Source organism: Polypterus senegalus, chromosome 8, assembly GCF_016835505.1.
Source record: "Polypterus senegalus isolate Bchr_013 chromosome 8, ASM1683550v1, whole genome shotgun sequence".
Classification (NCBI taxonomy): Eukaryota; Metazoa; Chordata; class Cladistia; order Polypteriformes; family Polypteridae; genus Polypterus; species Polypterus senegalus.
The window spans coordinates 162515862-162576809 of NC_053161.1; the positions used below are offsets into that span (position 1 = coordinate 162515862).

Here is a 60948-nt window from a genome sequence, read left to right on the forward strand (position 1 = left end):
CGCCGTTTAGCAAAAGCCATGGCACATTACCTCACAATTTCGCTGCTTTTCTCTCTCTCGTATTCTCATTTTTTAATATTTTTCTCTCTGCATCACTGCCACAAGAGTGCCAGCTGTTTTCACGCAGAATGCAGGTTTTCCGCGTCTCTACACAGTGAAGGCCCGCCCTACTCTGCCTGTGATTGGCTTACATTCTTGCCTTCACCTTGACCAATCACAGTCTTCATGCTTAAACCCAACCAACTGGAACCCACGAAAACAACTAGTACTGGCCAATCAGAGATATGTAGGTGGCCCCTTTCACTGAGTAGCGATGTAGAAACACTGTCAGAGAAGAGTTGCGAGTAAAAATGTAATCTCAATAAAACTCAGTGATATGTCTGTTCCGGGTCCGCACGGCGCGCACACACACGGGACAATTTAGAATCACCAATGCGCCTAACCTACATGTCTTTGGGAGGAAACTGGAGTACCCGGAGGGCACCCACGTATACACGGGGAGAACATGCAAACTCCACGCAGGGAGGATCTGGGAAGCGAACCCAGGTCTGCTAACTGCGAGGCAACAGCCCTACCCACTGCGCCACCGTGCCACCCTAATAGCTTATCGGTAGTGTAAAATTCAAATCGATAAAGTTTATTTAAAAAATAAACAGTATCAACAAACGTATAGTAAAGTACATTAATGTAACAACATAACCTATTATTGAAAGAATATTGCTGCATTTAAATAACACTAAGGCACATTCACAACATATAAAGGTTAAACAGTGCACGTTAAACAACTTTGCGTCTTAACGTATAGCAAACATGCAATACCAGTCAAACGTAAATGGAGCCACCTCTGGCCATCAACGCAAACTTCTTATTAATTCAGGATACGATACTGACTCTTAGTTATTACAAACATATAGTTCTCTATGCGGACATGACTAGTACACGTGCATCTCCTTCTCTTTGTAAACATCCCATAATATGTGTTTTCCTGCATGCTGGGAGGCACATCCTCTCAATTATTGCTGTCACTTTGACCATAGAGCTATATAGATAGATTAATTATTATAATTATTAAATAATTCCTCTCATATAAGTAACATTTCTCGGACTGCTTTCTTCCATCTCCGAAACATTTCTAGACTTTGTCCTGTTCTTACGCAACACAGTACTGAAGTATTGGTTAATGCCCGAGTCACCTCACGTATAGATTACTGTAATGCTATTCTATCTGGCATCCCACAAAAACGTATCCATCGCATACAACTTCTTCAAAATTCTGCTGCCAGGATAATAACCTACTTTTCTAAATCCACTGAACATATTACACCGATTCTCCCTGAACTTCACTGACTCCCTGTTCACTACAGAATACAATACTAAATACCGCTCTTAACATTTAAAGCTCTCCATAACCTCACTCATCTCCTACAGACTGACACTCCTCTCGCTCACTCAGATCCTCATCTGCAGCTCGACTTTCTGTACCACACGTCAGACTCAGTGCTATGGGAGCTCGAGCGTCTCTCATTGTGCTCCTCAACTCAGGAATTCTCTTCCCTCTCATATGCGTCAGTTCGATTTAATAACACATTTTAAAACTGCCCTCAAAACTTATGTTTTCAAACTGGCATACCAATTGTAAAATTTGCACTGTTACTGCCAGTTATCTTTGTTTGTTTGCTAATTATTGCTCTTTGATTTATCATTCTCTTGTTTTAATTTTACTAATGTTGTTTAATTTTATTGTAAGGTGACCTTGAGTGCTAAGAAAGGTGCCTATTAAATAAAATGTATTATTATTATTATTATTATTATTATTATTATTATTATTATTATTATTATTATTATTATTATTATTATTATTATTGAGATGAAAACTTAACCAATGTCTGAAAGTAAAAATAGTAAGACTGCAATTGGCAGTCTGGTCTTTCTTTTAACAGTGAAATGATACACTCAATGGCAAAAATAAACAATTGTATTGTATACAAATTGGCTTAATAATTTCTGAAAACATTTCACTCATTCCAATCTCAATCTCTCTCTCTGTCACACACACATACACACACACAATGTGGTTACTTAAATATATACAGGATAGGATCTAAAATCCTTGAAACAGAACTGTCTTACATTTCTTTTTCCATGTATTGCCACTCTGTAATTTGAGAGTATTCAGTCTGGCAATATGGTGCAGTCTTAGTTTGTGGAAGACAGACACAACTAAAGACATGAGCATAAAATGATGGTTTTCAATTTCAAACTGTGGTTCCTCAATGTGCTCCTTCATCTGAACCAATCTCAGCCCAAACAAACTGATTGATCAAAGATACACTGACAGCTTGCCCTAATGTCGACTGTTGGATAACACGCTCAGCTACTTTGACCAACTTGACTGTACCCTCAGAAAGAATAATCAAACATCCTTTGTTTTTTAATGTGAGCAAGTGGTAGCTTTGATCATATGATGCCGGTATAGTATCTGTTACCAAACTAGCATGGCACACATCACAGGACAGCTTTCTCAAAATGAGCATACCATCTAAGGGCTACCTCCCACTGCTTCCTGATGTGGATGTCTTTGGGAAAACTTCAAAGATTGTGAAATGTTAACAGCTAACAACAATCTACACTCACCTAAAGGATTATTAGGAACACCTGTTCAATTTCTCATTAATGCAATTATCTAATCAACCAATCACATGGCAGTTGCTTCAATGCATTTAGCGGTGTGGTCCTGGTCAAGACAATCTCCTGAACTCCAAACTGAATGTCAGAATGGGAAAGAAAGGTGATTTAAGCAATTTTGAGCGTGGCATGGTTGTTGGTGCCAGACGGGCCGGTCTGAGTATTTCACAATCTGCTCAGTTACTGGGATTTTCACGCACAACCATTTCTACGGTTTACAAAGAATGGTGTGAAAGGGGAAAAACATTCAGTATGCGGCAGTCCTGTGGGCGAAAAATGCCCATGACAATGAGTTCACTGTACTAAAATGGCCCCCACAGTCACCAGATCTCAACCCAATAGAGCATCTTTGGGATGTGGTGGAACGGGAGCTTCGTGCCCTGGATGTGCATCCCACAAATCTCCATCAACTGCAAGATGCTATCCTATTAATATGGGCCAACATTTCTAAAGAATGCTTTCAGCACCTTGTTGAATCAATGCCACGTAGAATTAAGGCAGTTCTGAAGGCGAAAGGGGGTCAAACACCGTATTAGTATGGTGTTCCTAATAATCCTTTAGGTGAGTTTATTTTTTCTCCAGCCGTCTGGAGTTTTTTTGTTTTTTCTGTCCCCCTTGTCCAAAGAACCTTACTCTTATTCGATGTTAATTAATGTTGATTTATTTTGTTTTCTTATTGTGTCTTTTATTTTTCTATTCTTTATTATGTAAAGCACTTTGAGCTACTGTTTGTATGAAAATGTGCTATATAAATAAATGTTGTTGTTGTTGAGTGTATATATATATATATATATATATATATATATATATATATATATATATATATATATATATATATATATATACATACAGTGCATCCGGAAAATATTCACAGCTCATCACTTTTTCCACATTTTGTTATGTTACAGCCTTATTCCAAAATGGATTAAATTCATTTTTCCTCAGAATTCTAAACACAACACCCCATAATGACAACGTGAAAAAAGTTTACTTGAGGTTTTTGCAAATTTATCAATAATAAAAAAAACTGAGAAATCACATGTACATAAGTATTCACTGCCTTTGCTCAATACTTTGTCGATGCACCTTTGGCAGCAATTACAGCCTCAAGTCTTTTTGAATATGATGCCACAAGCTTGGCACACCTATCCTTGGCTACTTTCGCTCATTCCTCTTTGCAGCACCTCTAAAGCTCCATCAGGTTGGATGGGAAGCGTCGGTGCACAGCCATTTTAAGATCTCTCCAGAGATGTTCAATCGGATTCAAGTCTGGGCTCTGGCTGGGCCACTCAAGGACATTCACAGAGTTGTCCTGAAGCCACTCCTTTGATATCTTGGCTGTGTGCTTAGGGTTGTTGTCCTGCTGAAAGATGAACCGTCGCCCCAGTCTGAGGTCAAGAGCGCTCTGGAGCAGGTCTTCATCCAGGATGTCTCTGCACATTGCTGCAGTCATCTTTCCCTTTATCCTGACTAGTCTCCCAGTTCCTGCTGCTGAAAACATCCCCACAGCATGATGCTGCCACCATCATGCTTCATTGTAGGGATGGTATTGGCCTGGTGATGAGCAGTGCCTGGTTTCCTTCAAACGTGATGCCTGGCATTCACACCAAAGAGTTCAATTTCCAGGCGGGCTGCCATGTGCCTTTTACCAAGGAATTGGCTTCTATCTGGCCACTCTACCATACAGGCCTGATTGGTGGATTGCTGCAGAGGTGGTTGTCCTTCTGGAAGGTTCTTCTCTCTCCACAGAGGACCACTGGAGCTCTGACAGAGTGACCATCGGGCTCTTGGTCACCTCCCTGACTAAGGCCCTTCTCCCCCGATCGCTCAGTTTAGATGGCCGGCCAGCTCTAGGAAGAGTCCTGGTGGTTTCGATCCACTTACGGATGATGGAGGCCACTGTGCTCATTGGGACCTTCAAAGCAGCAGAATGTTTTCTGTAACCTTCCCCAGATTTGTGCCTTGAGACAATCCTGTCTCGGAGGTCTACAGACAATTCCTTTGACTTCATGCTTGGTTTGTGCTCTGACATGAACTGTCAACTGTGGGACCTTCTATAGACAGGTGTGTGCCTTTCCAAATCATGTCCAATCAACTGAATTTACCACAGGTGGACTCTAATTAAGCTGCAGAAACATCTCAAGGATGATCAGGGGAAACAGGATGCACCTGAGCTCAATTTGGAGCTTCATGGCAAAGGCTGTGAATACTTATGTACATGTGCTTTCTCAGTTTTTTTATTTTTAATAAATTTGCAAAACCTCAAGTAAACTTTTTTCATGTTGTCATTATGGGGCGTTGTGTGTAGAATTCTGAGGAAAAAAATGAATTTAATCCATTTTGGAATAAGACTGTATTATAACAAAATGTGTAAAAAAGGGATGCGCTGTGAATATTTTCCGGATGCACTGTATATATATATATATATATATATATATATATATATATATATATATATATATCTTATATACTCGTGGGTCTTGAAACCCGAAAAATTGATCATAAAATCAGACCCCGACTTTTGCACCCATTCAAAAATACAACACTTAATTATTTTTTTTCATCTTCTTGCCTCCTCCTATCTCGCATCAGTTTCTCAGACACATCAAATTTTGCTGCAGCAGCGCAGTTACTAATTTCTTTCACTACTTCAACGACTTTTATTTTAAAACAACCTTTATATTTTTCTCTGATCAAACACTTCATCATAGATAAGGGATGCTCTTACGATAAAGATGTATGAGGGTGTGGAATACATAAAACACAAATCAGTGCAAACGTCGCTTCGGAATAGTTTGGGTAAAAAAAATAGGCTGTGTGCTCAATGGTTACTCTCTCAGGTGGGCGTTAGCATATCATAATCTCTTTGACCAATAGTGTGAGTTTTCCGCATTCGACTTATACGAACGACATTATAAAATACTGGAAATTATACAGTAAAATCAAGGACCAACTTATCCGCGGGAGAACTTAAATGTGAGTATATACGGTATACAGTATATATTTTGACCATTCTGCTGCTGATGGGTTTCCATCTCTTATCATACTTTTGTCTTTTTGGGGTGTAATAATAGACAAATGTCTCTCCTTGACTTTGTTCACTCTCACCACCAGATGACAGAAACAGATGGACACACCAAGGTACACACAACAAAATCATTATTTACTACAATAAACAGATAAAGCTTATGCTACACAAACATGGAGTCACCTATGGATCTGCTCAAAGGACAGATTGTTACACTGGAATTCTTTAAAACCCAAAATCCTGCATAGAGCGGCTCATTAAAGGAGAAGTCGAACCTGTGCAGGAGGATCATTGGATGGGAGACACTGTAAAAGGACAGAGATCCAGTTAAGCGGTCCAGGTACACACCTATTCTAGGACTGTTGGGGACAGTGACAACAGTAGTATTGTTACTGTGACGCACAGAATAACGGGAATCAGAGCAGAATAGACTCCAGGACTTGTCGTTGCTTCCAAGACGACACTCGTCGCTCTTTCCTTTCCTTTCTATTCCTTTATGCGCCACTCCAATCGCCACCTTGAACCCACTCCACTCAACCTCCCAGTAACAGCGAGGTCCACTCAGAGCCTCTCTGCACAGAACTTGTGACAGGCAGTCGAATCGATCAGGATGATCGGGATATTTGTTCTCAGCATCATCGCTCGTCATCTTCTTGTTCCTTTCCGAGAGGCTGAGCCGTTTGTGTGCCGTGTTGGGGTCCAATGTGAGTGGGCAGGAGTCTGAATGGAGAGAAAAGAAAAGAAGTGAAGACATCTGCTCTTCCTAACTCTTAAGTCAAACAATTTTGTTTTTACCTTTGTGAAACGCAGCATTTATTTAATTGTTTACTCATATATCTATAATTATTAACTCATTCATTATTGTTTCACCTTGTAACTGTGGTTGGTGAAGATTTCGAGAAAAACAAAAAATTCAGAATAGTTCAAAATCCAACTGGCAGGAAGGCATTCCAACAGTTAGTATGACAAGTCGTGCAAAAAAGAAAAACAAAACAAAAAAAGCTCCCCAGTCCAAGTGTCATCATTTTAAAAATTTACTGAAATTCAAAGCAAAGAATTCACACAAAAATAAAGAGACAAATTGATATTACAAAGAAAAGGAAGATTCTTGTTTAAGTGTGATGAGAGAAGTGGCACTGTGCATTTTATATAGGAGGTCCCTGAGCGTGCAGCCTCCGTGGGGGTGCAGATGCACATAGGAATGTGCAGGCACTGCTCCAAGGATGATGGGGTACTTGGCTGATAGCGCTTGCACTTGCAAATGTGCCTGGATTGGCCAAATGCTTCATTCACACTGGAGCAGCTGATTGCAGCCTTTGCATGCGATTGGTGTATAAAAGGGAACCAAGGCAAGAAACAGGACAAAACAAAAGAAAATCTAGGTAGGCATTCGGGAAAGGGAGTCCCAGAAGAGGAGCGTGTGGCAGACACTCAAGGTGGGACAGAGGCTCTTCCGCCGAGCACTCCAAGGTTCAGGCGTGAACAAGCGCTCCAAGCGGGCTCCTGCCAAAGGCCAGTTGGACTAAGGAACTGATAGGCAGGGACCCAAGCAGGATCTGAGGGTTGACTGTGCCAGTTGGAAGGACATCTCTCGTCCTTAGGCTGAAAGACCCTTTCAGGGTAAACATAAGCAAAGGAGATGTTGATTTTGAGTAAAGCTTTGACGTTAATTTGAATTTAAAGGACAGAGTCTGCCTTGGTTTTGAACCTCCGCACAACCACTTTGATTTTGTAGATTATTTATTGTATGAGGAGCTCTGTACTATTTGTCACTATTTTGGGTTTGAAATAATCACACTTGAGCAGTCTGAAATAAAAACACTTGAGCAGTTTGAAATAAAAACACTTGAGCACTTAAACCTCATTCTTGCTGGCATGGTTCATCGTGGGTTTTGTTATCGAATGTTTAGAGTCCAAGCTGCCAGGGACCATGGAGACAACCTAGACCATCACAATAAGATGTTCCATTTAAGGCTTAAACATCTAGGTTGCATTTATTAAAGTTTCTGTATATTATCTTGTATACACTTGGACCATACTCGCATAGTTCAATGCTAACATCATGGTAGCAGTAACATGACAGTCAGAACTATATGCCCTTAATGTCTCTCTGTCTATCAGTTCATGTTTCTTTTTGACTGTCTAACTATAATCTATAAGCATTCTGTTGTCACACAATAATAAAAGAACATTCCATTAACATTATGGAGTAAAACAGAATCTTCCACTACCTACTGTACACAAAATTTACATTTCATTTAAATTAAGCAAAAATGTAAGAGGTTTGGCACTTTCTTAGTGTATAACATAAAAATAAGCAAAATCATAGCCCATACTTTTTTTGTCGCACTGAAGTGATCCTGTGTGCTTAGATTAAGGATTGTGGACAATCCACTAGAGCCCAGCTGCTACAGTATGGAGGGGTATTTCAGACAAAGTTAAAATAATACACAAGTACTGTATATAGTAAAATGTTACAAATAATTATAAACAAAATAATATTGGAACCTAAATAAATAGATGCTTAATGAAATATGCTTGTATTTCCTTATTTTATTTCTTCATAAATGTATTTCAGTGATACTGTATTGCAACATGAAACACTCCTTGAAATGAAATGTTATTTTCACTTGTCAAGTTTGAGAATACAGCTGGAACGAGTAATGTGTTTCTAATTGGTGAATTGTTGGTAGCGTGGACATGCACAGTCACAACTCTGCACATGTGTATGAGTCACAGGATTCCTAAGTCAAGCAATGCCAACAGAATCAAAATGCATTTCAGCAAAGCCCATGCTCAAAGTTGTGACTGTGCACAGTGGATTTACCATAACTGCAGGAAAAAGATGGCTGGCATTTTTGTATCAAGTGGCTAATTTAAGTCAAGAAGCTGAATTTCTCCTCTTCTCAGGAGTCTACAACTGAAGTGTCTGCCTTTAAATGTACCACTTGATCGCTGAAGATTCACGCCAGCTCTATGGGCAATTCACCACTCAAAACATAACACTCGCTTGAGCCCACCCTCTCCACTTTGATGGGCGAAAACAGCAGTTCTAATTTAAATGTGTACTTCATGTATCTTGCAGTATTATTGAAATAATTTTATCTTTTCGTGTTAGTTTATGCCAACGGCTACTGTCCTATGATCATGTTTCTTTACTTAACGTCTTTTCTTGTATGGGTCTCTTCTTCTGATGGGACTTTATTTGAACCTCCACCCTTGTATTTTTTATCTTCTTTATTTGAAATAAATACTAAATACCATCACGCATACAATATGTGGTACCACTGCAGTATTAAGGGGATCCCTGTTGCTAACAGTCTTGCCTATTTTTTTTTCTCCCAACAGCACCAAGACACCTGATGGCTCCAGCTGCAGACTTCTGCAGCTCCACAGTTCAGTAGCTCCACTGGATAGCCAATTGGATTGCAGGTTTTTGTCACCTGGCTTACTCGACTTGAGTCAGATAGTCCTCCCCCATATCTAATCATAATCATTGTGTAACCAGGCATTATCACTGACATCTATATACGAGGTGAGACACAAAAATAACCGGACTGGGTTTGAGGCTTTCTTGAAGAACTGTCTGAAGGTACGACGTAAGTGAATCATAGAACTATATCGCCTCCTACACTCTCTCTTAAGCCGCCGACTGGCTAGGTATATCTTGTGAACAGCCCAATCAGTATTTGCACAACAATCACTACACGAGTTGCCGCTATAATGTTGGGTGAAAAAAATCGAACAGCGAATCAACATCAAAGTTCTTGCGAGTTTTCTTTTTCTGTAAAGAAGTTTTTGACTGACAAAAACATTCCTGTCCTCGATCATCCTACCTATTTGCCCGATTTAGCGCCCTGTGAATTTTACTTGTTCCCGAAAACCAAAAGTGACCTGAAGGGAACACATTTTTCTTCAATGGATGAAGTGAAGACAGAAATGGCAAGCCTGTTGAAGAGCCTCATATAAGAGGACTTCCAGCACTGTTTCAATCAATGGAAGATACGTATGGAACAGAGTAGAGATTGGGAGGAGGAGTATATAGAAGGTGACAATGTTTAGAATGCTGCAATTCATCAATAAATATTTTTTTTTACCAATCCGGTTATTTTTGTGTTTCACCTCGTATACATCCAACATCTGTCTGTATGTCTGTCCGCCTTTCATGAGAGAACTACGTAACAGACTTTGATTGTTTTTTCTTTTCAGTAATTTGCTTGCACATTCCAGTTGATTTTGTGACCTCTCTCATCATATTAAGAATTATAGTTCGCTTGCAGGTGCGATTTATTCATGCTAATCTGAGACGGGGTTGCAGGCTGAGAGGAGGGGGAAGCGTGACATCAGGATTAAGGACTTGGACAGGGCCCTCCTCACTGTCCTGTTTCACTACTACGCGGGTGAAGCCACGGGAGATGGCTAGTATATGAATAAAATCCAATGTCTCTATCTCTGTCCACTTTTCACGAGAGAACTACTTAATGGATTTAGATCGAGTGATTTCCTATAATCTGCTTGAACATGCTGATTGATTTTGCGAGAGAGAGGCTGCGGGCCGAGGGGATTGGGCGGGTCCCTTCTCACTGACGTGCCTGCCTCTGATCGAGTCGCTCTACCTCTTGCCACAGGTTGGAGTGTATTTTGCCTCTGCTTAGCTAGCGATACTGGTTTGTTCAACAGACATTATCATCTACAGATTGTTAAGGTGTAAGGTTTGACATTTTTGAGAGAGAAGTCAGAGCTAAGTGTGTTTTAGAGTGCAGCTGCTGATTTGCAGAGATATCACGGTCACATGCTTTTCTCTACACATGGGGGACGCTCTCCTGTCAGACCTGAACATGATCAGATGCAGTGCCAGCGTCTATTGATTTTTAAAGTTTGTCCTGTTTCACTACTGTGTGGGCGCAGCCATGTGGGACAGCTAGTATAACATAAAGCGACAACCTTGTCAATGAAGTCGAGCTCCTGAGGTCTTCAGCTAGAGTCTTCTGAAAGAAACTGCCCCTTGAAGGCAACAGAACCAGAGAAGCCAGTCCCTTATGACCTGGATGATATACCCCTGGAATGTGGTGTCTCATTTAGACCTGAGCAACCAATGCTCAGGTGCGAGTCCATATCCCGAAACACCTCTAGAGGGTGATAAGAGGTTATTCTTTCATTTTGTCAGAGATATTCCTCCATAGGCTGCAGAGCTCAGTCCATGGAGATGCATGGTGCTTGTGCATTCCAGGGATTGCTTTTAATTGGAACTCCTGTCTTCATTAAACATACTCTTAGCTGCTATATTAGACCTTTACTTTGTTGCAAGAATATTTTCCTTTTAAAAACATGAATAAATGTTCTAAATTTTGAGATGTGTCATTTATTTTGACATGCCACTCTTTTTTTTTTTAACATTTACATGCAAAAGACTTTACAAATGTCATTGAAACAGCAGCTTCTCTTTTATGGCAAGCCAAGTTCCGTGTCGTCTGTTTGTCAATTGTCATTGTTTAGTTGCAATGTGGAGTTCAAGTTCCACCAAATGTAAAGGAGAACATAAAAGAAAGATTCATGTTTATTGACAACTATGAAAAGAAATAGAAATTTCACCTTAAATTGTCATTCTGACTGCAAAAGGAGAGGAGGGGAGGACCATTTAACTGCTGGAGGATTTGAATAAGGAACAAGATTTATAGTATAATGCTCAAATAGTGGTACTTAACAAAAACGATGGGAGCAGATACCTTATTGACGTCTCTGCTTCTGTGATTATTAGCAGGAAACTTTTTAAAAGAAATAAAGCAGCAAAATCTTGAAATGGGAGTTAATTATAGCTTAACCCTTAAACTGCCAGAACTGGCTATAGTTGGTTCCCAAAGCAATTTGCCAGCACGCTGAAGCCAAATATATTTGGCAATGTACATTCTTTGAATGTAGCAACCAGCTATAGTTGGTTCCCAGTGCAATTTGCCAGCACAATGGAGCTGATCAGTCCGTGCCGTACATTCGTTGAGCAGCCAGCTCATGACCACTGCCACCCTCCTAGTGAATCAGCATCACTGTCCTTGGGATTCAGCCGCTGCACTAGACTAGCCTGCGAGCATCAGTGTTGGCCTCTGTGTGCTTGCATGCAGCCAGTTCAAGTGCAGTTGGCTCGGTGATTTACTGAATTTCGTCAATGGTGTCAGTTGCACCTTGTACATATAATAGTAGATTGTTCCAGTAGTTTATTTTGTAGTCTTAACAGTTCATTGGCGTGTGTAAAATGATCAGTGTTGCAGTAATTGTGATGCTCTTTGTATGAAAAAAATATATGTTCTATTAAAATTTCACTTTTTCTTGGTGAATTGTGATATTTACTTAAAAAGTGCAGCAAAAAAGTATTTGGCGTCCAGAGATGCATCAACCCCTGAGTATGTGGCAGTTTAAGGGTTAATCCAACTTGTTAGATTTCTCTAAAAAGTGCATCAGCTAAGTTGGGTATTTTTGGATTGACACAGTAAAGGTGGAAACTGGAAAATAAATTAAGACAGAAGTCCTTATAACATCAAGAACTGGATGGAACAAAAGCCCGAATCCACTGCAGCCCTCCATGGGCTGAGCTAAGAATGCACTAATGGGCTTAGACATAGTCTCTATAGTCAGGGTGGCCATCATCTACTGACCTGATTTACGTTTTCTTCAGCATGACAGGGGCAAAAACATAGAGTCCAATCATTCACAACAGCACTAAAAGTATGGACTCCCTACAAAGAAACTTTCTACTGTTTCTTTACATTTTCAAAAGCTGGCCCATATTAGCAAACAATAGAGCAAGAGTTAAAGATAGAAGGGATCAAGCTTGACCTCCTGGGCCAATCTGAGTTTATGTGCAAGAAATGAGCATTGACTGCATTCAGAGGACACCACTTTACCATTGATGTGACTCTCAGTTACTTTCAGAGGTGAAGCCAAAAATTAATTTCAGGACAATTTTGAGAAAGTACATAAATTATCAGACAAAGATTGGTGTGGACAAACCTGGCAGCACTGTGAGGATTATGTTTTTCCATTTCTACAGCTCCTTCAATACCATCTGATCACCCCTGTTAATGGGTAAACTCCGAGATAGCCAGGTGGATGAGCCTATGGTGTCCTGATCATGGACTATCTGACAGGTAGATAGCAGTTTGTGGGACTCAATGACTGTGTGAGCAACACTGGAGCACCACAAGGAACAGGTCTGTCTCCTTTCATCTTCACTCTGTACATCTCAGACTATGAATATAACACCAAGACATGTCACTTATAGAAATTCTCAGATGATTCTGCACTTATGGGGTGTATTGATAAGGGAATGAGACAGACAAGAGGAGTCAAGTAGAGAAGTTTGTATCTTAGTACAAAGAGAATTCTCTGCATCTTAACATCAGCAAAACCTGGAACTGCTTATTGACTTTTGCCACACCAAAGACCCTTTATGTTTGGTCATTGCTCAAGGAATGGAAGTAGAGGTGGTGTACCCCTATGAGTACTTGGGGGTCCACACCAATAGCAGCTTGGACTGGTCTCATAACAAAGAGGAACTAAATAAGAAAGAGCAGGGCAGGCTCTTTTTTCCTTAGGAGACTGTGTATATTTAATCTTCAAAGTGAAATCCTTCACATCTTCTACACCTCTGTGACGGCCAGTGTGGTGTGCTGTTCCAGTAACATCACTTCAGGAGAGACCCACCGAATAAACAGGCTAAATAAAAGGGCAGGCTCAGTTATAGGATGCATTCTCCATCGTTTACATTCAGAGAAAGGTGATGACCATTAAAGCATTTCAATATACAATCCCCCTCCCACCTCAAAAACGTTCTATAATCATACTGTAATTAGTGTTGGTGCAACTCAGACTATGTATCCAGAGCATACATATCAAAGCAGACATTAAACAGCTAAGAGGAGCTGTTGTATCTCAGGCATGTCTCATCTAATTCAGTGACACATGGCCTGCACTGACCACAAGACATGAAACCACCCTTGTTGGAGTGCCACTCCATTGCAAAGCCCACTTACTCATACAGGGGTCAATTTGGAGTCTCCAGTTGACCTAACATGCACACTTTCATCACACAAAGCCAATGAAAATGTACAATTTGTAATTTAATATGTGAATTGACATTCCAAATATGTCAATTATCAATCAATATGTCTGTATGAATAGTATTAAAAACATTAAAAATTCTGAACTCACATTGAGACATACTGTAACTACTAGGCTCATCAAGTAGTAGCGGATGCCCTGGAAGATAAGCAGTTGGATGTCTTCTACATTGTTACTTGCACAGTTAACGGACCCTCTAATTTTTGATAATTAGAAAATGAGTAGAACAGTCAATCAGCAGGCAAGAGTTGAAATACATAAACAAGGAAACTGTCAAAGCCAACACCAAAAACCACACTCAACGCCATTATGCTAAAACCCCTTTTCTTAAACTTTGTTTGTTTTTTAGAAATTCTTTAATCTGAAACTAGCCCTTAGACTTTTCATTGTCTTAAATCTAAACTTTAATCTTAGTAGCACTGAGCACAAGGTAGGAAACAGCCATAGACCAGGTGACAGTGCATCACAAGAACCACTCAAGCAAAAATCCAGAGATCGACTTGGGATTAGTAGCACACCTATTGTGCAGGTGATGTGGAAGGAAATCCCACAAAGACACAGGAAGAACATGCAAGACCAACAAAGACAACTGGTGCAGAACTTGAATTCAGGATGATGGATTCCATGAGGCAGCAGCAATGCTAACCACAAACAAGGCGTCCATATAGTGCCTTTCACAATAAGGACTGTCCATGATGGTATACTAATGAATTTCTGACCAGTGAAGTGACATGCTTAAGGTCATAAAGTTTCGATTGAAACAGTAACCTTATACTTGTATGTTGGGACCTTCAAAGGGAACACCTAGCATAGCTTCCAAGTAGATTCACTAGGATTAATATATATATAGTACATACAGTATATTAGTACATCTCTATATACTGTATATAAAATCCAATGTCTGTCTGTATGTCTGTCCGCTTTTCACAAAATAACTACTTAATGATTTAGATCAGATTTTTTTCTATAATTTGCTTGCACAAATGTGGTTGATTTTGCGACTTCTCTCATAGTGCTGTGTATCATAGTTCGCCTGCGGTACAGATTTATTTGTGCGAATCTGAGAGAGACACAGTGTGTCGAGGAGAGGGGGACAGGGCCCTCCTCACTCACTCGCCAGCCTCGGGGCATAAACTTAACTCCGCTTAGTTACCGAATGAGAGAACTACTTAACGGATTTAGATTGGATTTTTTGTCCTAGAATTTCCTTGAACATTCTGGTTGATTTTGCGACTTCTCTCATCACGCTAAGAATCATAGTTCACTTGCAGGAGCGATTGATTCGTGCTAATCCGAGAGAGAGGCTGCAGGCCGAGGGGAAGGGGAAGTATGACATCAGGAGTAGGGAGCCAGGCAGGACCCTCCTTGCTGTCTTTCGCTTCTATGGGGGGCGGCTATTATATATATAAAATGTGATCGTGTTCAGGTGAAGTGACTCAATCAGAGGCACAGAGGGAGTCAGGGATGAGGATAGAGCAAAGTCATTTATAGTTCAAAGACATGAGAAACTCTCTACACCATGTTAACTCTCTTCTACCATACTGCCTTCATTCTGATTCATTGTTCTCAGCTCCTCCTTTGGCTGACTCTGGGTGTGTGGTTTAAACTAAACTTTGCACCCGATGTTTGATGGGTTAGGTTCAGCTAGCTTAGAAAATAGTATGGTTATAATAGTGTGGGCACCTTACAAAGCTGAAGCAAAAGTTTTAAAAGAGTCACCAGGGTGGTTTCTTATAAGTACAACAAGCATTGTTACACTGGTCAGATATGGGCCACTAAAATACAGAGATGATAAATCGAGAATGCATTCCTTTTAAAATACTTTAAAACCATAAACAGTGAAACAACTTACACTTCAAGAAGTAATTTCTGCTTTTCAGATTCTGAAGAACGAAACCTGATGTGCTAAACCCTGAGAAGACAAAGAGAAAGGAACAATTTAAGCCTTAAGTACAGAAGCGTGGCAGCTTACAAACCCATTTTGTGAACTGAATTCACATGAGGACGCACAACACACCAATCTCACTGGTCTTAACAAACTCCCAACCACTGATCTCCTGAAGACACTTTTTCAGAGCTGAAAGGTCTTTAATCAGAGTTTCAGGAAGCAAATCTCTGTCGATAGTGAAGTTGGGTATGTTTTTATCTTCAGGAGGGACACAGAGAGATGGCAACTTCTACAAGAAAACAATTGAAAGACAATCAACATGAGAGACAAAGAGTTATATGTGTGTGTGTGTGAGTGTGACAGAGAACTGCTGGTGTCCTTCAGATTGGCCTGCTCACCTTCAAGAAGTGGATATGGTCACTTGTCTGTGACAGCATGGCCAGCTCAGCATCTCTCCTCTTCAGGTCCTTGAGCTGCTTCTCCAGTTGCTCCATGATCTCTTCTGCCTTCCTCACTTCCCTCCTCTCATGATTCTTAATGACCTCAATGACCTCTGACCTCAGCCTCTCAATGGACTGAAGGAGAGAACTGAAGGTCTCCACGTGTTTATGAACTTCTCTGTCTGCACAGCTCTGAAAAAAAGAAAGCTGAAATTTAGTTCATTCTCAATATTGGAAGAGCTATAAAAACACTACCAAATGGTGACAGCATGCTCCTGGTTTCCTAATCCTTAAAAATTATTGTATTAATTCAAAGCGGATAATAATTAGTTGTGTGAGGTGGCAATCAATCCCTATGTAAAGAAACAAAAAACAGAAATTGTGCCCTGGCCAGGGAGCTGGTGTACTCCATCATGAGATTCTAATTTACACTCTGTGGCAGACAGCTGGGGACCTTACCTGGTCGGGATACCCTTCTGAGGGAAGGACCGGAGGAGAGGATACGTCCACAGCAATACCTCCTCTGGAATGCGAGAGGGCAATCCCCCCATATTGCATCAGGGCCACCAGCTTGAAGCTTGAAAGCTCAACCTTGCTGGGGCCTGTGGCAACCACCAGGGAGTGCCTGGACAGTCCTAGAGCCCTGGACTGCAGCACTTCTGCCACACCCGGAAGTGCTGCCAAAAGAGGACCAGAGTGCAGCTGGAGCACTTCCAGGTGCACTATAAAAGAGGCAGTGTCATTCTGTTCGAGAAGAGTCAGGAGGTGAAGGACAAGGCTTGTGTGGAGAGGAGTGGAGGTGACAGAGAAGAGAAGAGAAGAGAAGAGAAGAGAAGAGAAGAGAAGAGAAAAGGGACTGAGCATTACTTGTTGGGGATTTATGCTTCTGTGTACTGAAAGGAAAGAAAAGGCAAATAAAAGAGTGTGCTTGGACTTGTGTCTCTGTGCCTGTTTGTGTCCGGGTTTGGGGAGCTGCACTGCCCTGATTCACCACAACTTGCACATACAAGTGTCTCTTGGGGGTGTTAAGAGATATCAATGGGAAACCTCGAGAACATTTGGCCTCCACAAAGAACATGGAACCATGCTCTGTAATATTAGAAAAATACGGACATGTCAGTGCTGCAATTCATGTCTAAGATGGGACTTACAACTCACAACTCACCTGAATACTCGCCACCGTCTCCTTCATCTCGTCCATTTTTTTCTCTTTCTCTTGAATTCTTTTTTTAATTTTTGCCTTTCTGTTCTCCAAAAGACTCTGTGAAAAGATTCATGGATGACAGATATCTGATGAGCTGATTGAAATGGAAAACTGAGGCCAGGGGCTTCAAACAGTGTGACATTCATGGGTCTTCTTCTTTACGTGGCTCCTATCCAAGCCCTATTTCCACCGCCACCCAATGCTCAGACACTTTTAATCTTTCTTCTGCTTGCTTATCATTTCCAATATTCACATTTTCTTGTCCACTCTTTTTTTTGAGATGTCTTACTCTCGATGAGAAACTGAATTGCTCTGCTCCTCTTCTCCCTTACCCATTAAACTTTTACATCTCGATGTCACTCCTCTGTGTTTCTGTGATTTAGACACAGTACAACTTAACCAATTTCTCTGGAATTAAATCATAAAAAGCACTCTAAGCACTTGATAAGTCCAAGCCAGGGAAATATGTGGGAGAAAATATGAGAACGAAGTCTGAAAGGGGACAAGAGCTGTGCATTGAGGGACATTTCTATTAGCACCTTAATAGCAGTGTTTCTCAACCTTTAAGTATTTGCTACAAGAATTTTCATAACAGTTTTAATCGCACCCCCCTAATGTTTTTTTAAAAGGAGCCCACTAATACCAATTTGTTCTTTTTTATTTAATGATATATCATAGATCCATATTTTATTATACCTACTTAACTTTTATCGACATTTATCTAACTCTATATTTAGTTTTCTAGTATCAGAATGTAGTTTAAGTTAATTTGTTTTGGTTTCAATAGATGTATTTTTCATATTTTCGATTCTTGTTTTCTTTTTTTCACATCTACACGCCCCCCTTTTTGTTACTTCGCACCCTCCTAGGGGGGCCCACCCCACAGATTGAGAACCACTGCTTTATAGGAACATACAAGTAGAGCAGCTGTGCTTTTATTTAATAGAACCTCCCTAAAAGTTCTACAGCTCAGATACATAAAGTCTAAGATGGCCGAAACAGAACTCATACCCTAACACATCTGGAAGTGCATAGCAATGGTTTACTGTCCTTGACTCTGTCTCCTGTACTCAGTTAACCCTCCCTTTTGCTAATCATCTCCTCACCTGTCTCCCAGCTCTCTCTTCATCTGGTGACACCGTATCATGATTCTTATGGTCAGTTGCCACACACAGTAAACAGATGCAGGTTTTATCGGTCCTACAGAACATTTCCAGAACCTTATTATGCTTCGTGCAGAGCTTCTCTTCGAGTTTTCCAATCGGCTCCTCCAGGTTGTGTCTTTTCAGAGCTTCAAACTCCTGGTGAGGCTGTATGTGTGTCTGGCAGTAAGAGGCCATACAGGTCAGACAAGTCTTCACCGCTTTCCTTTGTCTCCCTGGACACACATCACAGAGAAGATCATCAGGTCCGGCAGAATTCTGACATTGTGTGACATCAGTTTGCACTTCTTTTAGGTTCTCTATAACTTCAGCCATCAAGACATTTTTGTTAAGCTCTGGCCTTATGTTAAATTGTCGCCTGCATTGAGGACACCTATAGATATGAAGTGTGTCCAACTGATCCCAGTAGTCATTGATACAGTCCATACAGTAGCTGTGTCCACATGGGATAGTGACCGGCTTCGTCAGGACATCCAGACACACCGAGCAAGTGTACTCATCAGCGGATAGAGAAGAAGTAGCAGCTGCCATTGTGAACAGAAATCCAGTCTAACTGACTTTCTGGAAAAATGAAAGTGAAAGTAAGTGCATCAGCTGGAATGCAGGCACACTGGTTTAACTCTTGTTTACCAGGATCTGTGACCAGAACACTGCCTGCCTTTAGCTTAATTGTGGTTTATATAGCTCTCGCTGGTTAGCACATGTTAATGCTATTTAAAAAGTAACATTTCACAGATAAATTTGATACAGTATCAAAAGTAAATGTAAAGTTGTTATGTACAGTATCAGGCAAAATGAGTGTTAACACATTGACATACAGTGTGTGTTTTTCATTTATTTAGTTCCTGCAGATGTCAGGGAGATGTGTAAGAGCCAGTTACTCAGTGTCAGATTGATGGTGTAAGATTATCGGCCAATTATTTATAAATTCATAATAGCAAATACTGGGTATGTCCTTGCATGCAAGGTTACTGAACAACTAGTCATAATTAAAAATATTGTATGTATTTTAATATATCTTCTTATATAATACGCTACCATGTCTGTCTGTTTGTCTGTCCAGGGTTTTAAATCACCTGTAGCTTGCAAACCGTTTGACCTATTGACCTGAAATTTGGTACACATACAGCACATCCGGAAAGTATTGTGGAAATGTAGAAATGTGGAAATTTTTCCATATTTTGTTATGTTACAGCCTTATTCCAAAATGGATTAAATTCATTTTTTTCCTCAGAATTCTACACACAACACCCCATAATGACAACATGAAAAAAGTTTACTTGAGATTTTTGCAAATGTATTAAAAATAAAAAAACTGAGAAATCCCATGTACATAAGTATTCGGTGCACCTTTGGCAGCAATTCCAGCCTCAAGTCTTTTTGAATATGATACCACAAGCTTGGCACACCTATCCTTGGCCAGTTTCGCCCATTCCTCTTTGCAGCACCTCTCAAGCTCCATCAGGTTGGATGGGAAGCGTCGGTGCACAGCTATTTTAAGATCTCTCCAGAGATGTTCAATCAGGTTCAAGTCTGGGCTCTGGCTGGGCCACTCAAGGATATTCACAGAGTTGTCCTGAAGCCACTCCTTTGATATCTTGGCTGTGTGCTTAGGGTCGTTGTCCTGCTGAAAGATGAACCGTCGCCCCAGTCTGAGGTCAAGAGCGCTCTGGATCAGGTTTTCATCCAGGATGTCTCTGTACATTGCTGCAGTCATCTTTCCCTTTATCCTGACTAGTCTCCCAGTTCCTGCCGCTGAAAAACATCCGCACAGCATGATGCTGCCACCACCATGCTTCACTGTAGGGATGGTATTGGCCTGGTGATGAGCGGTGCCTGGTTTCCTCCAAATGTGATGCCTGGCATTCACACCAAAGAGTTCAATCTTTGTCTCATCAGACCAGAGAATTTTGTTTCTCATGGTCTGAGAGTCCTTCAGGTGCCTTTTGGCAAACTCCAGGCGGGCTGCCTTGTGCCTTTTACTAAGGAGTGGCTTCCATCTGGCCACTCTACCATACAGGCCTGATTGGTGGATTGCTGCAGAGATGGTTGTCCTTCTGGAAGGTTCTCCTTTCTTCACAGAGGACCTCTGGAGCTCTGACAGAGTGACCATCGGGTTCTTGGTCACCTCCCTGACTAAGGCCCTTCTCCACCGATCGCTCAGTTTAGATGGCCGGCCAGCTCTAGGAAGATTCCTGGTGGTTTTGAACTCCTTCCACTTACGGATGATGGAGGCCACTGTGCTCATTGGGATCTTCAAAGCAGCAGAAATTTTTCTGTAACCTTCCCCAGATTTGTGCCTCGAGACAATCCTGTCTCGAAGGTCTACAGACAATTCCTTTGAATTCATGCTTGGTTTGTGCTCTGACATGAACTGTCAACTGTGGGACCTTATAAACACAGGTGTGTGCCTTTCCAAATTGTGTCCAATCAACAGAATTTACCACAGGTGGACTCCAATGAAGCTGCAGAAACATCTCAAGGATGATCAGGGGAAACAGGATGCACCTGAGCTCAATTTGGAGCTTCATGGCAAAGGCTGTGAATACTTATGTACATGTGCTTCTCAATTTTTTTATTTTTAATAAATTTGCAAAAATCTCAAGTTTTCACGTTGTCATTATGGGGTGTTGTGTGTAGAATTCTGAGGAAAAAAATGAATTTAATTCATTTTGGAATAAGGCTATAACATAACAAAATGTGGAAAAAGTGATGCGCTGTGAATACTTTCCGGATGCACTGTATACTACATCACCTCTACTGTCCACTTTTGGCGTGATGATTTTTATTACTCTTTTTATTTTTATTTTATGTTATTGTAGAATCAACTCTCGGAAGCACGCAGCAGGGCGGCCATGCGGCGCTTGCATAAGGGCGCCGTTCTGATCCCTACCATCTTCGCAGTTATTTCCTCTACCTCTTCATATCTTAAATCATTCTTGAGGCAGATTGAAGACTTAAGTGCCAGCTTGGATGAAAAATTTAAGAAAAATGTACTAAGTAATTGCAACACAAAAACTGACTAATCAGTTTTAACACAAAAGATGCTAATGGAAGAAGAGAAGCAGCAGGCCGCTAGGGTGGAAAAAGAAGAGCTGCTCAGGAGCAGCAAATGCATCAACCTCTGAATGCTAAACATACAGTGAAAGAGGATGAAAACTATAAGTCAATTGTATTAACTGCACATTATTGTGCCGTGTTCGCCATTACAGGTACTATATATTCATTGTGCTATGTACATATGACAATAAAAAAAACTTCAAGGCATGTCAACCTGTAATACCACTCTATGCTAAAGGTTGACGCTGTCACTTATTATTTCTGCTCTTATTCTTTCTGCTGATCAGGCTGAAGATTGACATCACTGCTAGTCCCTGCACACTTCATAACTGGGACTGCCGCCATCATAGTTAGTCAAGCTGTAGACTTACATCTGGAAAAATGTTTCTTCAATGATTTTTTTAATCAAGTTTATTATTTTTCCTATATTTATATGGGATTCATCTTTAGCCCTACCAAATCTTTATACCTTGTTGTGCTTTTCATTTACAGTGCCGTAGTTGGCAGGATTTGCACCGAAGATAGACATGCAGGTGGACCTTTTGCCTGTGGTAGCGGTGCAGACTGTGGAGGTGTGGGTATTGCAGGTGCAGGTGATGAATTATCAAGCCTGGCCTCCTGAATCAGGGACTCATTTGGTGGCCCAGGTGGCTTTTCATTAGAAATGAGTACTTGGGCCATTACAAGTGCTTATACCATTCCAACCCAAAAGATTATATGGCGTCTTACCTTCTCATCTTTGAGTGTACAGCATTCCATCATCATTAGGAATGTACAAAGGGGGCACACATACTGACCCCATTCTTGAAAGATAAATATATAGTGTGAATGTAGGCAAGATAAATGAATAAAAAATTGGGGCCCCAATGGATAACCCTATTAAATATCTAATATGACATTAAATGACAGAAGCATGCATCAATGCTGATGTTAAGGTTTAGAACTCAGGAGACTTCCATTATCCTTGATGGATTGGTCCAAAATGACAAGGTCTTCCAGGGTCAAGTGGCTTAAGTAGGGAGACAGGAGCAGAAGGACAGAGTCACTGTTATCCTGGGTGGAAGTGATATTGTTCATCTTCTGGATAGTCCTCCTCCATTCAAAAGCAAATGAAAACTGGGATAATGACAGTGTCATATCCAAATCATTCCCTGTAACATTAGTTGACCCTGTATCTATGAGAAATATTCTAAATTTGTGTGACTGGCATATATATTGTAAAAGATAAGGCATAAAACAAATAAAGAATTGGGACACCAGCCGGTGATCCCTGTATATTTTGGAACAATAGTACAAAAGAAAAAAAGCAAGATAGAGTATTCTTTCCAGATGTGAGTTCGTGTATGTTTTAAAAGGGGAGGGGTTTGGTACTAACGTAGATGTGTCTTCAGGTGTCCTCAACTTTCGAATCCTCTTGGGTGCAGATGACAGAGGAAAATATGTTAATGACAACACCTCTCACATTACAAATTTTCACTCACTATGGAATCACGCTGAACACACACACACACACACACACACAAACACACAAAAGGAAATGCCAGGAGTTGAAACTCAACTAATCCCAATAGCGAGAATGTAGATCTTCCATCTGTGGGATCAGATGTTTAAATGGGTGAAGCCAATGAAAAATTCCAATGACTGAATATTGCAGCTGATTACAGCTTATCGTGTCATTAACACATTTCAGATTCCTTTAGCATGCTGTTGGAAGATCTAAAAGAGGTTTTAAAGGGTCATCGAATAAACCTCAATTTCAAAGGCCTGAATGCCAAGCAAAGAGGACCTTGCTTTTCCAGAGAGATTGGATAAGATCAAGATCCAAAAAAACAAGATCATCAACTTTACTCCAACAAGGGTGTAGAATGTAGACGCATAGTTTTAAATGGTTCTGGATGAGCCAGAGGAAAAGAATATTTTTACAATACTGTGTCCATATCTTACCTGCTGTCTCTTTCTGTCAGTCTGACAATATGGATAAACACACTTTCGGTGATAGTTTTAGTGGATTCTGGGAGCAACATACAGTAATCAACATTGCTACATAATTTGTGTTTTCACAACTTTATATTAAACTAACAGACCTAATTCAACTGCTTTCATATGGAGAACTACTACTCTCTGGTGGCCATTGACATATTTTTATTTCAGGACATCACTCTCAATGTGTCTATGGTGGTAGTAACTAGTAGAACTACACTGATGCTATAGACTGGACTGAAATTAACTGTGAAAAAATTATGGGAAGAGTAATAAATCAATTAGAAGACAGACGTAAAGCACTCCTGCATAATGTAGTGTGCTCAGTTATTAAGTGTACTATATGTTCTGCCAAAGGCCTGAGCATCAAGTGTGAGCCCAGGCAGCATGCTAGCAACTGTAGGTGGAGCCGAATATTCAGCCAAGCAGATTCAGGAAACAACAGCTGAGGAAAATTCCCAATGGGATTTAATGTCTCAAAAACAAAAAACTAGTTTGTTTTAAAGAGAACAGTGCAGAAATAGTTGTATGATGCATCCAATCATGCATTGTTATTAAGAAAAGTACCAGCCTTTTACTTATCCTGGGACCAAACTGTCATGCAATATAAAGATTGGTTCATGCCCATATATCAAGGGGCCTCCTGGGGCTGATAAAATGTTACAATGGACCAATTTCAGACTGTTTTGAACCATCATGAATGAAGATGACTGTTGTAGCCAAATCCTTTATTGACCACAAAACAACCATTGGTGCTTCTCCCAGGGGTGGCTATTCCATTTGAATGGATTGGAATAGATATTTTTGGGCATAAATACAATTTTAGCCTCTGTTGATTTTGCTGCAGGATATCCTGAATTGCTTCCACTTTATGTAGTTACTTCTATTTTACTGCCTCAGAGGCTTTTGCATCAGTGAGCATCTTTAGAGAAATCCCCAAAGACTGCCATTTACATTGACTGCTGTGAAATAAACTCAAAAAATTGCAACTCATTAATTACTTAAAAATATTTTAAATATACAGTATGTTATTTAAGAAACATAATCTTGACCCCCTCGGCTCTTGAAAATTTTAGACCCATCTCTAACCTGCCTTTCTTAAGTAAAGTTCTGGAGAAGGCAGTCATTATGCAGTTAAATGACCACCTAAATAAACATGCTATTCTTGATAAATTTCAGTCAGGTTTTAGAACAAATCACAGCACAGAAACTGCACTCGTTAAAGTAGTAAATGATTTGCGGGTAAATGCAGACAGAGGCCATTTATCTGTTCTCATCCTCTTAGATCTGAGTGCCGCATTTGACACCATTGATCACAACATTCTTAGAAATCGCCTTAGTCAATGGGTGGGCCTCTCTGGCAGTGTCTTAAATTTGTTTGAATCCTACCTGGCAGGGAAAAAATTTTTTGTTAGTTGTGGGAATTACAACTCGAAGACACATGATATCCGATATGGTGTTCCACAAGGCTCTATCTTGGGTCCGCTGCTCTTCTCAATCTACATGCTTCCGTTAGGTCAGATTATCTCAGGGCACAACGTGAGCTACCACAGCTATGCTGATGACACACAGCTGTACTTATCAATAGCACCTGATGACCCCGATTCTCTTGATTCACTAACACAATGTCTGACTAGTATTTCAGAATGGATGAATAGTAACTTTCTCAAGTTAAATAAAGAGAAAACTGAAATCTTAGTGATTGGCAATAATGGATACAATGAAGCTATTAGAAATAAACTGGATACATTAGGATTAAAAGTCAAGGCGGAGGTAAAAAGCTTAGAGGTAATTGTTGACTGTAATCTGAATTTAAAATCACATATTAATCAGATCACTAGGACAGCATTTTTTCACTTAAGAAACATAAGTAAAAGACCTCTTATATCATTGAAAGATGCTGAGAAATTAGTTCACGCGTTTGTTTTCAGTTGACTAGATTACTGTAACGCACTCCTCTCAGGACTACCCAAAAAGGACATAAATCGATTATAACGAGTCCTAGAATGCTAGAATCCTAACTAGAAAAAGAAAATCCAAGCACATTTCTCCAGTTTTGATGTCACTACACTGGTTACCTGTGTCATTCAGAATTGACTTTAATTATTATCCTAGCATTTCCACCCATCTGTTATCTTGGGCGTGGCCGGTCGGGTCGGTGCCGACCCGTGTCCTAAATCAGCCTCCCTCAACCCTCAAACATTTTTTTATTTTTTTCCTTACCTCTTGGTTACCTTGTTAGGCTTCCTTATCCATGAAAAGATTTTAAAATTTGGTTTTAAAATTTTTGGTGTGGCCCTCTGAAGATGAGACGTATGATGTCAATAAAACGGCCCAGTCCAAAAAAATTGGTAAAATAAACCTCAGGAGAATTATACAAATAAATCAAAGGTTTATATGTTACCTGACTATTACTGAGGGGTATTAGAACACAACTGTAAAAAAAAAATTACAATTTTTTATTTTAATAATATTACTATCAATATCAATATTATTAATATTAGTAACATCTGTGGTGTTAGGGTCGGTTTTGACCCATATATATTTACTTCAAGAAGAAGGCAAAAAAAGTATTTTTTTTCCAAAAGTTTAACTTTAATTCAATCACAAAGACAAAGCCAAACAAGTAAGAAAAAATAAAATACAAAATAAATTACAAAATGTAGATCAAACAAACAATCAAACCAATAGAATTAGTAGTACGGTGGTAGCTCTCCAGGAGCAGGATTGCTACTGTATGTTTACAACATTGTGCAAGTAAGACAGTAAGTGACATTTTAAGTGTGCTCTTTGCAAATATATTTCTTGCATTTGCACCACAGCTGGAGCGGCTGGGTCTCGGGGGACCCGTTCCCTTTTTTCAATGTGTCCCTTTATAAGAGAATCCCCTAGTTCTTGGAGAAACATTCTTCACCTTTGATTCTTCCCTGCATTCCACCCTTGGTGGATTTGGGTCCACAACACAAATCCGTTGTAGGCTGACACATCCAGCATATTGTAAAACAATACCACTGGCCATCTCCTGGTCATGCGCTGGCATGTATAGGTGGCAGTCAGCTTGTCCAGGTTGTCCACCCCTCCTTTGTTTTTATTGTAATCCAAAATAATGATGGGCTTTTTCTCTTTTGCTGATGACACAGCAGTGTCCTTGTGGAGTGTGGACATGAGTATCACTCCGGTTTTTTTTTGGACAATATGACACAATAGTGGTTGTGTCTGTAAAGGCAAATTTTGAAGACAGTGGTGCCCTGTTCTTCAAATTCACAATTTCAGCGGGCAGCTCAGGTTTATTTTTTTTGATAGTGCCCACCATGGTGAGCTTTCGCCTCAGAAGTTCCTGTCCAAGATCAAAACTTGTAAAAAAATTGTCACATGTAATATTGTGTCCGCGCAGTTCAGTTGTCAAGTCGAGGACTACACGTCTTCCCTGGTTCCTCTCAGGGATGCCACTTCAGGTTTTCCTGTGTAAATTTGCATGTTCCAAGCATAGCTTGTTCTTGCATCACAGGCTGCCCAGATTTTTATCCTGTAGTTGGCTGGCTTATTGGGCATGTATTGCCGGAAAGGGCATCTTCCCCGGGAAGGCACAAGACGCTCGTCTACGGTAACCTCTGGCCCTGGATTGAACATCAAAGGCAGGCGCTGCACCCATCTCTCCCAGACATCCCTTATGGGAGCAAGCTTGTCACGTCTTGCTCTCATGTCTCGGTTGTCAAACCTGAGGACTCTCGAGATCATATGGAAGCCCTTCAGTGACATCGTGGCCCGAAAAATATTTCTGCCTGTTGCTGTGTCCCAGAGACTGGCTGTGGCCTCATTGCTGGATCGGTATACTCCAGCAAGAAGAAGAATTCCAATATAAGCATCCAGGAATTCTTCATCAAAGTCAATCCATGTGTCTCCGTAGACTTTTTATCCTTCTAGGTTTGTCATGTCAAGTATTATTTTTTTCAGCGATGATGGCATGAACTGTTCAAAACTTGTTTTGATGTCACTTATCCTTGTTATGGCAAACCTTGTGACCCCAGGAGTCATTCTGATGATATTTTCAGCAGCTGCCCTGCCAGTTGTCCTGAGTCTCGTCAGGTGGTACTAACCTCCAGGAGATGCTGCCATTCTTGGACTGTAGTACTTCAGCTGGTGGGGAAACTGCTTCAGAGGTGATCTCCTCCTCAGACTCTGTGTCTGTGTCTTCTGACTGACACTCCACAATGTCTTCCTCCTCTGAGTCCACCTCATCAGTGTCGCTCTGCCACTCTGTAACTTGTCCTTCAGCTAGGATATGATCCAGAGCTTGGAGTGCTGTGAATCTGGCCATTTTTACCTCTGCAAATTAGATGCTTTCTCTCCAGTCATAATCACCAAATTGAACTGGTCTGGGTCTGTTTTGTCTGGGCTGTCTCTGTTTTTTTACTCGGGGGAGGTGTGAAGAGATAAGCCCCTGACTACAGCTCGGGGGATGGGAGAGGCCTGCTACCTGACAGAGTTGTGTGGGGGTGTGGGGGGGGCCAGAGTGAGCTGAGAGTGTGTTTATACTGTAACTTAAGTTTGGCCAGTATTTATTGTTTTATGATCTCTTATTGTACCCTGGGTCGTGGCCGACCCGGTAAGACCACAGGCAGTGAATTTCTGATTAGAGAAATAATTTACCTTTTTTTTTTTTTTTGTTTTTTTTGTTTAAATGGAAGTTTCAGAAAAATGGAAAAAGCCTTGATGCAGTAAACAAAATGTATGTGGTACTTTTATGCATTTAAAACTTGAAAACGGGTCAGTACCGACCCTAGGGTAATAGTAGGGTTAAAATTCTGATTATGGTTTATAAAGCCTTAAATAATCTCGCCTCATCTTATATATCGGAATGTCTGACACCTTGTACTCCAAATCGTAACCTCAGATCTTCAAATGAGTGTCTCCTTATAATTCCAAAAGCTAAACTTAAAAGAAGTGGTGAGGCGGCCTTCTGCTGTTATGCAACTAAAATCTGGAATAGCCTGCCAATAGGAATTCGCCAGGCTGATATGGTAGAGCAGTTTAAAACACTGCTGAAAACACATTACTTTACCATGGCCTTCTCATAACTTCACTTTAATTTAATACTGATACTCTGTATGTTCAATTCATCATGATAACTATTCATGGTGGCTCTAAAATCCATACTGACCCCTACTCTCTCTTCTGTTTCTTTTTCCGGTTTCTTTGTGGTGGCAGCCTGCGCCACCACCACCTACTCAAAGCATCATGATGCTCCAACAATGATGGATGGATTAAAAGCCAGAAGTCTACGTGACCATCATCATCATCAAGTCCTTCTGTGAGAACCCTAAATCCAAAGAGGACTGTTTCATTTATGTTATGTAGAATGCCCAGAGGGGACTGGGCGGTCTCATGGTCTGGAATCCCTACAGATTTTATTTTTTCTCCAGCCGTCTGGAGTTTTTTGTTTTGTTTTTTTTGTCCACCCTGGCCATTGGACCTTACTCTTATTCTATGTTAATTAATGTTGACTTATTTTATTTTCTTACTGTGTCTTTTATTTTTCTATTCTTCATTATGTAAAGCATTTTGAGCTACTGTTTGTATGAAAATGTGCTATATAAATAAATGTTGTTGTTGGTGTAAATGGATAGAAGGGATCAGGAACACCTGCTTTCTCTCTTGTTCTATTTGTGTATGAGGAGGTGTCCCAGGTGTCTACAAGTTTTTCATTCTTCAAGTTGACACACAGGAGACAATCCTGAGAGCTTGTTAACTTAAAGAGAAATGTTGGGAGGAGCAGAGTGACACCTAAACCAATACTTTGGAGTATTTTACACAGTTACGTGATTGCTTTGCAAAACTGCCTCCATTCATATTGACTTCTAAGGCTGCATGTAGCAAAAGCTCAGAGTAGCCAAGTTTAGCTACACAATCACAGAACATGAATTCCAGCTGGAGAATGAAATCATGGCATTCATTCTCACCTCCCATTTGAAACTGCTCATATGCTGGCAAAGGATTACATGAAATTAAAGAATGGTGGCTGTTGTGAATTCAGGGTGTGAAACTCCATAAAGGCCTAAAACTCCAAACAGAGACCTAAAATCTCAAAGTTACCTTAGTTCTGAAAGTCAAATTTAGGCCTGTGGTCTGTACTCATAACCAAGGTTCAGACTTATAAATCCCAAAATGGGAGAAGGAAACCAGAGAAACCTCTGCCTCAAAGAACAAAACAGATTTTCCAACAATAGTCATACATTTTATTCAAAACCAAAACAAAGCAGTAATTTAAAAAATGGTAAAGGAATTACAAAATGTTGCCTCCAAGAGGCAATCTAAAAAATTCCCAAACTAAAAGATAGAAATTGTAATCTAAGAACATGTGGAAAGTATTTAAAACCACAATAAACAGCAGTGAGAACAGGCACATATTCAAAAAGAAATACAAAAAGGGAGAGCAACATAATCAGTAGCTAATACCTCAGCACAGCCATCTCTGTCATTGAAACAGGCCAATGACAGCTGCAACTTACAAAGAACAAGAAAAATAACATGAAAACAGAATGTAAAAAAAAAAGAAGAAACAGAGTGACAGACGAAGTCCACACAGTTCTACCACAAGTTGGTAATTATCCTGCTCTAAGGGTAAAGAATGACTGTGAGATGAAATTGTGATTAAAAACTTGTGATTAAGAACCAGAAAGACGATTGTATATCTGGGCCAAAACAAGAAGCAAAATAGAAGTCTGAGTCTAGTTGAAGTTCAAAACTATGAATTTTAAATGCAGCACTTGCAAAGAATATTTTAGGAGTATTCATAATCGTAGGCAAGTAGAAGACCTATTGATGTGTGCAGCAAGCTGCTGGAAATGTTCTACATGGCCATAGTAGTCAATGTGTTGTTCTATGCTGTGGTATGCTTGGGAAGCAACGTGAGTTCCAAAGAAGCGCAATGCTTAAACAAAATATTCTGAACAGCCTGTTCAATGACAGGGAGAACCCTGGACACACTGGAAGCTGCTGTGGAAAAGAGGATGGTGGCAAAATTGGGCGCCACCATAAAAAATACTCTATCATCTCCAGGAGGTGCTCTCTTTAGGAGGAGTACTTTTAGCCACTGACTCATTCCACCATGGTGTGCTAATAACTGCCTCTGGGGGTCTCTTCTGCCCAGTGCTGTCAGGCAATTCAATGCTTCCTCCCAACATACATGTTAAGTTCATTTTGAAAGAGTTGCACAATATACATTTATTTATGCATTTAGATATACTTATAATTGATTGGCTATATTATCTGTACTGTGAATATGTGTTTTTGTTTTTTTATGTTTCTGCTGCTGTATGCATTTGGATTTCCCCTTAGGATTAATAAAGTTTATCTAATCTAATTACACTGGGTTAAATATAATTGCAGCAATGGTGACTTCTGGGAACACACTCCTTAGCAAAAAATCATTTGCGCTGTGACATTTAAACTCCAAAGCAGAGACGAGGCATTTTGAACGCTATAGTTTTCTCCCAAGCGCACGTGTGTGATACGTTGTTAAACTTTTCTCATAATGAAAAACTAACAGAAAAAATGAATTCCTTGAGCTTTAAAATCCTATTTTTGAAAAGACCAAGAAATGGCTATTGAAAATTGCATAAGACATCAGGTCGCAACACCAAAAACTGTTGATTGTTTTCTTATGATTAGCCAAGTCATACGTTTTGTTCTTTTTTGTAATTCTTTGTGTGGATTTCAGGTGGTCTGTTGTTGTTTGTGTATGTTATAGTTATTGTTGAGCTTCTGTATAAAGCTAAATTACCCTCTATCTATCTATCTATCTATCTATCTATCTATCTATCTATCTATCTATCTATCTATCTATCTATCTATCTATCTATCTGCCCTCAAGAACAGTGAAGGTCACAGGCACTATTCCATTTAACACAGCAACTAGTGGGTCAAATAATACACTGCTCCCAGTAGTTACTGTAGTGTTATTGCTTTATGGTGTGCGGTATTTATTTATTATTAATTTATTATGATTAATTAAGTTGGACAGAAGCAGAACACATTTATGTGGCTCAAATGAGCTTTACTTTCCTTGGAATTTTATATAGGCTATTGCATTCGGTCTTCAGGTTCTTCCACCTCACTATCTAGAAACAGGAAATTACGTGATTGGATTGACAAGTTTTGCAGGATTGAATGGTCTGTAAAAAAATGTTCTGATCTTCTAAATAATGAAGGTGTTGATCTGCTGGATGGGCAGAATTTGGTATTTGATCATCAGATGGACTGGAAGAGAATTGGACTGGTCAGAAATGGTGAATGAGAGATGAACAGTGGTGAAAAGATGAACTGCAAGGGAGTTGTATATTTTGTGGTTTTACCAAAATGTCATTTTTCTCCCACCATCCAGATTGGTTTTACACTTGTGGATACTTGTATGCATATTTTGGTCTTCCTAGAATGTTACCTGCAAAATAAAAAACAAAAATGACAGATGAGAAAACATGCCAGGGCACTTCTCTCTTCTAATACATTTTAAGGTAAGGTGGAGCAGGCCACCACATGCATACATACCCTTGTCTGTCAACCCATTCCCATCACCCTAGAGTTATGCTGAAGACTACGGTGACTAGAAGGTGGACTGCTGTGTATGTTAAAGGACATGAAGTGAGGCATCATTGATGTATTCTGCTTATTTGGTATTTTGTGTGTAATTCAGAACACACATGGTGATGTATTGATTAACTAAAATATGACTAAAATGGATATTCAGAAAGAAAATAATAAATACTAACAAACTGCACTTTATGTTGTGACCTCATGTCAATGCATGATCTAACACTCTGAACAAAGTGAGTTACAACCTAGAAATAGATTGCTGATGCGAGAGAAATGGAAAATAACATAAGAATAATGAGTAGAGGCTATTAAATTAGATTAGATTGTTGTCACTGCACCACAGAACAAAGTCTTCCACAACTTTACTGTGCTCTTACTCGTCTCCATTATTAATGCAACCTATGATGAAGGTCAGGTCAAGTTAGGGAGCATGCACTTGTATAGCATGTCGCCACATCCACCACATGACGAAACAGCTTGTGATGGCAGTTGACAACACTATCCAGTTCCACTGTCATGAAATGACCATCTGGTCATTTGTGTTAGATACAGTAGGTGTCCCCTTGTTTCAACAATGAGGATCCTACGAGCCGGATCACCCTCTGGGAATCACGCCACAAGCCATAGTGCAGTAACTGACACTCCCTCACAATGCAGTTAATGTGCCTCATTCAGGACTCCATGAGCATCTGCACACTCAACACAAAATTAAACCAGCGTCAGCCAAGGAGTCCAGTCCTCATCTCATGTTACTATATAGCAAAGCAGGAAGCAGTAGGACTCTAAAGACCTGATCCTGAGCTTCTGCAAAGATATCAGGAGTGCCACACACCCCTTTCCAGAGACCTCTTGACCATTGCTCTCCCAATCTGTCATCTGACTTCATAGGAGAAGTCACCAGAGACATGAATGTTGCTGCTGGGGTAAGTAAACTTCTTGACGAGGTCAACATTCTCTCCACAAATAGACACACTGCTAATGGCTGCCTGAGAGGTCCTTAAAGGCTTGCATGTTGGTTTTTATCCAGGACACTCACAAGCCCAGGCACTCAGACTCCTCGCTCAGTTTCTCAAGAGCCCCAATCAGAGCCTCCATTGATTCCATGAAGATCACAGCATCGTGAGCAAAGTCAAGACCAATTATTCTTTCTTCACTAACAGATGCCCCACAGCTGCTGGACCACATGACCCTACCCAACACCCAGTCCATACAAGCATTGAAAAGAGTGGGAGCAAGAACAAAATTCTGACGAACCCCAGAATCAAATGGGAAAAAGTGAGACCGAGTGGTTCACAGCTGATTGGAGGATCAGCCCCAAGAACAGTGGACCGAGAGGTGTCCAACATCTTAACTGGAGGTTAAACTTTAAACAGCTGCTCAAATCAGCCTGTGCAGTGGACCACAACTGCAGTGTCATCCATAAGGACCATTCCATCACCCACCCTGACTGCAACTCTCCGAGCAACAGATTCAGATATGCATAATGTAAGCAGAATGAAGGTCACTAGACCATAGATACTGTTGCTGCTCACAGATTCCTCTAACAAATGCCTTCTTATCTTGCCAGACACTCTCACAGATGTCCTTCAGAGATTCCTTTCAATGATATTTAGGGTGCCCTTCAAGATTAAATACCTCCTTTGGGGAACACCAGCAATATCAACACAACCCTCAGCAACTGTCTTATCGCAGAAGGTCTCCCACATCACATTAGTATCTGCACTTGCACCCAAGTCTGCATGTTCCTCATACAATCTACATGCAAACTCATTAGAAACAGCCTGATCTTGGAGTTTGGCCAGGTCCAGCCTAATTTCCTAGTAGGTGGCAGCCTGCTAGACCAAAGCTGGATCTTCAGAGTAGCAGCAACAGGTCTGTGGTCAAATTCAAACACTGGGCACTTCTATAAACCCTGCAGTTCTGTAGGAGGCTCCAGCATCTGGCCAATAGGATGTGATTAATCTCCTTCACCACAGCACCAGTATTGGAGTACAAATTCTAATGATGCGCAGCCCCTGACCTTTTGCAAAGTCAAGGAACATGGAGCCACTTTCACCATGGTCACCAGACCCATGGGGACTGGTAAAATTCTCATAGCCAGCGCATTGAAGTCACCCATGACCAGAAGAGTGGCACCTCACAGGCACCCATCAACCACCGAGTTAAGTTGCGAATAAAATGTTTCCCTCACTAAGACATCACTAATCGTGGTTGGAGCATACACAGAGACAACAGATAAGGCACCAAGAGAGTGCCTTAACGTGAGTCTCTGTTACGGCCTACTAAAGGCCTAGGGCAGGGGTGGGCAAACTACGGCTCACGGGCCACATCCGGTCCGTTAGTCTTTTTAATCTGGCCAGCCGAAGACTGGTACAAAATTGCTCAAATCAAACCATATTATAATTATGACTGCATTCATTTGACCTTGTCCTGTAATGTCTGGCGTTCCACCAGGTGGTGCATTAGGCACAGTGATAAATTGATTTGATTTTGCGGAGTCCGGGTTACTCTCTGTTATTATTCTGCTACTGCTCTGAACCCATCTGCAACAATGAGTGGGCCAAAGAAAAGAAAAGCTGACAGTGAGTGCCAAGGAATGGACAACTAAATACTTTTTCACTGAAGTCCGGTCAAAGGCTGTATGTCTTATTTGCCAAGAAACCGTTGTGGTTTTAAAGGAATACAACATCAGCCGTCACTTTTCCACCAAGCATGCTAATTATGCATCAACAACCAGTCAACGCAAGAAAGGACGGCTACCGCTCAGAGGTTGGCAGTTAGTTTGCAGGCTCAGCAAAACACCTTTATCTGACAAACTGCCATCCGAGAATCAAGCCTGAAGGCAAGTTATGTGCTGGCATTCAAATTAGCAAAGAACAGCAAGCCTTTCTCCGAAGGGGAGTTTCTCAAAGAGTGCATAGTAGAGACAGCAGATATCTTGTGTCCTGAGAGCAAGAACAAATTTGAAAAAATTAGCTTATCACGCAGGACAGTGACTCGTCGTGTTGAGCTAATTGACGAAGACTTAGCTAGCAAGTTAAGCAAAAAAGCAGAGCCATTTACATTAAATTCCTTGGCACTGGACGAAAGTAAATGACATAAAGGACACCGGCTCAGCTTTTAATTTTTATCAGAGGGATTAATGACAATTTTGAGATAATGGAGGAGTTTTTGGCCATGGAATCCCTAAAGGGGAAAACGCGGGGAGAGGACTTGTATGACAGCGTGTCGGGGGTCATCAATAGGCACAAGCTACCTTGGAGTACGCTCGCCAGCGTTTGGATCACCAAATCTGACTGGAAAATATGTTGGGTTGCTCGAAAGAATCCAGGAGAGGGTGAAGGAGGACAACCCTGAGCAGGAGGTAGTTTTCTTACACTGCCTAATCCACCAGGAAGCACTGTGTAAATCCATATTGCAGCTGGACTACGTAGTGAAGCTAGTTGTAAAACTCATTAACTTTATTCGAGCGAGGGGACTTCAGCATCGTCAGTTTATTAAGTTTCTTGAAGAAATTGATGCTGATCACCAGGACTTGCTTTACCACTCCAATGTCTGCTGGTTAAGTTTGGGGAAAGTATGTTGACGAGTGTGGGAGCTCAAACAGGAGATTATCTCATTTTTGGAGCTACTTGAGAAAGCTGACGATTTTCCTGAGCTGAGTGACACAGATTGGCTTTGTGATTTAGCTTTTGCTGTGGACATACTGACACACATGAATGAGCTGAACGTGAAGCTACAAGGGAAACACCAGTTTGTGCATGAATTGTATACAAACGTCAGGGCCTTCAAAACCAAGCTAGCTTTATTCTCAAAGCAAATGTCAAACAACACATTTGTTCATTTTCCCACACTGGCTGCGCTGAAAGAGGCCCCTCAACTTGTGAAAAAATACAGGAAATCACTGAACAACCTGCATGGAGAATTCTGCCGTCAGTTCTCTGATTTTGGAAAAATTTACAAGTCACTTCAGCTGGTGTCATGTCCCTTCACACAGGACCCTGAAACGGTGCTACAGGAGTTGCAGTTGGAACTGATTGATCTCCAATGTGACACCATCTTAAAGGAGAAGTTCAACTCTCTTAAACTGGATGAGTTTTATGCATCATTAAGTGCAGCCAAATTTCTATGCATGTTTTTGAACAGACTTTTAGTGTGATGAACACCAACAAAGCATCCCACAGATCCCAGTTGAGGGATGAAAACCTCAGATCTGTTATGAGGATTGCCACAACAAAACTAACACCAGACCGATGCACTGGCAAAAAAGGGTGATCAACAACACTGTTCCCACTAAAAGTGAATGTAAATATTAACACTGTAATGCCTTTTTTATGTTTATGTTTGATATGTATGCATCTAGTGCTGACCCGGCCCGTCTGTCAAATTTTAAAAGTCAATGTGGCCCCAGATCCAAAAGGTTTGCCCACCCCTGGGCTAGACAATGGCACCTTAACTGTCATTAGGTATCGGGATGAAATCCTTGGACCCATTGTCAGACCATATGCTGGTGCAGTGGCTCCTGGGTACCTCCTGGTGCACAAAAATGCCCGGCCTCATGTGACGAGAGTATGCAGGCAGTTCCTGGAGGATGAAGGAACTGATACCATTGACTGACCCCCATGCTCACTCGTCTGACCTCAATCCTATAGAACACCTCTTGGTGGGACATTTTGTTTTGGTCCATCCAACGTCGCCAGGTTGCACCTCAGACTGTCCAGAAGCTCAGTGATGCCCTGATCAAGATCTGAGAGGAGATTCCCCAGAACACCATCCATCATCTCATTAGGAACATAACCCCACCCCACCATGGACATTGTAAGACATGCATACAAGCGCGTGGGGGCCATACAAACTACTGAATATGATTTGGAGTTGCTGCAATGAAATCACAAACAAAATGGACTGGCCTGCCGCATCATTTTTTCCCTTTGATTTTTGGGGTGTCTTTGAATTCATCCCTCTGTAGGTCGATTATTTCCATTTCCATCAAACGATGTGGCATCCTTTCATTCCTAAACATTACTCAGTCAATATCAGTATTTATATCCAGCAGGATTTTTGTCCCATTGAAATATGATGTGTTTTCAAAGTGATCCTTTAATTTTTTGAACAGTTATATATATATATATATATATATATATATATATATATATATATATATATATATGTGTGTGTGTGTGTGTGTGTGTAGCTTGCTTTAAAATGCAGCTTTCACTCCTGATACACTATGTAGTATAATCATTTATACATACATATCTAGGCTGAAGAGAAGCCATTGGAGCAGTATAATCATCATCCAGTGCTTCAGTGGGGAATGCTGATGAATATACGCCCAGTTCAGCGAGTGCAAGCAGCATTCTTCTTGCAGATGGCCTCTGGCTTATAGATAGTTCTTCTCTATTATAAATATTTACACATTTTGCACATTTAGTAAGCTTTTTATGAAACTTGCCAGGTTTGGATAGCTACCATCTGAACTATGGTATTTTTGAACTGAGCTCTTCTAAGACCCAAATAGCACCTTTTTCCCATATTTGTGCACAGTGCACTTGCTCTATCACTCATGACTTCTGCCTGAAAGTGATGGGTCAGGCCTACTTTAATGAGTCAAAATCCTTGCCTGAAACAGCTGCCCCTACATCAGCTGCATAATAAATCAGGCTCACAAATCACAATTATCAGATAGTTATTTTTCATTTCTGGTTACATTTATTGAGTATGTCTCTTACTTGGTCCCTTCTATACATTTACTGTTCACATACAAAAAAAATGGATGACCAATACAGACTTAAGAGTGTCTCATCTTTCCACCATATTGCCACCTGCCATCTTTGAAAGACAGAGTGCAGAACTCATATTGCACTATTTAGTGTATATCCAGTGTCCTAAAAATCAGAGAATATGAAAAGGAAAAACAAAAGCTTTCAGGTATATGAACATGCTGTATATGTATATGTCCCCAAACAGTCACCCAGACTGATGCTTACTCAGTTATATTGACCTCTTTTGTAAGTTGCAATTCCATTCCTTCCCATAAAGCCCAACATATCTTATTTAGGTCCCCTGTAGATTCTCCTTTTGTCTCTTCAGATTGTACCAATAAAAGGTGTCATTTTGCTTGACTTTTCACTACATTCATAATTGCTAACACGGTACAACACCCTAGTACTGTATTACCTTCAGATTGAAATAAAACGCCACCCGAGGATCACTATGCAGTGCACTTCCACCCTCTAGCGGCCATTGTTCATACCACATTGGCAGTTGAATTCTCTTCTCGATGACTCATTTTTCTTTTTTGTCTCTCTGCTCTTAATTCTTTCCTTCTTTGTCTTCTTCTTTGATTTATCAATTTGCATTTTATTTTCTCTGTTACAGAGGAAGGCACTATGTGGCATTAACACTGGTTTATTATATTAAATATGCCACTCTTTTTCTTCTTAAAACCTTTTCTATGACTCCATATATCTTTTACTAGCAGGCCCCTGTGACTCCGTCAACGTAGAAGTGTAACAGGACAGTGAGGAGGGCCCTGCCTGACTCCCCACTCCTGACGTCACACTTCCTCCTCCCCTCAGCCAGCAGCTCTGTCTCGGATTAGCGTGAATAAATCGCTCCTGCAAGCGAATTATGATTTTTAGTGCGATGAGAGAAGTCGCAAAATCAACCGGAATGTTCAAACAAATTCTAGAAAAAAAAACCCTATCTAAATCCGTTACGTTGTTCTCTCGTGAAAAGAGGACAAACATACAGACTGCCAGGCGAACGTTGGATTTCTTATATATATATATATATATATATATATATATATATATATATATATATATATATATATATTAAACACTGTGGTTTAGACACGTTGGTCTTATATTTCTGGCATATTTCTATCAATGCTTCAATTCATCTTAGCAGAAATATTCATTTGATGAGAGCACTATATCAAGCTACTATTTTGTATCAGCCGAGTCCAGAAAAGAAATGCTAACATGATACCTTGTTTTCCTGAAGAAATTGATTGAACTTCACATGGCACCAGTCAAAGGTCAAACTAATTCAGAGGCAGATTGTCACACTGGAGTCCCATCCAACCGCAAACCCCACATATAATGGCTCAGTGAAGGTGGTCTTGAACCTGTATAGGAGGTTCATTATGTCCGAGATGCTATAAAATGACAGAGAGCCAGCCAGGCAGTCCAGATACACACCTATTCTATGACTGTAAGGGGCACTGATTTCAGTCTTCATGTTATTGTGCCAGGCAGAGTAACTGAAATCAGAGCAGCACAGACTCCAGGACTTGTTGTTGAATCCAAGGCGACACTCTTTACTCCATCCTTTCCTGTCGATTCCTTTATACATGACTCCAATCTCAGTCCACTCTCCACTCCACTCGACCTCCCAGTAATAGCGGGTCCCACTCAGAGCCTCTCTGCACAGAACATGGGGCAAGAAGTCAAATCTGTCAGGATGATCATGATATGGGGTCACTGTACCCACATGTGTCACTTTCCTGTTCTCTTCAGACAAGCAGAGGCATCTGTGTGCTGAGTTGGGGTCCAAGGTGATCGAACAGGAGTCTGAATGGACAGAGAAGAAAAAGAGTGAAGAAATCTGTTGGTATTGTGAAATCTGAGAAATGAACCTGAGGAAAAAAGAGCAGCAAGCACAAAGAATTTCATTAATAACATTAATGCCCCAATGTAACAAGACTGCTGTGATGTTAACTTGATATTAAAGATCTGAAATCACTAAAATAACTGGAGCCAGACTTGTGCTGAAGAGCTGGAATGGTCATGTGGACTCATTCTGTACAGTCAGGTGGAGTCACATCAGGTAACCTGAGGTCAGGTGGAGCTCTGAATGGGGAACTTAAGAATGGGAGGAGCATCATGGGGGAATAGAAAAGGGAAAGGAAGAAGTGAGCCTGGGGTCAAAGAAGAGAGCTGTCATCAGCAGACCGAGGACCAGAGAGAAAGGAGAAATAATGAGAAGTAGACCCCAGAACTTGAGTTACATCTACAGAGAGGAGATACATGGGGTCAAGGAGGAAGAGGAAGAGATAGTGATGTGTGACAACAACAAAAAAATGAGGAAGAAAATAAAAATGGGGAAAAGTTTAGAATAATAACAGGAGACCTTAGAAAAGAGAGGAAAGAGAGAAAGAGGAAGAACTTATAAAAGAGCAGCAAGAGAATAGAGAGAATGAAAAAAGGAGTGAGGAGGAGGACGAGGAAGGTAAAGGGGACAGGGAATATGGGGGACTACTATGTAGAATCAATAGAAAGAACAAGGGATAAAAGACAGAATATGAAAGAATTTAAAAGGAAAAGAATGGAAGAAACAATATAAAGTACAAAATAACTTTTTGGTTGAATTTGAAATACAATTTATGATAATTCAAGAAAATAAAAAATGAAAGGAAAGGAAATAGCAGCCAATGTGGGTTTTCAAGATGTGATGACTGGATTGTCAAACCGAAAACTGAATGCAAGGCCCTGACAAACTTCAATATCAAGTCTGACTTACAACGCCACCAATATGGACACATTTTGTTAATATTACAATTTCAATTCCTGTCATCTGTCCAAATATCTTCCTCTTTTTAAAAACACTGGATGCTATAGGCATTTTTTTTGCACCCAAACAAATTAATAATAAAAATAATTTAAAAACCTGGCAGTGCTGATTATAATAAGGAGAATCCCATTTCTATCACCTACACTTTCAAATATCTTTCTTCTCCTTCTCTCTAAATTGTTGTTTATTGTTCATATGGACAAATAATTAAGAACAAATTATAAGTAGAATGTCAGGATAAGTTTGGGGTCTAAAAATGAGGTTAAAATTCACAATAATGAATAAATCATATTTTAAGGGCATGCCTAACAGTCTTCTGAGCTAAATATGTCACTAGTCATGATATGAATTCCATCTGATCAGCAGAATTTAATAAAAAATGTCATTTTGTGTTATGTACTCTGACATGAATGTGAACAACAAACCATCACCATGCAAAAATGGGAGATAGGTCAGTCAGCAGAGAGGTCAGTCTGTCCGAATAGATGTGATTTCCAAGTGGACAAGGTAGAAGATCTGCTATTCTTATTTTGTTAGTCATCTGGAAATGTCAATTAAATTGTAGATTAGGACATCCACTGGACCATCAATGTCATTTGATGTTATGGGGAGACCATGAGGTTTAAGGAAAAATTTGGTATTTTTTCAAATCAAAATCATTTTTTCACAATCTGATACTGAATATAATCTGGAAAGTTGTGATCTTAAGTGAAACATTTTTTATTAATGAAAAAAAAATATATTGTGCCTCTTCCGACAGTTTAAAGTGGGATCCAATGGAACACCAGTCTGAACATGAAACAAAGGCCCATTGCACATGCATGTTAGAGGAACACTTTTTTGGCTCAACACAGATACACAAATCCCCATTGGGATGAAAGGGGGCTTTGTCACCAATAACTCTTCAATGAAGCTGCTCTATTTTACTTACTTATTTATCTATTTATTTTGTCCACTTGAGCACTGATTTTGAGTTATAATTGTTTGGGAATTAAAAGAGGCGAACCCGTTGGCACCCCAACACTTTTGGGACTCCAGCCTTCAAAATTATTCACCTGTTCACAGGCTTAAAATAAACTGTATATCTGTTCATCCATCTTAAAGCAGCAAATATTTCAATTTTAGAAAATAACTCTTCTATGTTTCTGAAATATTCTTATGACAATCAATGGAAATTAGAAGTAATAAAGGTTTATCACAGATTCTGGAGCTATTTATCCTGTAAGTGGAGTACAATAAAAAAGCAAAACATCTGATCTCGAGGTTTTGACCCATTGCTATCCCTGACTAAATGTTTGACTAAGAAACCATCTCCTGGTTTTCTAGTTATTCACAATAGTTTCTAAGACATTTCTCATAACAGAATCCATCACTTTAAGAAAGTTTTTGCTCCAACTCTTTTTTTTTACTTCCCTTGTCTCTACATAAGAAATGGTAAAAATGGGTATATCTTTGATACATTAAGCACTACGAAAATATCTGTCCCTTTTCAGTAAAATTATGAAAACCTTGAAGAACAGCAAATGGAGACTTACATTCTAAAAGTTGTGCCGTAATTCTCTGATTTCTCAGGGTGTAATCTGGATTGTTAACAACAGAAGAGGGAAAAAGAAATACACTGGTGTTCACAAACTCCCAGGCGCTAACCTCCTCAAGACTCTCCTTCAGATCAGAGAGGCTTGCTTTCAAAGTCTCCGGAAGGAAATCACTGCTAATAACAATGTCTTCATCTTTAGGTGGAACACACAGAGATGGGAACACCTACATCAAGAAAACATAGAGCAAATAAGAGAGAACATGAAGACAAAGGCTTGCTTGTCAGACAAGCTTGCTGGTGTCCTTTAGATTAGCCATCTTACCTTTAGGAAATGGATGTGGTCTCCTGTCTGTAAAAGCTCAGCCATTTCAGCGCCCCTTATCTTTAGCCCCTCGATATCCTTCTCCAGTTGCACCATGAACTTTTCAGCCTTCCTCACTTCCCTCCGCTCTTGACCTCTAATAACATCAATGACTTCTGACCTCAGCTTCTCAATGGACTCCAGTACAGACTTGAAGGCCTCCTCGTGTTCCTGCACTTCCCTTTCTGCAGAGCTCTGATTAGAACAACATAGAATATCATTCCAGCAGCATTTTCTTTAAACAGCATAGAAAATCGGCTACCAACTGCCAAATTAATGGCCACAAAAGCCAAGGGTAAGTCATTCTGCAGGCTTCATAATCTTATCAAGTCTACCCCTATTTTTCTGAAGATTCTTTCACTTTCTATTCTTTTTTGGAGAAAAAGCACAAGCAACAATTTGTCTGGGAGAGAACTATCATAGGTCACTGTGAACAATATGACACAATCTCAGACAGACATGTGGGAGCATTCAGTCATGACAAAAAACGAGACAAGTCTTTGTTCAGCTTTGGGAATACATTGTTAATTTGTGTAATTCTTTAAAACCTTGTGCATTCAAATTTTGTGCCTTTTCCACACTTGTCACGTCCCGTTATTATTTCATGGATTATTAAACATTGGCTCAAAGTAAATTATTTTTAAAAATGCTGATTTTAAATTTTGTACTCATTTCAAAGCACACTTGATAGTAGTCATCTGTTGTGCAGTACAAAATCTGTATATTTTGGTTTATATTTTCATTTTATTTTGTTCAAGACAACAGGTGAACTACATTCAGGACAGATCAAAGCATATCCTCTTCCTAGTTGTACCTCACTTTTAAAACAGCTGCTCCAACAAAGAAAGGAAGACATGTTGGTGCCTAAGGCTACTGATTAGTTTATAACCTGGGCATCTGGGACAACAAGGAGCTAAATTATTTTACAGTCTGGGAAAGGAAGACATGCCGATACCTCAGGCAACATCAAAAAAGTTTAATTGTTTGGGAAAACAGACAGTGAATTCATTCATCATATCGACAGCCAGCCAAACAGAATATCTAACAATTATATCTTGCAAAACCTCCTGGTAGAATTTTATCATAAATATGCCTCGTCAGAAGAGCGCCATTGGAGGGAGGAAGAAGAAGAGATGAAGACGTCAGGAGAAGAGAACAGAGCAACGTCAGAAGAGGGCGCCAGCAATGTGTGGCCATTTCCATCTGATGATCAGGAAAGAATCTCATGAATAACTACGAGTGCTAGATCACAAGCGGCCTGAGACCTTCATACTTGTCATCTTTACTTTTTTGTAAGCTGTTTCTAAAGACTATATACAGTATATCCAGACTTTACTATCAGTTCGGTTTTCTATTATTCTTTGTTCTACTGGTATTATTATTCCTGTAATAAATACCACATTGCTTTTAACTTTGTATGCTTTGTCTTAATGTTTAGAGTGATTGAAATAGTAAGGTAGATTTCTTTGAGCACCTGGTGTAGCCGGAGATTTGTCATATGCTCTGTGCTGCAAGGTTTATTAAGGGCTGAGGGTGAGAGCTCCATCCAATTGTAGGGAACAGTACGTAAAGTACAACATTCTTGGCTGATAAATGGCCTATAGTCTAGGATGTTGAGCCTTTGTATGTTTAAATGTATTCTTGGAGACCAAATATAATATTTAGGTTTGAGATATCTTTAAAACATTATATGTTGTTTGTGCCAATAATAAGTAAGTCTCTTGAAGTGCTGAGAGATAGGTTGTGTTATTCCTAAGGCACCTGTGTGTTTTAAAGTGCTATAGTTTAACCAGCTGTGTGTGTGTTATTCATGGGGCACTGTTGAGTTTCTGTGTGTATGAGTATAGCTATGTATGTGTGTGTTAATTTTAAAGGGCAACAGTAGACCAACATGGTAACAAATCTGATGAGTACACTTACCCCTAGGTAAAGGATAAGTAGAGGGACATGCCATGATAATACATCATCTAATGCTCAGTTACATTGTGCTGTCTAAACCTGACAAAAGACTCACCTGAATCCTGATAACTGTCTCCTTCATCTCCTCCAGTTTCTTCTCTTTCTCTTCAATTCTTATTTTAATTTCTTCCATTCTGCTCTGCATCTGACACTGTGTGAAAGTGAAACAGGAAAAAAATGTCTGAGGAGTGGAGAGATAAGAAATCCTATAAATGGGCTAAATCTGTGAGAAGTAAACTCATAGATTTGCATTTGAGGATTTTAAAATCTAGGATTTTGTTGTGCTTTGGGCTTTTTTTGTATTAAAGATAACTAAAGACCCCATGAGATTTTGCCAGTAGTGTTGAAAGAAATGAAAGACATTATTTACAAAACTAGTGCTTCACATTAGAACTGCACCGAATGAAAAGTAAACCTGTAACTCCAAATTAGAAGAAAACAGAGAAAGGATAAAAAGCTAGTAAAAATTAAAATTTGTGTTTGAAGATTTTAAAATGTTGAAGGTAGATGTGCTTCAGGATCTGAATGTACCAATGGTGAAAAAACCTTTGGGCTGAGAGGTTTCACATACCTGTGATTGCTAAACAACCTAAGGGCTCATTTGACTGTAGTTCTACCCCTTAATGAGGGTTGGCACTGTTGTCTAACACCTATCCTCTATTTTCACCTTCAGACCTGATGATTGACAGCGAGACAAGCCATGACAACACTTTTAGTTTCTGGTCACCTGGACCTGCTTCTTCCTCTCCATTGTCCTCTTAACCGGCTCCACTGCCATCTGTTTGCAGTTTGATACTAGAGTTCTATCAAGAAAGACATTGTTTTGAAATGAACATTATTCATTTTGTTATTTTGTGGTTTTCAATTATACAGGATTTGCCTATGGCTGCTCTAAATCTTTACACTCCCTTTGTTTTGTCAAGAGGTTTACTTAGCTCAGCAGTGACATTCATGTCCCTGGTGACTCTTCCTATGAAGTCAGTAGACGGATTCGGAGAGCAGGGGGTCGTCATGAGGTCAGTGGAAAGGGGTGTGTGGTGCTCCTGATATCTCTGCAAAAGGATGAAGGCTAAAGTTTTTAGAGTCCTGGTGCTTCCTGTCTTGCTATATGGCTGTGAGACATGGACGCTATCCAGTGACCAGAGATGAAGACTGGACTTCTTTGGCACTGTGTCTCTGCGGAGAATCCTTGGGTACTGCTGATTTGACTTTGCACATTGCCTGCATTCTGAGGGAGCATCAGTTATGACACTATGTGGTGCGACTCCCCAAGGTTGATATGGCTCACAGGATTCTCATTGTTGAGGACCCAAGTGGCTGGACCAGGCCAAGGGAATGCCCACGTAACACCTGGTTGCGGCAGATAGACGGTCATTACCGGAGAGAGGGACTGGACCGTGTGTCTGCCTGGGAGGTTGCCAACCAGAATCACAAGCTTTTTTGTCATGTGATGGGTGCAGCAACATGCTCTACCAATGCATGCTCCCCAACCTGATCTGACCTCACCTCTCTTTTTATTGCAGTGGAGTAGTCTTTCACAATATCCTGAGGCTGCACAGGATATTTATTAACAGTAGTGTTGGAAGAAATGAAACATGATTCCTTTTAGAAAATGTTACTCAGAATATTCAGTCATTCACTTCATATTAAAGAAGTACCTGATGACTAGAAAGTTGAGAATGTGACCCACAATAAACCAGAGAAATGGACCTCCATAATTATTGACCCATAATAGTTATTTAGTTACTTCTGTCTCAGAGTGACTGTTTGTGATAGGAAGGTCCTACCAAAGAAAAAAAATATATAAAACAAAAATTTACTAAGACTTTAAAATGTTTTCAATTCAATGTAGTCCTACATCAAAGACCAATTTGGAATCCAGAAGCTAGTGTTAACTTAGAAAACTTAAATTCACACTAGTAAATAGCCTGAGGCAAATAGTGTGGAAGAGAGGTGGGATGAGAACATCAGTGAGATTTTCAGGAAAAAGAAAAAAAAATTCAAAGATTCTCACAATCAACTATGTCAGGAGCTGGAAATTCATTTGGCATAATTTAAATGATGGCAACATTGTTATATACAGTATTATAAGTAATAAAATGGCAGGTGGAAACTCTGAGAATGCAAAATATCAGAGTTTTCTTTATCCTGTGATCTCGGTGTACACTCTGAGGCTGAGGCATTAATCACAAAGCTATTTCTAAACTCAAAAAAGAAGAATTTTACATCATGTCCTTTACACCTTTTAATGGCAGTGTCTTACCTCATACTTTAATAAGTTGTAAGGGACAGCCAGGAGTCTGGCCCGGCTGAAATGCCCTCAGCCAGGAAAGACTGTGGGAGATAGCATACACAGGACATTATCTCCACTGGACTGCCAGAAAGCAACCACCCTGGGTTGTGGTGGTGCCACAAATTCTCACAGGGCACCATGGGAATTAGAGTTCTTCAGCTCAGCTTTTTTGGGTTTAGTGTGTGCTGTCAGAGAGAGCTGTAGGGATTAGGGAGCCCTATTTTGTGGTGCTGTAGCCATACCCAGAAGTGTGCCTGGGCTAAGCTTTGGGGAACAACAGAAGTACTTTCAGAGACAATATTAAACAAGCTGCCTGCCATAGATCAAAGAGCCAGAGTAGGGAGAAGGAGATGAAGCTTGCGTGAAGAGCGGAGGAGGCAGTGACTGAGAGAAGAAGACAGAAAGAGGGAATTACAGTGTGCTGCTTGTGTCTTGTGTTGTGGTTGTGGCGTGGGAAACCCTTTCTACAACAGTTTCCCACAATTAAACTCTTTCATTCATTTTAAATTTGTGTTCGAGCCTTTGTGTCAGGTGTTTGGGGTCCTGGAACACCTCCTACAGTCCACAAAGTACATTTGAAATTTCGAGATCAGCCCCATGGTTACCCCAAATTTGTGGTCAAACAGAGGGATCCAATAAATGTGTACAGCTGGTTTGGTTTTGGGCATTTTGAAAAAAAAAAAAATCAGCTCCCAGGAAAATCGTCTTTCCTCCTCCTACATTTCTTTCTTTTTGTTCTTTTTTTGCCAAGTGTCTTCCCATAGGTGACATATTTTGTACTTTAACCATTGGAAGTACCATGGGTGATGTACTGGCACCCCATCTGAGATAGAAGGTGGATCTTTGCCCAGCCAGTAAGCCATAGAAGGACAACATGAGAGGAGGTATAACCCAGCTGGAATAAGATTTGATTATTGTCCCAGTTGGGGTGAACGATTAATAGATGGACTGGGAAAGGTTGTTTGTCAAGAGCAGTTCCTTCTTCAGCACAATAGATGGAGGTGTACCTCTGGTTTGGAACCAGTATGGACACCCGAAGGGATCACTGGGAATCATAGTCCTGAAGGACAACCCTGTTGGGCTCCCTGAGTGCTGCCTGGGGATGTTGCAAAAAAGAGAGTTTACCTGTTCCATGGAGCTTACGCATGATTCAGAAGTACTTCCACCATTCAGTGCTATGACACCAGAAGTGCTCCCAGGTCCAACATAAAAGGAGGTCGTCCAGCCTCCTCCAGCTGAGTCAGTAGGAAGTAAGGCAACACTCACTGGAGGGAGGAGGACGGAGAAGAGAATAGAAGGGAAATAGTTATTGTGAATTGAAAATTGTAGTGTGGACTGTTAAAAGAGGTATTTGTGAATAAAAACATTATTTGAATCTGGGACTGTCTTGGTGTGGTTGGTGTGGTTTTGTCTGGGGTTTGGGAGCTCGATGGCCACACCCCAGAGGTCACACCATCCTCCTGTTGTTTTGAGTTTTGTATTTTTTTTTATTGGTTGGCAAAGGTCTGTTATTACATTCATATATTCAATTGCCTTGTATTTATGTAATGGAGAGACAGAGCAATTTGATCAGTAATACTTTTAGGAGTCTTTACAAAAAGGCATTGATTTACATGTTCACACTATTGGTTTATAAGTATTTACTATCATTTTGCAGGTATAATTTATTGTTTGCATGTGTACAATTTTGGTGTAAATCATATGAACTCTATGAGTTTGTCTAGGTCAGTGGTTCTCAAACTGTGGGCGAGCCCCCCTAGGGGGGCGCGAAGTAATAAAAAGGGAGGTGCGAAGATGTGAAAAAAAAAACCAAAAATCAAAAATATGAAAAATACATCTATTGAAACCAAAACAAATTAACTTGAACTACATTCTGATACTAGAAAAATAAATATAGAGTTAGATAAATGTCGATAAAAGTTAAGTAGGTATAGTAAAATATGCATCCATGATATATCATTAAATAAAAAAGAACAAATTGGTATTAGTGGGCTCCTTTCAAAAAAATGTTAGGGGGCCACGATTAAAACTGTTATGAAAACTCGCAAATACTTAAAGGTTGAGAAACACTGGTCTAAGTGGTATTGATTTCTGTATGAACTATATTGATCTGTATATCTATATTACTCATTTCCATGTGAACTCTATTGGTTTGCACTGGCATATCAATGATTCAGGTACATTTTGCATTGGTTTGTGAGTGAACTGTATTTGTTAGATCTCCTACGCTATTAGTTTGCCTATAAAATATATTGACCTGTATTCATATACTACTGGTCTGTTAACATATTGCAAGGGTTTGTGTCTGCACTATGGTGGCTTAGTGCTGGCCTTATACTGGTTTCAAGTGGGTAATAAATCAGTTTCACACAAGAACTGTATATATACTGCTCAAAAGAATTAAAGGAACACTTTTGAATCAGAGTATAGCATAAAGTCAATGAAACTTATGGGATATTAATCTGGTCAGTTAAGTAGCAGAGGGGGTTGTTAATCAGTTTCAGCTGCTGTGGTGTTAATGAAATTAACAACAGATGCACTAGAGGGCAACAATGAGATGACCCCCAAAACAGGAATGGTTTAACAGGTGGAGGCCACTGACATTTTTCCCTCCTCATCTTTTCTGACTGTTTCTTCACTAGTTTTGCATTTGGCTACAGTCAGTGTCACTACTGGTAGCATGAGGTGATACCTGGACCCTACAGAGGTTGCACAGGTAGTCCAACTTCTCCAGGATGGCACATCAATATGTGTCATTGCCAGAAGGTTTGCTGTGTCTCCCTGCATAGTCTCAAGGGCATGGAGGAGATTCTAGGAGACAAGCAGTTACTCTAGGAGAGCTGGAGAGGGCCATAGAAGGTCCATAACCCATCAGCAGGACCAGTATCTGCTCCTTTGGGCAAGGAGGAACAGGATGAGCACTGCCAGAGCCCTACAAAATGACCTCCAGCAGGCCACTGGTGTGAATGTCTCTGACCAAACAACCAGAAAGACTTCATGAGGGTGACCCAAGGGCCCCATGTCCTCTAATGGGCCCTGAGCTCACTGCCCAGCAGCATGCAGCTCGATTGGCATTCGCCATAGAATACCAGAATTGGCAGATGCACCACTGGTGCCCTGTGATTTTTACAGATGAGAGCAGGTTCACCCTGAGCACGTGACAGAAGTGAAAGGGTCTGGAGAAGCCATGGAGAACATTATGCTGCCTGTAACATCATTCAGCATGAGCAGTTTGGTGGTGGGTTAATGATTGTCTGGGGAGGCATATCTATGGAGGGTCACACAGACCGCTACAGGCTTGACAAAGGCACCTTGGCTGCCATTAGGTATCAGGATGAAATTCTTGGACCCATTGTCAGACCCTATGCTGGTACAGTGGCTCCTGGTGCATGACAATTCCTGGCCTCATGTGGTGAGAGTATGCAGGCAGTTCCTGGAGGATGAAGGAATTGATACCATTGACTGGCCACCACACTTTCCTGACCTAAATCCAATAGAACACCTTTTGGTCCATCCAATGCCACCAGGTTGCACCTCAGACTGTCCAGGAGCTCAGTGATGCTCTGGTCCAGATCTGGGAGGAGATCCCCCACAACACCATCTGTCATCTCATTAGAAGTATGCACCTATGTTGTCAGGCATGTATACAAGAACACAGGGGCCATACAAAGTGCTGCGTACAATTTTGAGTTGCTGCAATTAAATTTTGGCAAAATGGACTAGCCTGCCACATAATTTTTTCACTCTGATTTTTGGGGCGTCTTTGAATTCAGGGCTCTGTAGGTTGATCATTTTCATTTCCATCAAACGATGTGGCATCCTTTCGTTCCTAACACATTACTCAGTCTATATCAGTATAGATATCCAGGAGGATTTCTTTTTCCCATTGAGATCTGATGTGTTTTCAAAGTGTTCTTTTAATTTTTTTGAGCAGTTTACTTGATCAATTACATGTGAGTCTTGCACTAATTTTAAGTGTGTATTCTGCCAATGTCAGAAGCATAACATGCTGGTTTGTATGTGTACACTGTATTAGATACATTTGCAGAAGATGCTGGTTATGCGTACATACACTTTTAAAGCTTAATGTGCCAATTATATTGGTTCTGCTTGCAAACTATATAGATTGTTCATGTGATTTTAGCAGCATTTGGTTTCACAAGAAGGAGGCATGCCGAAAGCCGCTAAAGCAGTGTTCAAGCATGAAGAGAAATGGGTATGAACGACGAGTTTAAACAGCTTAACATTTTTTCATCACTGCAATAAGTTTGTAAAAGAGCTTGGTGGTAATTATTACTGTTTAACCTCAGACAGGGATTTGTTGGTGACCTCCCAGCTCATTGAAAACATGCTGTATGCCTCCTGAACAGTGATGAAGTGATAAGTGATTGTCACTGTATACCTGCAGGCCTTTGATATGTCAGTGAATAAAGCAAAGCAAGTTTGAAAGGCAATCAAGTACTGCTTATTCTACAAAGAGATTCTACAATGACCTGGCCACATTTGTTGGTATTCCTAGAAAAGATTCTAAATAATTGGATTTGACTGATTTTTCAGACTGCTGTTTCTTGAATTGTATCACAATTGTGCAATCAGTCATTCAGTCTATTTAAATGGAAAAAAGTCATCAATCTGCTGTTTGGTATCATCATGTTTCCCACACTGAAAGTGGACCACAGAAAGCAAAGGAGAGAATTGTGAGAGGAGATCAAAAAGAAAATAATAGACAAGCATGTTAAAGGCAAAGTCTAGAAGACCATCTTCAAGTAGCCTGATGTTCCTGTGACATCAGTTGCCAATATTATAAAGAAGTTGAAGGTTTAAGGTTGGCCTGTAACCAACCTTCATGGACAGAGCCGCAAGAGGAAAATCAACCTTAGAATGAGCAGAAAGACAGTGAAAATGGCAGACAAAAAGCCAAGGACAACTTCCAAAGAGGTACAAGTTGAATTCCAAATTCAAGGGCTGTCAGGGTCTGATCACACCGTCAGTTGCTTTTTGGATCACAGTGGGCTCAATGGAAGCATCTACTGCGAAAAATGGAGGAGACCCAGTTATGTTTTGTGGCTTCTTTACTGTGTCTATCACAGGGTGCCCTGCATCTGAAATCTCAAGACTATCAAGACATTCTGGTATCAAAATGGACAGCCCAGTGTCAGAAAACTCAATTACAAATCAAGCATCCGCCAACAAGATAATCGCTCAAAACACAAAGCAAAAAGCACCAGGAATTGCTAAGAACAAAACATTGGACTATTCTGAAGTGGCCTTATATTTGCCTTGATTTGAATCCTATCAAACATCCATCTATCCATTATCCAACCTGCTATATCCTAACTACAGGGTCACGGGGGTCTGCTGGAACCAATCCCAGCCAACACAGGGTGCAAGGCAGGAAACAAACCCCGGGCAGGGCGCCAGCCCACCGCAGTCCTATCAAACATCTATGTAAATAACTGAAATATACAGCTTGGAGAAGACCCCCTTCAAACCTGACACAGCTGGAGCAGCTTGTGGAAGAAAAGTGGGACAGACAACCTGTTGACAGGAGCAGATGTCTCACAGAGAGCTGCAGGAATCATTTGTTTGTAGAGACTGCAAACTCTAAAGGTTGTGTAACAAATTATGAGGCTAAGTATCCCATGATTTTTGTCCATACCATTTTCATTTGCGTTATAATTTGAAATATTCTGTTGAATCAGGACTCTAAAGCAAAGTTTGCTTTTTGTTAAATATGGAATAAAAAATGATGGCTGCCAATTGCTTTAGTCAGTTTCAATTTTTTTCAGAGACAATTATGGGTTCTTGTTTTTTCATGGAGGAGTACCAAAAAATCTGTCCATGCCTGTATTTGCCCTTAAGCCTGACATGACCACAAGGCTGAAGTGAACTACTTATTGGTCTGGCTACTTATTAGCTCCAAGCAACTTACAGTATTCACTAGCAGCCAGCTACAGTACTTGTTCACACAGCTTTGGAAACCAGTTACTTAAGCAATGTTAACAACAAGACAAAAATGTCGTATAAGATGTTGTGATCTGCAGGGGGTACCTCCATGCCCTAAACCTCAGACACAACTGTGCCATCACAGGACTCAAATAAAGGCTTCTTTTATTTATTACTATACCTTTAATGGGTTTCCTCTTGCTTTGATGAACACCACACAGCACAATACATTAACAATCCTTCCGTACTCCTCACCCAGCAAGCATTGTCCACTACCTCCTGACTCCGACCCACCCAGTGAGGTGAGGCAGTCTCTTTCATAATGGACCCAGGAGTTTTTTTGGTGCCACGGCATTGCATGGCTGAAGCACTATCAGGTCAGGAGGACCTCCAAAGTAGAGATAGTGTTCTTCTGCAGCTCCACCTGGCAGTATTAAAGTACCCTAACAGGGCCGCCTCTCAAGACTACATCTCCCAGTTTCCAATGGGAATTGTACCAGAGGGATGCTGCCACCCTGTGTATGGGGGAATGCATAGCCCCAGGAAACATTCCCCTTTTGTCTTTACGTTATTATGGATGGAAAGGTACCAGCAACGTGCCCAGGTTGCCTGTTCATCCATATTCTTCCATAATGGCATCCCAGACAGGCAATATTGACAATATGGCCACGTACATAATGTAAACTAATAAAGTAACTCGAAAGTTTTGAACTATTAGATTTCTAAATAATTAAATCAGTGTCAAATGGGGTCTGTAATAAAACCTCTTCTAAAACTTTAAGAAATTACTGTTGACAATTGACTACCTATCATTACCTCCCCGTAGGGTCTATGACTGTGTGGTAAAGTGGCTCGTTGGTGCTTCCCTACCAACAGGCTGACTGTTAGGCTTTGCATGTTTCAGAGATGGAAGCCATTGAGGCCTACATTAAGGAGACTCCAGCTAATAGTGTTATCTGGCCATTTTATAGGGCTCAGTTTAAAAAAGAAATAAAATACTCAAAAATAGTGAAGAAATAATCAGCACCCTGCCATTTCTGACTCCTGCTCCTTTGTTCACGTTTCCCAGTTTACTCTTTCCCTTTCTGATCCTTGCCTCACCTGTTTTTCAGCTCTCTCTTCTTCCAGAGTCACTGAATTGTGCCTCTTGTGGTTAGTCGCTGCACACATAAAGCAGATGCAAGTCTCATCGAGCCTACAGAAGATTTCCAGAACTTTCTGATGTTTCATACAAAGCTTCTCTTCTAGGTTTCTGATCGGCTCCTCCAGATTGTGTCTTTTGAAAGCTTCCGACTGCTGGTGTGGCTGCAGGTGGGTCTCGCAGTAGGAGGCCATGCAAGTCAGGCAGGTCTTCACAGCTCTCAGTTTTCTCCTGTTACACACATCGCATGAAACATCATCAGGTCCAGCATAATTCGTTGTGTTTAATTGAGCTATAAGATCTTTTAACATTACATTTTTTTTAACCTCAGGCCTCACATTAAATGTTTGATTGCACTGAGGACAGTTGTAGATCCCCTCTTCGTCTGATTTGTCCCAGTAGCTATTAATGCAGTCTAGGCAGTAGTTGTGTCCACATGTAAGGCTGACCGGCTCCTTCAGGATGTCCAGACAAACCGAGCAGCAGTACTGTTTAGCAGACAGAAGAGCTGTCATCGTGAACGACGATCCAGTCTGACAAACAGGCATTCAGTCTGCAGAAATGAAAGTGAAAGTAATTGCAGTTTGTTTTTCTTAAAGAAATACAGACACACCCACAGTTATGCCACCTGTAACTGATGTCAGCTTCATAGCAGATTATTTCTCAATATTCCTTTCATTTCCACCTATTTTCTAACACTGTTACTCTGGAACTCACAGATAGCCCTAGCCTTTATGGCCCCTTCTGTCACTCTGATCACTAATGCAGCATTAATACCCTTTTACATCTTGTATACTTGGAATTTGTCTATAACTCATGCATTGAGATAAAACATGCCTGCTTAAACAAGGCAAAATAAGAAATAATTATTAAAATAGGTGGCCCCTGTAGTCTTTGACCGTGGTGGTGCAGCTGATTGATCTCAATCCTTCTGTTAGCGAACTGTCACTAATTACATCTGTAGAACATCACCTATCTGGTGACTGAGGGTCCGCACGTCTCAGATGCCCTCTTTTGTTTTACAGACCATGTCGTCCTCTCATCTCTCATTCAGACCTTATCTGCTTTTCCAGATTCCTGTAATTTTTTTCCTCCGAGGGTCCTCCTGCTGCTTGACACTGCTGTCGGTTGAGGAAAGGACAGGACTCAAATGGAATAATAGGGTGCCAACCAGACCACTCTATTTACTAGAAATATAAAAGTAGAGTGTTGTACCATGTTAGCCATAGATTGATAGACGAGAAAGTAGGATGAAATGACACCTTTTATTGGCTAACTAAATAGATTACAAATGCAAGCTTTCGAGGCAGCTAAGGCCCCTTCATCAGGCAAGGTGTAACAAAGAAACTGAAAAATACTCTAGCTTTTATTGGGACAGTAGCATTCATCTTAACAACCTTTTTGTTCAAATGTTTGCAAATTGAATACACCTAAGAAGAATTAACCCTGAAAGAAGAGAACAATGAACTAATAAAATGTAGAGATAAGATAACCACCACTAGAGAAAGTCCTGTAAGGTTTTTTCGAAGTGCATTGTCTGTACGATAGGCCACTGATGTAGTCAGCTGGTCAATCAGTCACATATCTGGTCATAAAACGTTTGTCTCTGTTCAGACCATTTTGTAGAGTGTTGAATTTAAGCATAAGTTTGTATTCCCATTTTACTGTAACGCACTCCTCTCAGGACTACCCAAAAAAGATATAAATCACTTGCAACAAATGTGCAGAATGCAGCTGCTAGAATCCTAACTAGGAAAAGAAAATCCGAACACATTTCTCCAGTTTTGATGTCACTACACTGGTTACCTGTGTCTTTCAGAATTGACTTTAAAATTCTACTTATGGTTTATAAAGCCTTAAATAATCTCGCCCCATCTTATATATCATAATGTCTGACACCTTATATTCCAAATCGTAACCTCAGATCCTCAAATGAGTGTCTCCTTAAAATTCCAAGAACAAAACTTAAAAGAAGTGGTGAGGCGGCCTTCTGCTGCTATGCACCTAAAATCTGGAATAGCCTGCCAATAGGAATTCGCCAAGCTGATACAGTGGAGCAGTTTAAAACACTGCTGAAAACACATTACTTTAACATGGCCTTCTCATAACTTCATTTTAATTTAATCCTGATACTCTGCATGTTCAATTCATCATGATAACTATTCATGGTGGCTCTAAAATCTGTACTGACCCCTACTCTCTCTTCTGTTTCTTTTTCCTGCGCCACCACCACCTACTCAAAGCTTCATGATGCTCCAACAATGATGGATGGATTAAAAGGCAGAAGTCTACGTGATCATCATCATCAAGTCATTCCGTGAGAACCCTAAATCCAAAGAGGACTGTTTGATTTATGTTAGGTAGATTGCCCAGAGGGGACTGGGCGGTCTCTTGGTCTGGAATCCCTACAGATTTTATTTTTTTTCTCCAGCCGTCTGGAGTTTTTTGTTTTTTCTGTCCACCCTGGCCATCAGACCTTACTTATTCTATGTTAATTAATGTTGACTTATTTTATTTTCTTACTGTGTCTTTTATTTTTCTATTCTTCATTATGTAAAGCACTTTGAGCTACATTTTTTGTATGAAAATGTGCTATATAAATAAATGTTGTTGTTGTTGTTGTTGGGTCTTGAAATTAGCCATAAGCACAGTGACCCTTAGATCCTTTATGCTGTGGCCATTACTGTTAAAGTGTGCTGCCACCGGAAGATCAATACTGTTCTGATTAATATGAAATCTAAATGAGTTCATTCGTTGGCGCAGTGTCTGACCAGTTTCCCCTACATACGGTCCAGTTTGGGGGCACCTTATGCATGAAAGCTTGCATTTGTAATCTATTTAGTTAGCCAATAAAAGGTGTCATTTCATCCTACTTTCACCTGTACAAATATAAAAAGAAAACTGAAAATGATAGGTGTGTGATATCACAGAAGTAACAAAAGCTAAGGCTTTAACTGTTGGCTTCACAGTGATAAGCTCTGGAGAGTGGTCTTTGCACAAGATCAGAGCTCTGTAAGGTGGTGCATTGGCCTCCTGACTGAGATGCCACTTCTTGGGAGCGCCTCACTTTTATAGCTCCTGTACTTGCAGTGGTCTGGTCAGTTGCCCTCAGTGGGCAGAGATACAAGAGTTAGCAGTTACACCCACTAGTGTCACAGGGTGGTAGCACTTACCTCAGATGGGTCCAGGAGGTGACCCTCAGAGGCACATGCATGACAACACTGACAATACTTATGGTTCTTCTTAGCGATCACCTCATAGTCGCAATCATTTTTAATTTTTTCATCATTGATTTCAGTTTCTTCTAAAGCTATGTTTTAGTTAAATTAATAATGAACTATTGATCAGGTATGGACAACAATCCCACTGAAAGTGTGTCTTTTTCCAGTGTTTTCTGGAATAGACTTCTGTCCCCAGAACATGAAGGAGATCAGTAAAGGGAATAACATTGTTAAAGTTTTTATCAAATGTGTTGTCAGTCTGACACATCTGAAGCTCTTACAAATTATCAAAAAGATAAAGGTGGAAAGCATTGTGGAGGAGTCCCAAGTAACATTTCAGGCCAGTAGGAGGCACTATACGATAGGGAGAAGGAACAATGTGGCTATGACAAAACCAAGAAAGCTAGCATCAACTGCAACAGACATAGCCCTTCTAAGAACGCAGCTGGAAATCTTTGCTGGGCAGAGCTGGTTTTATGTTTATAATGAGTCACTAGTTCAGTAAAACAATGAGATATAAAGTACATTGGAATCTAATTTATTAAGAGAAGACCCCCTTTCAACAGGTGTTTGCAAGGATGTCTGTCCCAATATACAGGGCCTCCTGCTGTGTGTTATGGTGATCAGAGTTAACTGGATGTGGCTGTGCCCTTTTTTGAGATTATGTTGGCACTGGCACCAGTGTCGGTAGTTCTAGGAGGGCTGAGTGTGCAGTTCCTGTGGGAAATGCTGAAGCCCAGAAGTAATTAAGCAGGGGTGTGGCTACAGGTGGGCAGGGAGTGGGCAGTGTCCACCCAAAAGTATTGTCTATCTACCCCATGAGAAATCAGTGAAAATAAAATTTTAAAATGTTTTGGCATTTGTTTGCCCTCCTTACATATCCAACCCACCATTCCAAGAGGACAATCTGTTAGCTCTAAACATTACATGCATGACCTCTGCCTTGAAATTCTGTCATGTGCCCTTATTTCCATCCATCCATTATCCAACCCGCTATATCCTAACTACAGGGTCGCCGGGGTCTGCTGGAGCCAATCCCAGCCAACACAAGGCGCAAGGCAGGAAACAAACTCCGGGCAGGGCACCAGCCCACCACAGGGCATACACACACACACCAAGCACACATTAGGGACAATTTAGAATCACCAATGCACCTAACCTGCATGTCTTTGGACTGCGGGAGAAAAGCGGAGCACCCGGTAGAAACCCACGCAGACACGGAGAGAACATGCAAACTCCTAACTGTGGGTCTCCTAACTGTGAGGCGGCAGCGCTACCCACTGCACCACCGTGCTATACCTTAATCATCCTTCAATGGAAATTTATGTTCTACCCCTCACTATAAAGGTTAGTTATTTCTCTTTATTTCACCTTAGTTGTACACATCTGTCACAGTAAAATAAGCAGTAAAATATATTATCATTTTTACCAAATAATGTGCTTTGAATATTATTCTTATTTTCATAGATATTAGAATAAGCTTCTAAATACTCTAAATATGTCGGGAACACATAGAAAAAAGCATGCTATAAGTAATATTTCTAGTTTTACTGTTGTGAACGTTAGTGGTCACTGTTGCCCCTTTAAATCTAATAGACAAATACTCAGGACACCATGTAAAAGATCCAAGAAGATGTTTTAATAATTCTCTTCTAGAACAGTGCTGCAAAAGCACTACAGCCACAATAAACAGGCAAGAAAATAAACACAACAAGCACAACATTCTTATCTTTTCTCTCGTACTCCACACCTCCCAGCAAGCGTTGTCTACTACCTTCCAATTCGGTCTGCCCTGCTGGGTTCACAGCAGTGCTTTATATAGTTCTTCACCCAGAAGTGCTCCTGCTCTTCCATCCATGTGACCTGCCAGCACTTCCGGGTCAGACAGAAAATATGAGCTCCGTTCCCATGACCTCCTAGTTCTTCCAGGCTAGGTGAGAAACTTGTCTCCCATCTTCATTCCACAGCACCTCCTGGCAGCACCCATGGCACCCAACAAAGCTGAGATACCAAACTCCAAGTCCCAGGATGCCCTGTGGGAATCCGGGGCACCCCTACACTCCAGGGGAGCTGCCATCTAGTGTCTTGGTGGAAGCAGTGTCCTAGAAAAGCTGTCTTCTCCCATCCTTCCAACTCAGGGGCGTCCCGGTTGAGTTACCGGCCATTTTTTGTTTTGAAGCAGCACAAAAACAAGATCATTTTACTTTACTTTATTGTTTGCAAATAAGTGTCCATAGCATAAATATCCATTATTGAATACCCATGGCCTACACATTATTTTGAAGGGCAGATCCTACTCTGTCAGAACATATATTGTTGGTACTGTGTAAGGGTAAATTTCGCACAAACATTAGGAAGTTTTCTTTACACAAATAACTATAGACACTTGGAATAAGCGACCAAGTAGTGTGGTAGACAATAAGACTTTAGGGACTTTCAAAACTCGACTTGATGTTATTTTAGAAAAATAAAGTGGACAGGACTGACAAGCTTTGTTTAGATGAATGGCCTCTTCTTATCTAGATTGTTCTAATGTATTTATATTAAAACACCAATAATTGCAAGATTCAAAAGTATCTTACAAGAAAAAAAAAACAACTAAAATATAGTAAGTGGAAGGTGGTGTTATTTAAAAGCTGAAGCACCCGTCTCATTTAGTAGATATTTGTCTGTCCATGAAATTGCACAAAATTGAAGCAGGAAGTTCAAGAAAACCATCTGGGGGTCCAGCAGGTGTTGCTGTGATACAGCAATTTGGTAATCTTTGAAGGAAGAAAGGAAGAAAGTAAATTACACTGTAGTAATAGGGCAAGCAGTAGAGCATTTTAATAGCAGAACACTGTAGTTATTAATAGCAATGAGGAAAGTAATGATTTTATGCATTTAAAAAAAAAAAGATTTGCACTGATTGGGACCGCTGGTGGTTTCAAAACAATGGGGTCAAGCTTAAAGGGTAAATGGAGTATCTTTTATTCCATTCTGTTCTTGTTTTCAGGTTGTTGCCATCAAGAAGTGAAGTCAGCATACTCACACCATTGAAGATGGTAGTGCACGACATTCTGCATTCACATTTTTCTATAATTAAAACTTAAGTTATACTTGAGGCAAAAGATTTCCGGTAGTGTTTAATCTTAGAATGCGTTTTGAGCTCTGCATTTTGGAATTTGATCTGATTGTTCTCCCATCTGTGCTTGCCTCCTATTGATGATCCTTATGCCTAAAGCCACCACATCTGTTCTTTCCTGGGCATTTTATTTAAGAGCCCTTTGTAAAATATAACAATCTGTCATCTTAGCTCGGTCACATTTTAGCCCTGAAGGTCATTAAATTAAAGACTTCCTAATTTAAATCACAAGCACAAAGATCTGTCCAGGCACCATGAGAAAACTGAAGATTGAAATTATTAGCTGTGTATTGTAAATAATGGAGTTAAATTAGGATAATAAAAGATGATGCAATTTGCAGCATTAGTGTTGGTCAATAGAAAATTAATTTTTAATGTTAAAAGAAATAAATTGAAAATTAGGTAGTGTGTAGTAAAGGTCAGCTAAAAGCATGATTGTAGGTGCTAAGATATAAATAGGCAAGAAAGTGTGGAAAAATACAAGACAGCTTGGTCAATCTGGTGTATGTGACAAGGGCCATGCAGACCCTGCTTGCCCATGGTGTCTGTAACAGAAAGCATGTTCTATGGTGTATGTGGCAGGAGTCATGCAGACCCTGTGTACGTGACAAGTGCTACTTCTTGTTTCTGAGCG

General features: G+C 40.4%; 2 protein-coding genes and 1 pseudogene across 3 annotated transcripts; all 3 read right to left on the reverse strand.

Moving 5' to 3' along the window:
• Positions 1 to 5827: 5827 nt before the first annotated feature.
• Positions 5828 to 19062, reverse strand: LOC120533266 (tripartite motif-containing protein 16-like). 2 transcript variants are annotated; one of them, XM_039760072.1, is made up of 6 exons: positions 18464 to 19062; positions 17319 to 17414; positions 16112 to 16345; positions 15852 to 16002; positions 15678 to 15737; positions 5828 to 6433 (listed from the first exon to the last, which is right to left on the reverse strand). In XM_039760072.1, exons 1-6 carry the CDS (start codon positions 19049 to 19051, stop codon positions 5877 to 5879), a joined length of 1686 nt encoding a protein of 561 aa, XP_039616006.1. In that variant the 5' UTR covers positions 19052 to 19062; the 3' UTR covers positions 5828 to 5876. The 2 variants fall into 2 exon arrangements, with proteins under 2 accessions (XP_039616006.1, XP_039616005.1); XM_039760071.1 differs by having other exon boundaries at positions 15843 to 16002.
• A 7214-nt stretch (positions 19063 to 26276) lies between these two features.
• LOC120533327 lies at positions 26277 to 27631 on the reverse strand (annotated as a pseudogene).
• An 11188-nt stretch (positions 27632 to 38819) lies between these two features.
• LOC120533278 (tripartite motif-containing protein 16-like) lies at positions 38820 to 54515 on the reverse strand. Its single transcript, XM_039760093.1, has 5 exons — positions 53930 to 54515; positions 44645 to 44740; positions 42592 to 42825; positions 42268 to 42493; positions 38820 to 39732 (listed from the first exon to the last, which is right to left on the reverse strand). The coding sequence occupies exons 1-5, from the start codon at positions 54482 to 54484 to the stop codon at positions 39209 to 39211; spliced, it is 1635 nt and encodes a 544-aa protein (XP_039616027.1). The 5' UTR covers positions 54485 to 54515; the 3' UTR covers positions 38820 to 39208.
• Positions 54516 to 60948: the final 6433 nt, after the last annotated feature.

What these genes read in the sequence shown, in the direction of transcription:
- LOC120533266 (XM_039760071.1), bottom strand. Translation starts at nt 19,051, where the DNA reads ATGGCAGCTGCTACTTCTTCTCTATCCGCTGATGAGTACACTTGCTCG. An exon ending in AAGAGAGAGCTGGGAGACAG is followed by an intron (nt 17,415 to 18,463) that starts GTGAGGAGATGA and finishes ATCTTTTCACAG; the next exon opens with AGTCTTTTGGAGAACAGAAA. An exon ending in TGTTAAGACCAGTGAGATTG is followed by an intron (nt 15,738 to 15,842) that starts GTGTGTTGTGCG and finishes TTGTCTTCTCAG; the next exon opens with GGTTTAGCACATCAGGTTTC.
- LOC120533278 (XM_039760093.1), bottom strand. Translation starts at nt 54,484, where the DNA reads ATGACAGCTCTTCTGTCTGCTAAACAGTACTGCTGCTCGGTTTGTCTG. An exon ending in AAGAGAGAGCTGAAAAACAG is followed by an intron (nt 44,741 to 53,929) that starts GTGAGGCAAGGA and finishes ACTTTCACACAG; the next exon opens with TGTCAGATGCAGAGCAGAAT. An exon ending in AGACAGTTATCAGGATTCAG is followed by an intron (nt 42,826 to 44,644) that starts GTGAGTCTTTTG and finishes TGTTCTAATCAG; the next exon opens with AGCTCTGCAGAAAGGGAAGT.